Raw genomic sequence first — 63,696 nt, 5'->3', positions numbered from 1 at the left:
TTCACCTTGGCTGGTGATCTAATTTGGGGGGACCCCATGTTATTTTTTTTTTATTATTTTTATTTATAAATAAAAAAAAAAACCTGGGGAGCCCTCCAAATTGATCACCAGACAAGATGAAGCTGCCAGCTGTGGTTTGCAGGCTACAGCTGTCTGCTTTACCCTGACTGGCTATCAAAAATAGGGGGGACCCCACGCCATTTTTTTTTTTGTTTTTGTGATAAAAACTAGGTTAGGCACCCTTTAGTGCCACATGAAAGGTACTAAAGGTGCCAGCTTAGAATATGCAGGGGGGGGGTGGGACGTTGTATATATATTTGACCTCCATTGACGCTTTTTAGGCTGGATGCCCACAATCGGGGTTTGCAGCGTTTTGGGCGCAGATTGTTTTCCCTGCGTCCATGACGCTGCATTGTGCAGTAGAAGCACAGTGGAAGGATTTTTAGAAATCTCATGCCCACTGTGCTTCTTTTCTCCGCAGCATAAACCGACCGGTGGCGCAGCTTCCCGAGCCTCAGCATGTCAATTTATGCTGCGGAGACGAGAGTGTTCTCTGCAGGTAGCATAGAGCTCCACAGCAGCCTGAACCCAAATCGTGGGCATGGGCAGCTGCGTTCTCCCGTGGACAACACTCACATCTCTGCAGGAGGCTGACACTGTGTACTGGACGCCGTGTCGCTGGATCATGGCCACATAGCCTTAGGCCTGTTTCAGACGTCAGTGATTCTGGGACGTTTGTGCTTTTTTTTAAACGTACCAGGATCACTGACATACGCAGACACATTATAATGAATGGGTCTGCTCACACGTCAGTGATTTTTCACTGACCATGTCTCCGTGCAGCGTACCCGCGTGTGCGTGATTGCCGCACGGAGACATGTCCATTTTTTTCTGGCATCACTGGTGTTCCACGGACCACGCAGTGGTGTGGTCCGTGAAACACGTGCCAGAAAAAAAGTGCTTTTAAAATAAAAATCATTTTTACTCTCCCAGCGTCCAGCGATGTCCTCTGCAGCCCGTTCTGCTGGCTGCTTCTAAGCCGGCTCATTATTGTCGCGCATATTCATGATGTGCGACACAGCCGACCCGGAAGCAGCTGCTGCGGGGGTCAGCGCCAGCCGGATGCTGCACCGCGTGAGCGATCAGCACCATGGAGAGCGGGAGCGGGCACAGGTGAGTTAATCTCTAAGTGCAATCACGGGCCACGGAGAACGGAGCCCGGATTGCACTTAGACAACCCATGTGTGCCGTGATTCACGGCACACGGAGGGACATGTGCATGTTTTACACGCCAGTGAAAAACGTCAGTGTTTTTCACTGACGTGTGAAACGGGCCTAAAAGTGAGAATATTGTTGCTACAGCAACATTTTGGGTGAAGTAGCTGTAGATTCAAAATGCTTAATATACTCCTGAATAAAATCCTTGAGGGGTGCAGATTCCAAAATGGGGTCACTTGTGGGGGTTTTCTGACGTATAGGTACCCAAGGGGCTCTGCTAATGTGACATGGTGCGCTAAGTTTATTTCAACTTTTCCAAAATTCAAATGGTGCTCCTTCCATTCCAAGCCCTCCTATTTATCCAAACAGAATGTGGAGAAGGAAATGACATCACAGGTTTTTTTTTTCCAAAGGTCTGTGTTCAACCAACTTTATTAACACTGACAAGTCTTAAAAAACGCACCTAAAAAACGCATGAAAAACGCATGAAAAAAGCATGAAAAACGCATGAAAAACGCATGCGTTTTCGATGCCTTTTTCTCAAAAAAGCATTGTTTACAATTCTCCCCTCTGCCAGAGGGTGCGTTTTTTTCCGCGCTGAAAAAAAAGCAACGTGTGCACATACCCTAAAGCTGTTCTGTCCCTGTAAAATTCTTGATAAAGGTTCAATTGCCAGGTTGAATAGGAGGGGAGATAGCGGGCAACCTTGTCTTGTTCCCTTCATCAAAGGGAACACGTCTGATAGAAAGCCTGGAGTGTGTATCCTAGCTCCCGAGTTGGCATATAGTGTTCTGATATAAAGTCTCATTTTGCCTACTAATCCTATGGCCTCCATTACCTTGTCTAACCAGCTCCAGTTTACATTATCGAACGCTTTTTCAGCGTCGAGTAACTAGGGCTGGTTTTGCCCCTTTCCCAGTGCACTCTAATCTCACCGTGTCTAACACTAGAATTGTCCTCCGGATGTTAGTGACAGCATTTCTCCCTTTAACCCCTTAACGACCTTGGACGTACTGAGTACGTCATGGTGACATGGTGCTAAAGGACCCATGACGTACTCAGTACGTCCTGGCGAAATCGCGGTCCCGGAGCCCCGGGGAGTGAAATTTATTTACTTAAACGGTGGATTCGGGAAGGAGGGGACCTCTGCCTGACATCAGGAGGGGTGGTGCCTCCTCCCCGAACCTACAGAGGCTGTGATTGGCTGACGAACGCCGCTCAGCCAATTACAGCCACTGTAATGTTCCAGCCATTGAAAATGGCTGGAACATTGAAATCCAGCCCTGATCAGTGCTGCTGTAGCACTGGCCATTGGCTGGAGCTGGGTGATCGATGCTTCACCCGCCCCCAGCTCTGATTGGAGAGACCGGTCTTGTGACCGCTCTCTCCAATCAATGTGGATCTGCGGCCTGTGACCGTCCCTGGAAGCCGAGGAGAGCGGTAAGTTGTTGTCCCCGCCGCCCGCCCCTGTCCCCGATCGCCCCGCCGCCCGCCCCTGTCCCCGATCGCCCCGCCGCTGCTCCCGCTTCACCGCCGCTGTCTCCGATCGCCCCGCCGCTGCTCCCGCTTCACCGCCGCTGTCTCCGATCGCCCCGCCGCTGCTCCCGCTTCACCGCCGTCCCCGCCGCCATGCTCCCGCTGCACCGCCGTCTCCGCCGCCGCTCCCGATCCACCGCCATCCCCGCCGCCATGCTCCCGCTCCACCGCCGTCCCCGCCGCCATGCTCCCGCTGCACCGCTGTCTCCGCCGCCGCTCCCGATCCACTGCCATCCCCGCCGCCATGCTCCCGCTCCACCGCCATCCCCGCCGCCATGCTCCCGCTCCACCGCCGTCCCCGCCGCCATGCTCCCGCTGCACCGCTGTCTCCGCCGCCGCTCCCGATCCACCGCCGTCCCCGCCGCCATGCTCCCGCTGCACCGCTGTCTCCGCCGCCGCTCCCGATCCACCGCCATCCCCGCCGCCATGCTCCCGCTCCACTGCCGTCCCCGCCGCCATGCTCCCGCTGCACCGCTGTCTCCGCCGCCACTCCCGATGCACCGCCGTCCCCGCCGCCATGCTCCCGCTGCACCGCTGTCTCCGCCGCCGCTCCCGATCCACCGCCATCCCCGCCGCCATGCTCCCGCTCCACCGCCGTCCCCGCCGCCATGCTCCCGCTGCACCGCCGTCTCCGCCGCCGCTCCCGATCCACCGCCGTCCCCGCCGCCATGCTCCCGATCCACCGCCGTCCCCGCCGCCGCTCCCGATCCACCGCCGTCCCCGCCGCCGCTCCCGATCCACCGCCGTCCCCGCCGCCATGCTCGCCACTGTCCCCGCCGCCGTCGCACCCACCTTTTTCAGCCGCTGCTGCCCCCGATCGGCGGCGGCCGCCGCCTCCTTCATCGGCTGCCCCTTCTCCATCGCCACACCATCTATCCCTCCATGTGCTGCAAGCCACCCTCCCCCCACGTGGGGGGAGGGTGGCTGGCTTGCAGCACATGTGGGGGGAGGGTGGCTGGCTTGCAGCACATGTGGGGGGAGGGTGGCTGGCTTGCAGCACATGTGGGGGGAGGGTGGCTGGCTTGCAGCACATGTGCTGCAAGCCAGCCACCCTCCCCCTACATGTGCTGCAAGCCCCCCTCCCTCCCCCTACATGTGCTGCAAGCCCCCCTCCCTCCCCCTACATGTGCTGCAAGCCCCCCTCCCTCCCCCTACATGTGCTGCAAGCCCCCCTCCCTCCCTCTACATGTGCTGCAAGCCCCCCTCCCTCCCTCTACATGTGCTGCAAGCCCCCCTCCCTCCCCCTACATGTGCTGCAAGCCCCCCTCCCTCCCCCTACATGTGCTGCAAGCCCCCCTCCCTCCCCCTACATGTGCTGCAAGCCCCCCTCCCTCCCTCTACATGTGCTGCAAGCCCCCCTCCCTCCCCCTACATGTGCTGCAAGCCCCCCTCCCTCCCCCTACATGTGCTGCAAGCCCCCCTCCCTCCCCCTACATGTGCTGCAAGCCCCCCTCCCTCCCCCTACATGTGCTGCAAGCCCCCCTCCCTCCCTCTACATGTGCTGCAAGCCCCCCTCCCTCCCCCTACATGTGCTGCAAGCCTCCCTCCCTCCCCCTACATGTGCTGCAAGCCTCCCTCCCTCCCCCTACATGTGCTGCAAGCCCCCCTCCCTCCCCCTACATGTGCTGCAAGCCCCCCTCCCTCCCCCTACATGTGCTGCAAGCCCCCCTCCCTTCCCCTACATGTGCCATCTCTCTCCCATCAGACTCTGCCCCCCTCCCCGATCTGCTGCCTGCTCTCTCCCATTTTCCATCTACTGCCCCCTCTCACCCTCCTCGATCTGTTGCCTCCTTCATCTGCTGCCTCTTCTGTCTGCTGTGATCCTGCTGCCTAGATCCATCCTGTAAGGTAGGTATCCCCATCTCACCCCCCCCATCCTCTGCCGCTCCTCCATCCGCTGCGCCATTTCCCATCATCCATCCGCTGCGCCCTTTCCCATCCTCTGCCGCTCCTCCATCCGCTGCGCCCTTTCCCATCCTCTGCCGCTCCTCCATCCGCTGCGCCCTTTCCCATCTTCCATCCGCTGCGCCCTTTCTCATCTGCCGCCCCGCCCTCTCGCATCGCATTATCCAGCGCAGTTGCTCGCTTCCAGACTGCAGTGGATGATGCGATGCGAGACTCGTGCATTGCTCTCACGTTTGGCACTGGTCTTGGCAGGCGCTCATTTTTTTTTTTTTTTTCTACTGATGTCTGTATTTTTTATTTCGCCAAACTATTTTTTTTTGTATGGGGGGGGGGTCTAGTTTCCAAAATGGGATCACATGTGGGGGAGCTCCATTGTTTAGGCACCTCAGGGGGTCTCCAAATGAAACATGGCGTCTGCTAATAATTCCAATCAATTTTACTGTGAAATGGCGCTCCTTCTCTTCTGAGCCCCGCCGTACGCCCAAACAATTGATTTCCACCACATATGAGGTATCGTCGTACTCAGGAGAAATTGCACAATACATTTTATGGTGCATTTTTTCCTGATACCCTTGTGGAAAAAAAGCTACCTGTTTGAATAAACAATTTTGTGGTAAAAAAAATAAAATATTTTCACGGCTCAACATTACAAACGTTTGTGAAGCCTCCAGGGGTTCAAAGTGCTCCCTAAACAGCTAGATAAATTCCATGAGGGGTCTAGTTTCCAAAATGGGGTCAATTGTGGGGGAGCTCCATTGTTTAGGCACTTCAGGGGGTCTCCAAACGCAACATAGCGTCCGCTAATAATTCCAACCAATTTTGCTGTGAAATGGCGCTCCTTGCCTTCCGAGTCCTGCCGTGCGCCCAAACATTTGATTTCCACCACATATGGGGTATCTGCGTACTCAGGAGAAAATGCAGAATACATTTTATGATGCATTTTTCCTGATACCCTTGTGATAAAAAAAGCTACCTGGTTGAAGCAACAGTTTTGTGGTAAAAAAAAAAATTTTTCTTTTCACGGCTCAACGTTATAAATTTCTGTGAAGCCACCAGGGGTTCAAAGTGCACATCAAACATCTAGAAAAAATATTTGAGGGCTCTAGTTTCCAAAATGGGGTCACTTATGGGGGAGCTCCATTGTTTAGGCACCTCGGGGAGTCTTCAAACCCGACATGGCGTCTGCTAATGAGTGCAGCTAATTTTGCACTCAAAAATTCAAATGGCGCTCCTTGCCTTCCGAGTCCTGCTGTGTGCCCAAACATTTGATTTCCACCACATATGGGGTATCTGCGTACTCAGGAGAAAATGCACGATACATTTTATGATGCATTTTTCCTGATACCCTTGTGAAAATACTAATTTTTATGGCTAAAGTAACATTTTTGTGTTAAAAAAGTAAAATTTTCATTTTTTCGTCTACATTGCTTTGGTTGCTGTGAAGCTCCTAAAGGGTTAATAAACTTCTTGGATGTGGTTTTGAGCAGAGTGAGGGGTGCAGATTTTAGAATTGGGTCACTTTTGGGTATTTTCTGTCGCCTAGGTTTCTCAAATCACTCCAAATGTGATGTGGTACCTAAAAAATTTTTTTTTGTAAATTTTGTTGGAAAAATGAGAAATTGGTGATGAACTTTGAACCCTTCTAACTTCCTAACGGAATTTTTTTTTTTTTTCAAAAATTGCGCTGGTGTAAAGTAGACATGTGGGAAATGTTATTTAGTAACTTTTTTGTGTGACATATCTCTCAGATTTATGGGCAGAAAATTTCAAATTTTGAAAATTGCAAAATTTTCAAAACTTTCGCCAAATTTCCGAAATTTTCACAAATAAACGCAAAACATATCTGCCTAAATTTACCACTGACATGAAGTACAATATGTCACGAAAAAACAATCTCAGAATCGCCAGGATCCGTTGAAGTGTTCCAGAGTTATAACCTGTCAAAGTGACACTGGTCAAAATTGCAAAAAATGGCCGGGTCTTTAAGGTGAAAACAGGCTGGGGGCTGAAGGGGTTAATAAACCCCACCTGGTGTTCTGTAATGATCCTAGGTAGAATCATGGCCAATCTGTTAGCCATGATCTTGGACATTATTTTTAAATCCTGGTTTATAAGTGATATGGGCCTATAGCTAGAGGGATCATCTAGATCTTTGGTCCCCTTGGGGAGTAGTTTGATATATGCTACATTAGAATTTCTGGGAATTTCCCCTCCTTCCAGGAATGCGTTAAATACAGCCGTAAGATCCGGCGAGATCAGATCCTTCATAGCCTTGTAAAATTTGCTATTAAAACCGTCAGGTCCCGGTGCCTTGTTGGTGTTAAGCTCCCCAATTGTTCTCATTACCTCCTCCACTGTAATAGGTGCATTCAAGGCACTCAAGTCTTCCTCATTTTACCTGGGCATGTGTGCTTGTCTCAGCCATTCTGCCTCGTCAGTCATGTCATTATCTCCTGGCCCATATAATTTTCTATAATAATCTCCCAGCAGTTTATTAATTTCCTTAGGGTCCGTGGTCACCCCTCCCCCCTTTGTTTTCAGTTTGGGGATCACTGTCATCTTTCTGCTGCCCCTTGCCAGGTTTGCCAAAATTCCCCCCGCCTTGTTGCCGAATCTATGCAACTCAGCTTCTTTGTGCGACCAGAATAATTGTTCCTTCCTTTTGGCCCAATCGTCAAATCCCCTTTTCACCTCCAACCATCTGTCTTTAGCTGTGGGAGATCTGTTTGCCAAGTACTTAGTGTAAGCTACCCGAACTGCTTCACTCAGGGCATTATAATTTTCATTCGTTTTTCGTTTGATCATGGCCGCATACCCTATCAATCGACCCCTCAGTACCGCCTTTGCCGTTTCCCAATATAACACTGGTGTCCCTTTATGTTTCTTGTTGTCTTCTATGAATTCTCCCCACCACTCTTGCAGTATTTTTTGGAAGTTTTCTTGTCTAAGAAGAAAAGATGGAAATCTCCATATGATATCTGTACCTCTCTTGAATTTTTCTCTAATGCCCAATCTCACTGGACTATGATCTGATATCACCATGTTCTCTATCTCACAGTTTTGTACTCCATTCACTAGGTCTTGAGATATCCAGAACTGGTCAATACGTGACCAACTATCATGTGGGTGTGAAAAGTGCGTATATTCTCTATCATGCGGATGCGTTAGTCTCCAGATATCTTTCAATCCTACATCTTCTAATGTTACCTCTCTATTGTCTGACCTCCTGTCCACGTTTCCGACTCCCTCCTCCCTCCTCCTATCCTCCGCTGAGTCTGGAACTGTGTTAAAGTCTCCTCCCACTATTATGTTAGTCCCCCCCTCTGTTAGTAATCTGGCCTTTATGCCTTCATGAAAGGAGTTCTGTTGTGCGTTTGGACCGTAAACATTATAAATACTAAGTTTGCCCGCTGGACTAATGATTGTTCAGTGTTGCCACCTTCCCTTGTCATCAGCCTCGTGTGTCACTACTTCATGACTTAGTTGTTTATTTATAAGAATCATGGTACCCGCTTTCCTGCCTTGTGCCTCTGCCCCGAATACGGTGCCCACCCAGTGTTTCTTCATGCGGAAAAAATCCTCCTTCCCCAAGTGCGTTTCCTGTAACAGTGCAATGTCTGTTTTAAGTCTTTTCAGGTGTCTCAATATCATTGCTCGTTTGTTAGGAGATCTCAGACCTTTAACGTTCCACGTAATTATTTGTACCATGGTTACTAATGCATTCTGCTTTTGCTGGTTCCTCTCCTGTGGGCCCTAGCCTCCCGATAGGTGAGACAATCATCACTAAATACCTTGTTAGCCCCCCAAAGTTGACACTTACCTTCCCCACCTTGTAAGTATAACAAAAGTAACAAAAAACAAGTAACTGTGAAACATGTTTTCCCTATCAAGACATTTTTGGCACTTTTCGCCATGTTAGTGACTTCCACTTTTCCTGACCAAACCATTAAGCTCCCTAGTCCCCCCCCCCCCCCTTAAAGTATACATTTTATCCCCGGACTATCATGAACGAGCCCCGAATGATATGAGGAGATTGAGCCAATATGTTAAAACCTCTTAAGAAGAAGAGAAAATAAAAAAAAAAAAAAATAAAAAAAAAAAGGAAATTCGGGTCCAACTTAGCTCTGAGTCCTGGAAACCATCCTGACGTTCAGATTAGATCCCCTTCAATTGTGTCTGTATGCCGATCTTGGACAAAGGAAAGAGGAGGTAAGGGAAGAGGGGGAAAGAAAAAAAAAAAAAAAAAAAGAGGGGGGAAGGTGAAGCAGGGAGTCAAAGGAGGAGGCCCAAAAATTGGCACATAACCTCCCCTTCCACCTCTCACGACCTCTCGCCCCTCTCTCCTTGACAAAAAATACGAAGGGGATTTATTTGATTTCAGTTGTACTGAATCTTCCCCAAGAGTTAGTCTCTGTGATCCGTGCGAGGAGTAGGTTGTTGTAATCCTGGGCTTGTTCTCCTCTCCTTTCTGCTCTCAACTTGCGTTTGCCCTCCGAGATGTTCCGGATCTTTTCCTGGGCTCATGGAGAATCTTCTTCTGTTGCTCCCCTCTTCACTAGATCCCCTCCCCTGTCCATCTGTCCGGGACTTGTCTGGCTCTGCCATGATAGCATTTTCTGCTTCTTTATAATCTTTGTAGTAAGCAAACGAGCCATTGGGGTTTTTAACTTTTAGTGTAGCAGGGTACATCAGCTGACATTTTATTTTTTTGTTATATAGAAATGTGCAAATTTTGCTAAAATCTTTTCTTCTTCTGGACACTTCAGCCGAGTAATCTCCAAAAATCAGCAATCTATTGCCTTGGTAATGTAACGGGCGCTTACGTTCCCTAAAGGCCCTCAGTATTTCCTCCTTGTGCTTGTAATCTAGATATTTAACTATCACCTGTCTAGCCCTCACCGGGTTTTTCTTGTTGAGATTCTGTTCCTCTCCCTTGTTCGCCTCTTGTTGTCGCAGTGGTCCCACTCTATGAGCCCTTTCTACTCTGAATTTTGCCTTTATGCCTAAGGCCTGAGGTAGCTCCAGCTCACATATATTGTCCAGTTGCCCCAATGAAACCGATTCTGGCAGCCCGACTATACGTAAATTATTTCGTCTCGACCGATTCTCCAAGTCTTCAGCCTTGTCTTTCAGATATTCATTAGACTTCACTAGACTTGCTATTTGTCCTTGCATAGCCAAAATTGTTTCTTCAGAATCAGATATTCTCTGTTCCGTTTCTGCCAATCTAGATGCCTGGACGTTTATCTGCTTTTGCATAGCAGCCAATGATGTTTGTATGGCTGTCTCAATGACCACTTTGATCTCTTTTGACAGATGTGATGTCACTTCTTCAGCTAATTTTTTATAATCTATATTGAGCTCCTGGTTGTACTTGTTTTGGCCTCCAGGTGGTGCTATTGTCTTATATTTCTTATTTTGCACTGAGCTTTTACCTCTCTCTGCCAGCAGTAATTTGCATGCTTGAGACATTGGTGTTCCTGGCTGCTTCTTGTTTTCTTTACAGGGGGTACTAGTGTTTCTGGCATGTAGCGTCTGGTGAGGTCTTTCAGGGTTAGATCCCTCATGTTGCTTGATTATTTTCCCTTCTCTTCCTGCTGCTCCACTGTGCAACCTTTGCTTGCTAATTCCTCCTTCCCCTCTCTCTTCCATGTCCATGTCGCCTTCATCTTCCCACTGAGATCCTTCCTCTTCTGTCCCCTGCATCCATCTCTCCCCAGCCCCCTCCTCTTCTGTCTCATAGCTCACATCTCCTTTATCTCCCTCTCTCCTAATGTGTGTTACCGCGGCTTGCAGCTGGGACTCCGTCCCCTCCTCCACCAAACTCTCCGGCGCCATGTTAATTTCTTCCTCCACACATTGCACTTCAGGATCATTGCTTCTCCAGGACACCTCGCTGCAGCCAGCACTTCTCAGGAGGTACCGCTCCATGCCTGCTGACTTCTGATTCCCCACTAAGGTCTTTTTGTCTCATCCACGTGTCCGGGTGAGTTATTTTCTGTCGGTTTCTCCGGGGGGGGGGGGGTGGCAGGAGCTTCCCCTCTATGCTGTCACCTCAGCCAGGACCAGATCCGGAAGTCTGTCTTGCTGCGTTTTTGATCAGTGCACAATGCCATTAAAGATTGTTGATGAAAAAAAAAAAGGTCTGATGTCATTTCCTTCTTCAAAATGTTCATTGTATGCAGGAGAGCAGACAGCAGCTGCAGAACTAGTGTATGCAGGAGAGCAGACAGCAGCTGCAGAACTACAAGGCTCAACATCCTCCATCCAGGACTGTATGCAGGAGTTTTTTGCCCAAAAAGAAAAAAAAAATGACATGGGCTTCGCTATATTTTTGTATGCTAGCCAGGTACAGCAGGCAGGTTGCCCCCAATCCCCAGCTGCCTATTTGTACCCGGCTGGGAATCAAAAATATAGGGAAGCCCTTTTTTTTTTTATTTCATGAATTTCAAGAAATAATTAAAAAAAAAATGACATAGGCTTCGCCCAGTTTTTTAATATGCAAGAGGAACAAACAATGAAAAAGAAGCAGGAAAGCCACTGCATGGCACCTGTCTGAGCACACTCTGAACATCAAACAAAGACTGGAGGACAAGGAGTAAAGTGCAAATAGGTTTAATAAATAGCAACTGGCACAAAGGAATCAGCGGCAAAAACAGGCCGGCAGATAAAATGTAGATGTACTAGATGACAATTACATATAGGGCACAAGTAAAATGAATAAATAATAGACTGGGTCAAAAACATGAACAAGGCATCCTGCACATAAAGAGCATGGTGTAAAATTTTGACTATTGTTAAACATAGACAGATGGAAAAAAACAGCTCTGGATAAGCACAATGATAACAGTGTATACTCTGAAATAACAGAGATATATAAAATATATAAAATAGGATCCAAGTCTCACTAATCACTAATAAACAGTGCTTAATACAGATGCTGGTGAAACAGCAACTTCTGCAGTGACAGAGTCAAATAGTTAAACAGTCAAAAAGCTATAAACAGATAAACAGGTTTAGCCACCATGAGGTGCTAATTGGATGCCAATGAACAGTCAGATTAAGTACAAAGACATGAATGCATGAATAGAATCCCAGCCGGTTTAAGTAAACATACCCATAAGTGCACAAAGACGGCCTGATAAGCAGCCCAATTTTTGTGTCCAGCCAGGTACAACAAGGCAGCTGAGGATTGGAATCTGCAGTGCAGAGTGCCCATGCTTTCTGGGCACCCCCACTGCGAATTGCAGTCCGCAGCCACCCCAGAAAATGGCGCTTTCATAGAAGCGCCATCTTCTGGCGCTGTATCCAACTCTTCCAGCTACCCTGGTGACTGTGGCTCGCTGGGTAATAATGGAGTTAGGGCTAGCTGCATATTATCAGCTGGCCCTAAGCCCGAAATTCATGGTGTCACGCCACTATTAGACATGGCCACCATGAATTTCTAGTAATGATAAAAAAAAACCACAACACACAGAAAAATATTTTTATTAGAAATAAAACACAACACAATTAGTGACTCCATCTTTATTGAAATAAAGAACCCCCCTCGGCAGTAATCCTGGGTCAAGGGTCCGCACCGTCCAATCCGGATCCAATATCATCTGATCGGTTTGCTGGAAGGCAAAGCGATCAGATGATGTGTCAGGATCAAGTGCCTGAATCACATCACATATCAGCTGATTGTATAAAAGCCGATTATACAATCAGATGATGCATCGGTGCAAAAAAAATAAATAAATACTCACGTCTGTGCTGATTACCGGCAGCTCCTGCAGCGATCGGATGACAGTCTGATCCTGTCCCATCGCTGCAGGAGCTGCCGGTAATCAGCTGATGAAGTCTCCTGACGGCAGGATCAGCTGATAACCGGCCGGGCGCAAAAAAGCCGGCGACACCGCGAGAATTACGATCAGCTGATGCGTCAGGTGACTGCATCAGGTGATCCACCGCCAGGTCCTTCAAGCTTCGTACGTGCCCCGGGGAGACTGCACACAGCCAAAGCGGCGGTACCGGGACAGGAGCTGGAAGCGGGCATGGCACCGGAACCCTGCAGACAGGTGAGAAAATATGACATTTTTTTTTTCTACTGTTCACTTTTGTTTTCACCGCTGCCTCCACCTCCCGCCCAGACATGGCGCCGCACGGAGCTGACATGGCACCGGGCGGGTTGTGGACGCAGCGGTGACGGTACCGGGAGGATTCATGCTTCTGTGTTTCCCAACAGAAGGAATCCTCTTCCTGTACACGTCACTTTACTGCCCACCCCTTGTGTTTATAGCTGCGTTTTTAGTCATAGAAACGCAGCTATATGCGTTTTTCATTGCGTTGTTGAACATCTCATTAAACTCAATGGATGAAAAACGCAGTGAAAAACGCAGAAATAATTGACATGCTGCATTTTTGTGGTCCCCACAAAAACGCAGCTACAAAAAAACGCTGTGTGCGGACAGCACTTCTGAAAACCCATAGACATTGCTGGGGAAGCAATGTCACTGTGTTTTCAGCACAAAAACGCGGTAAAAAACGCCGCTAAAAACGCAGCAAAAACGCCTAGTGCGCACAAGGCCTAACTGTGTTCAGCTGAAACACCCTATATGGATTGGACAGTTGTCATATAACACACGGTGGGAGGGGGTGGCTGCTCACTCCTGCTCCGAGAGTCAATCCACACATGTCGAAGCTGATCCATCCCATCCATCCAGCCTCTAAGAAGCATGTCTGTCTGTTCCTTTGATCCTGCTTTCACCCAAGACGAAGCAAGATATGGTTGCTCTCTCAGGAACTCAAGAAAGACTAATTGAACTCTTTTACGTAAGCTAATGCAGTATATTTTTTTCCTTTTCTGTAACTGAACTGCAACTTTATACTTTAGCAATTATTTTTATCATATATAAACTACATTTATTTTTTACACATTTTGTAGTCTATTTTTCATGCATCTTATCACGTATTTGAAGAAAAATATATTTAAGAGAATATTTTTAACACCCTCCCCCCAGAAAACAGGATTCAGAAGACATCATTGACTATAATAATGCAGACGGAGTCACCCGCGGGTCTGTTTTGCATCATTTTCGGCTGTCTAGGCCTATTGGAGGTACACAGCTAGACGTAGTCTACTCCTTGGTGTCTTGTCTTTCAGAGGTAGCTGGTAGTGATGTGTCGGTCGCGAACGATCCGACACAAAGATCTGGCTCCCTGCTGTGAACGACAGGAGCCGGATCACCAGTGTGAGCCGCTGAAATATCTAAACGGCTCTTTTCGCCGTTAAAACCCCGCCCACCCGCGGCTAAACTCCACCTACTCAGCAATCTAATTTGCCGCTTGTAAGTGGGTGGGGCTTAGTCACAGGTGGGCGGGGCTTTGGCGGCGTTTCTATAATCTTAAATATGTGTTCACCTGGGGTAAACACATATTTAATAAGGAGCCGAGAACGAGCTGAAAGATCCGGCTCTTTTTGGTGAACGGTGCCATAGGAACCGGATCACCAAAAAGAGCCGGACTGCCCATCACTAGTGGCTGGTCTCCTAGGGAAGGAGTGCAGCACTTCCACATTCCCTGCCTTATACTTTGCACATGATGTTCCTCCAGCAGAGGAAAGCTAGGCCTGTGGGCAGCATCGGAGAGAGCACATTTCAGGAATAAGGATTTGTGGTGCAGCCATAATGCTGACGAACTGTCAATCATTCAGGAGCGCACCGCCTCTGAAAAAGGAAATTTTGCAGCATATCTTAGTGTAGAATTTTCAGATGAAATTATTCTGTTCATGAAACGTATAAAGACCGATGCTACCTAGGATAATGGGGTCTGTGGTGGAGCAGACTAGCGGCAGTTTAGGGGCGACCACCTGAGGGTGACATTCCAATCCATGAAGCAATATGGGGCAGACCCGGCCACTCATGATTGTGGTGAGCACTGCTGCGGGTGTAATGTTAAGGTTAATGGTAACCGGAGCCACTCACCGACACACCATGGAGACGGAGGATCCCACTGATCGGGGCGCACACATCTGATCCTGCTCGACACACTGCGATATCCAGCATTACACTGCACCCTCACAGAGTATACAGCATCATCGGAAGCTTTATCTTCATATATATTGTATCCAGCCGTGCTCTCTGGTCTCTTACATTGTGCTGAGGAGGAAGCAGAAAATACCGATCACCAGGAGGCTCCTCATCCACAGCGATCCCTAGATGCTCCCAGAATCCAGAGCCAGAAGTCCCATGTAAAAACCCCAGAAATAGCACAATTAAAGGAAATATCATTATAAATATATTCTCCCCTCCCTCATGTGCAATAGGAAGCTCCTCCCCCTCCCTCATGTGCAATAGGAAGCTCCTCCCCCTCCCTCATGTGAAATAGGAAGCTCCTCCCCTCCCTCATGTGCAATAGGAAGCTCCTCCCCCTCCCTCATGTGCAATAGGAAGCTCCTCCCCCTCCCTCATGTGCAGTAGAAAGCTCTTCCCCCTCCCTCATGTGCAATAGGAAGCTCCTCCCCCTCCCTCATGTGTAGTAGGAAGCTCCTACCCCTCCCCGATGTGCAATAGGAAGCTCCTCTCCCTCCCTCATGTGCAATATGAAGCTCCTCCCCCTCCCCGATTTGCAATGGGAAGCTCCTCCCCTTCCCTCATGTGCAATAGGAAGCTCCTCCCCTCCCTCATGTGTAATAGGAAGCTCCTCTCCCTCCCTCATGTGCAATAGGAAGCTCCTCCCTCTCCCCATGTGCAATGGGAAGCTCCTCCCCCTCCCTCATGTGCAATAGGAAGCTCCTCCACTCCATTCATGAGCAGTAAAAACCTCCTCCTCCGTCATATGCATTAGGAATCTCCTCTTCATCCTGGGATCACGCAGGGGTCATACTCTCCTATACACACAGGTAATGCGGGGGTCATACTCAACTATACACACAGGTCACGCAGGGGTCAAACTCACCTATACACAGAGGTCACGCGGGGTCATACTCCCCTATACACACAGGTCACGTGGGGGTCATACTCACCTATAGACACAGGTAACGCGGGGGTCATACTCACCCAGGGCTTTACTACTGTGCCTGGTGTAGGAGACCCGGTGAAAAGAGGAGGCCCGGGGTAAATACTTTTCTTTAGCCTCAGTCAGGACAAGCCCCTTCTCTTCACAAGGCCCCAGTCACAGCAGCAGCAGCAGAGGGGCCCGGCGGTGTCGCTTCACTACCAGACATGACTAAGTTGCATGTGAAGGGGCGGAGCATGCAAATTAGCCAAGTGCTGTAGTGGAGGCAGGGTCAGTGGAGCAGAGCAGGGCGCAGGCACGTCATCACTGGGCCGTGCAGCAGGAGGTGAGGTCATCACTCTGAGACCTCATTACACTCCTGCTACAGCGGCTGAGGTGGCGAGGACGCGGCAGCCAGCGGGGACAGGCAAGCGCTGTGAGCCGAAGACAATCGCTGGGGGGGCCCGCTGATCTCTGCTGGGGGAACCCGCTGATCTCTGCTGGGGGGGGGCGCTGATCTCTGCTAGGGGGGGGCGCTGATCTCTGCCGGGGCCTGCGCTGATCTCTGCCCTCCGGGGCCCGCGCTGATCTCTGCCCGCCGGGGCCTACGCTGATCTCTGCTGGTGGGGATGCTGATCTCTGCTGGGGGGGACGGGGACGCGCTGATCTCTGCCCGGGGCTCGCGTTGATCTCTGCCCGCCGGGGCCCGCGCTGATCTCTGCCCGCCGGGGCCGCGCTGATCTCTGCCCGCCGGGGCCCGCGATGATCTCTGCCCGCCGGGGCCCGCGCTGATCTCTGCCCGCCGGGGCCCATGCTGATCTCTGCCCGCCGGGGCCCGCGCTGATCTCTGCCCGCCGCGGCATGCGCTGATCTCATAGCAAACTCACTCCAGAAGTTGATTGAGGATCTCTGAATGATCCAATGTTGTCCTAAATGACTGATGATGATAAATATAATCCCCTGTGTGTAATCAAGTCTCCGTATAATGCCCTTGCTCTGTGATAGGCTCAGGGTTCTGTGTAAAGCGCAGAGAGCATCATGAAGACCAAGGAACACAACAGGCAGGTCCGTGATGCTGTTGGTGAGAAGTTTAAAGCCGGATTTGGTTACAAAAAGATTTCCCCAACTTTAAACATCCCAAGAAGCCCTGTGCAAGCGATCATAGTGAAATGGAAGGAGCATCATACCACTGCAAATCTACCAAGACCCGGCCGTCCATCCAAACTGTCATCTCACACAAGGAGAAGACTGATCAGAGATGCAGCCAAGAGGCCCATGATCACTCTGGATGATCTGCAGAGATCTACAGCTGAGGTGGGAGAGTCTGTCCATAGCACAACAATCAGTCTACGCTGCACAAATCTGGCCTTTATGGAAGAGTGGCGAGAAGAAAGCCATTTCTCAAAGATATCCATAAAAAGTGTTGTTTAAAGTTTACCACAAGCCCCTGGAGACCCCAAACATGTGGAAGAAGGTGCTCTGCTCAGATGAAACCAAAATCACACTATATGGGCACAAAGCCAAATGACATGTTTAGCGTAAAAGCAACACAGCTCATCACCCTGAACACACCATCCCCACTGTCAAACATGGTGGTGGCAGCATCATGGTTTGAGCCTGCTTTTCTTTAGCAGGGACAGGGAAGAGGGTTAAAATTGATGGGAAGATGGATGGAGCCACATACAGGACCATTCTTGAAGAAAACCTGTTGGAGTCTGCAAAAGACCTGAGACTGGGACGGAGATTTGTCTTCCAACAAGACAATGATCCCAAACATAAAGGAAAATCTACAATGGAATGGATCACAAATAACCGTATCCAGGTGTTAGAATGGCCAAGTCACAGTCCAGACCTGAACCCAATCGAGAATCTGTGGAAAGAGCTGAAAACTGCTGTTCACAAACGCCTCCATCCAACCTCACTCAGCTCCAGCTGTTTACAAAGGTAGAATGGGCGAGAATTTCACCTCTCCATGTGCAAAACTGATAGACACATACCCCAAGAGACTGCAGCTGTAATCGCAGCAAAAGGGGGTGCTACAAAGTATTAACTTACAGGGGATGAATAATATTGCATGCCACAATTTTCAGTTATTTATTTTTTATAAAAAGTTTAAAATAAGCAATAAATTTCCTTCCTCTTCACAATTGTGTCACTTGTTGTTTATTCTTCCCCAGAATATTAACATTTTATCTTTATGTTTGACGCCTGAAATGTGGGAAAAGGGTGAAAAAGTCAAGGGGCCGAATACTTTCGCAAGACACTGTATATTACAGAATGTTCCCAGGAGGGGGATGTATATAGCAGGAGGGGCCCAGGATGGGAAATATATACCTAAACGGGGACATATATACAAAGAAAGGGACATATATTTCAGGAGGGGGACAATATATATATATATATATATATATATATATATATATATATATATATATATACAGTTAGGTCCAGAAAAATTTGGACAGTGACACAAGTTTTGTTATTTTAGCTGTTTACAAAAACATGTTCAGAAATACAATTCTATATATAATATGGGCTGAAAGTGCACACTCCCAGCTGCAATATGAGAGTTTTCACATCCAAATCGGAGAAAGGGTTTAGGAATCATAGCTCTGTAATGCATAGCCTCCTCTTTTTCAAGGGACCAAAAGTAATTGGACAAGGGACTCTAAGGGCTGCAATTAACTCTGAAGGCATCTCCCTCGTTAACCTGTAATCAATGAAGTAGTTAAAAGGTCTGGGGTTGATTACAGGTGTGTGGTTTTGCATTTGGAAGCTGTTGCTGTGACCAGACAACATGTGGTCTAAGGAGCTCTCAATTGAGGTGAAGCAGAACATCCTGAGGCTGAAAAAAAAGAAAAAATCCATCAGAGAGATAGCAGACATACTTGGAGTAGCAAAATCAACAGTCGGGTACATGCTGAGAAAAAAGGAATTGACTGGTGAGCTTGGGAACTCAAAAAGGCCTGGGTGTCCACGGATGACAACAGTGGTGGATGATCGCCGCATACTTTCTTTGGTGAAGAAGAACCCGTTCACAACATCAACTGAAGTCCAGAACACTCTCAGTGAAGTAGGTGTATCTGTCTCTAAGTCAACAGTAAAGAGAAGACTCCATGAAAGTAATTACAAAGGGTTCACATCTAGATGCAAACCATTCATCAATTCCAAAAATAGACAGGCCAGAGTTAAATTTGCTGAAAAACACCTCATGAAGCCAGCTCAGTTCTGGAAAAGTATTCTATGGACAGATGAGACCAAGATCAACCTGTACCAGAATGATGGGAAGAAAAAAGTGTGGAGAAGAAAGGGAACGGCACATGATCCAAGGCACACCACATCCTCTGTAAAACATGGTGGAGGCAACGTGATGGCATGGGCATGCATGGCTTTCAATGGCACTGGGTCACTTGTGTTTATTGATGACATAACAGCAGACAAGAGTAGCCGGATGAATTCTGAAGTGTACCGGGATATACTTTCAGCCCAGATTCAGCCAAATGCCGCAAAGTTGATCGGACGGCGCTTCATAGTACAGATGGACAATGACCCCAAGCATACAGCCAAAGCTACCCAGGAGTTCATGAGTGCAAAAAAGTGGAACATTCTGCAATGGCCAAGTCAATCACCAGATCTTAACCCAATTGAGCATGCATTTCACTTGCTCAAATCTAGACTTAAGACGGAAAGACCCACAAACAAGCAAGACCTGAAGGCTGCGGCTGTAAAGGCCTGGCAAAGCATTAAGAAGGAGGAAACCCAGCGTTTGGTGATGTCCATGGGTTCCAGACTTAAGGCAGTGATTGCCTCCAAAGGATTCGCAACAAAATATTGAAAATAAAAATATTTTGTTTGGGTTTGGTTTATTTGTCCAATTACTTTTGACCTCCTAAAATGTGGAGTGTTTGTAAAGAAATGTGACAATTCCTACAATTTCTATCAGATATTTTTGTTCAAACCTTCAAATTAAACGTTACAATCTGCACTTGAATTCTGTTGTAGAGGTTTCATTTCAAATCCAATGTGGTGGCATGCAGAGCCCAACTCGCCAAAATTGTGTCACTGTCCAAAGATTTCTGGACCTAACTGTATATGTATATATATATATATATATATATATATATATATAAAAAATATTACACATATTTTTCCAAGAGGGGCAGTGAGACTGTAGGAGATGTGAGGGGTGGAGGCGGAGCCTGGGCGGAGTCCCAAGGTGGCCCGAAAATTTTGCCAGTATGGGGCCCTGAAATTCCTAGTGGCGGCCCTGTACTCTCCTATACACACAGGTCACATGGAGTCGTACTCACCTATACACACTGGTCACATTACTGTCATACTCTCCTATACACACAGGTCACACGGGGTCGTACTCACCTATACACACAGGTCACGCGGGGGTCGTACTCACCTATACACACAGGTCACACGGGGGTCGTACTCACCTATACACACAGGTCACACGGGGGTCGTACTCACCTATACACACAGGTCACATTACTGTCATACTCTCCTATACACACAGGTCACACGGGGTCGTACTCACCTATACACACAGGTCACGCGGGGGTCGTACTCACCTATACACACAGGTCACACGGGGGTCGTACTCACCTATACACACAGGTCACACGGGGGTCGTACTCACCTATACACACAGGTCACGCGGGGGTCGTACTCACCTATACACACAGGTCACACGGGGTCGTACTCACCTATACACAGGTCACGCGGGGGTCGTACTCACCTATACACACAGGTCACGCGGGGGTCGTACTCACCTATACACACAGGTCACACGGGGGTCGTACTCACCTATACACACAGGTCACGCGGGGGTCGTACTCTCCTATACACACAGGTCACGCGGGGGTCGTACTCACCTATACACACGGGTCACGTGGGGGTCGTACTCACCTATACACACGGGTCACGCGGGGGTCGTACTCACCTATACACACGGGTCACGCGGGGGTCATACTCTCCTATACACACAGGTCACGCGGGGGTCGTACTCTCCTATACACACAGGTCACGCGGGGGTCGTACTCACCTATACACACAGGTCACAAGGGGGTCGTACACACCTATACACACAGGTCACGCGAGGGTCGTACTCACCTATACACACAGGTCACGCGGGGGTCGTACTCTCCTATACATACAGGTCACACGGGGGTCGTACTCACCTATACACACAGGTCACAAGGGGGTCGTACTCTCCTATACATACAGGTCACACGGGGGTCGTACTCACCTATACACACAGGTCACGCGGGGGTTGTACTCTCCTATACATACAGGTCACACGGGGGTCGTACTCACCTATACACACGGGTCACACGGGGGTCGTACTCACCTATACACACGGGTCACACGGGGGTCGTACTCACCTATACACACGGGTCACGCGGGGGTCGTACTCTCCTATACACACAGGTCCCGCGGGGGTCGTACTCTCCTATACACACAGGTCACACGGGGGTCATACTCACCTATACACACGGGTCACGCGGGGGTCGTACTCACCTATACACACGGGTCACGCGGGGGTCGTACTCACCTATACACACGGGTCACGCGGGGGTCGTACTCTCCTATACACACAGGTCACGCAGGGGTCGTACTCTCCTATACACACAGGTCACGCGGGGGTCGTACTCACCTATACACACAGGTCACAAGGGGGTCGTACTCACCTATACACACAGGTCACGCGGGGGTCGTACTCACCTATACACACAGGTCACGCGGGGGTCGTACTCTCCTATACACACAGGTCACATGGAGTCGTACTCACCTATACACACAGGTCACATTACTGTCATACTCTCCTATACACACAGGTCACACGGAGTCGTACTCACCTATACACACAGGTCACACGGGGGTTGTACTCACCTATACACGCAGGTCACGCGGGGGTCGTACTCACCTATACAAACAGGTCACACGGGGGTCGTACTCACCTATACACACAGGTCACGCGGGGGTCGTACTCACATATACACACAGGTCACGCGGGGGTCGTACTCACCTATACATACAGGTCACACGGGGGTCGTACTCACCTATACACACAGGTCACACGGGGGTCGTATTCACCTATACACACGGGTCACGCGGGGGTCGTACTCACCTATACACACGGGTCACGCGGGGGTCGTACTCTCCTATACACACAGGTCACGCGGGGGTCGTACTCTCCTATACACACAGGTCACGCGGGGGTCGTACTCACCTATACACACAGGTCACAAGGGGGTCGTACTCACCTATACACACAGGTCACGCGGGGGTCGTACTCTCCTATACACACAGGTCACATGGAGTCGTATTCACCTATACACACAGGTCACACGGGGGTCGTACTCACCTATACACACAGGTCACGCGGGGGTTGTACTCACCTATACACACAGGTCACATTACTGTCATACTCTCCTATACACACAGGTCATGTGGGGGTCATACTCACCTATACACACAGGTCACACGGGGTCGTACTCACCTATACACACAGGTCACGCGGGGGTTGTACTCACCTATACACACAGGTCACGCGGGGGTCGTACTCACCTATACACACAGGTCACATGGGGGTCGTACTCACCTATACACAAAGGTCCAGCGGGGGTCGTACTCACCTATACACACAGGTCACATGGGGGTCGTACTCACCTATACACAAAGGTCCAGCGGGGGTTGTACTCACCTATACACACAGGTCCAGCGGGGGCCGTACTCATCTATACACACAGGTCACGTGGGGGTCTTACTCCCCTATACACACAGGTCACGTGGGGGTCATACTCACCTATACACACAGGTCACACGGGGGTCGTACTCTCCTATACACACAGGTCACACGGGGGTCGTACTCACCTATACACACAGGTCACACGGGGGTCGTACTCTCCTATACACACAGGTCACGTGGGGGTCGTGCTCACCTATACACACAGGTCACACGGGGTCGTACTCACCTATACACACAGGTCACGCGGGGTTGTACTCACCTATACACACAGGTCACGTGGGGGTCGCACTCTCCTATACACACAGGTCACGCGGGGGTCATACTCACCTATACACACAGGTCACGTGGGGGTCATACTCTCCTATACACACAGGTTATGTGGGGGTCGTACTCATTTATACACACGGGTCACACGGGGGTTGTACTCACCTATACACACAGGTCACGTGGGGGTCATACTCTCCTATACACACAGGTCACGCGGGGGTCGTACTCACCTATACACACAGGTCACGCGGGGGTCGTACTCTCCTATATACACAGGTCACGCGGGGGTCGTACTCTCCTATACACACAGGTAACATGGGGGTCGTACTCACCTATACACACAGCTTTTGGCATCCAGTCGTCCCTTTTTTTATTATTTTTGCACTGGATTCTGGGAGTTGAGGGATAATATCCAGATTTACACTTCATTGTTATCTCTTCATCCAGATTATAATATTCTTTGTTTAATATATTGTTCTCCAAGTTATATATAGCAGGTTTTTTACATTGCTCTGGAAAATAAGATGAAAAGTTGCATATTAGTAATGGTATGTGAATCACTTCATTATTATATGTGTACATTATAGAGGTAGCGGAGGGGATCTGTGCTAGAAGTAATAGCAGACAAGTGTTACTCCTCCAGATGCACCACCGGCCTCCACCATATGGTGACTGTCTATGTACCTTCTCCACATAATGCTCGGTAAGCTGCTCTACAAAATACACATCCAGAGCTGCAATCTCAGTCTGCAGAGCTGAAGTCCTTGAACATTGATAGAGTAGAGAAACATTTCCCTGAGCGCCCCACTCCATGTAACAAGGCCTTTTCACATTGCGCTGTGGCCCAATTTGTCTGAACACTCCCTCCCCCCAGAAAACATGATTCAGAAGAGGTCATTGACTATAATAATGCAGACGGAGTCACCCGCGGTTCTGTTTTGCATCATTTTCGGCTGTCTAGGCCTATTGGAGGTGCACATGTGCAATATGAAGCTCCTCCCCTCCCTCATGTGCAATAGGAAGCTCCTCTCTATCCCATATGCACTACGAAGCTCCTCCCCTTCCCTCATGTGCAGTAGGAAGCTCCTCCCCTTCCCTCATGTGCAGTAGAAAGCTCCTCCCCTTTCCACATGTGCAGTAGGAAGCTCCTCCCCTTGCCTCATATGCAGTAGGAAGCTCCTCCCCTTCCCTCATGAGCAGTAGGAAGCTTTTCCCCTTCCCTCATATGCAGTAGGAAGCTCCTTCCCTTCCCTCATGTGTAGTAGGAAGCTCCTTCCCTTCCCTCATGTGCAGTAGGAAGCTCCTCCCCTTCCCTCATGTGCAGTAGGAAGCTCCTCCCCTTCCCTCATATTCAGTAGGAAGCTCCTCCCCTTCCCTCATGTGCAGTAGGAAGCTCCTCCCCTTCCCTCATGTGCAGTAGGACGCTCCTCCCCTTCCCTCATATGCAGTAGGAAGCTCCTCCCCTTCCCTCATGTGCAGTAGTAAGCTCCTCTTCCCTTATGTGCAGTAGGAAGCATTTTCCCCTTCCCTCATATGCAGTAAGAAGCTCCTCCCCTTCCCTCATGTGCAGTAGGAAACTCCTTCCTTTCCCTCATATACAGTAGGAAGCTCCTCCCCTTCCTTCATATACAGTAGGAAGCTCCTCCCCTTCCCTCATATGCAGTAGGAAGCTCCTCCCCTTCCATCATGCGCAATAAGAAGCACCTCCCCATCCCCGGGTTACGTGGGAGTCATCCTCTCTTATACAAATACATCATATGGGGGTCAGCCTCTCCTACACACGGGTCATGCGAGGGTCCTACTCTCCTGTGCACATGGGTCACACGTGGTTCGTAGTACCCTATACACACGTCACGTGAGGGTCGTACTCTCCTATACACACAGGTCACACAGAGGTCTTCCTCACCTATACACACAGGTCATGCAGGGGTCTTACCTATACACACAGGTTACGCGGGGGTCAGTCTCGTATACACACGGGTCACGCGGGGGTCGTACTCTCCTATACACACGGGTCACACGAGGGTCGTACTCTCCTATATACACGGGTCACCAAGGGTCGTACTCTCCTATACACACGGGTCACGCGAGGGTCATACTTTCCTATACACACAAGTCACACAGGGGTCTTCCTCACCAATACACACAGGTCATGCAGGGGTCTTACCTATACACACAGGTTACGCGGGGGTCAGTCTCCTATACACACGGGTCACGCGGGATTCGTACTCTCCTATACACACGGGTCACGCGAGGGTCGTACTCTCCTATATACACGGGTCACCAAGGGTCGTACTCTCCTATACACATGGGTCACGCGGGGATCATACTCTCCTATACACACGGGTCACACGGGATTCGTACTCTCCTATACACACGGGTCACGCGGGGGTCGTACTCTCCTATACACACGGGTCACGGGGAGGGTCGTACTCTCCTATACACACGGGTCATTGGAGGGTCGCACTCTCCTATACACACGGGTCACGGGGGGTTCGTACTCTCCTATACACACGGATCACGGGGGGGTCATACTTTTCTATACACACAGGTCACGTGGGGGTCATTCTCTCCTATACACACGGGTCACGCGGGGGTCATACTCTCCTATACACACGGGTCATGCGGGGGTCATACTCTCCTATACACACGGGTCACACGGGGTCATACTCACCTATTCACATGGTTCACGCAGGGGTCGTAGTCTCCTATACACACGGGCGGGGGTCATACTCTCCTATACAGACGGGTCACGCAGGGGGTCGTACTCTCCTATACACACAGGTCACGCAGGGGTCGTACTCTCCTATACACACAGGTCACGCGGGGGTCGTACTCTCCTATACACACAGGTCACGCGGGGGTCGTACTCTCCTATACACACAGGTCACGCGAGGGTCGTACTCTCCTATACACACAGGTCACGCGAGGGTCGTACTCCCCTATACTCACGGGTCACGTGGGGGTCATACTCTCCTATACACACAGGTCACGCGGGGGTCGTACTCTCCTATACACACAGGTTATGCGGGGGTCGTACTCTCCTATACTCACGGGTCACACAGGGGTCGTACTCTCCTATACACACAGGTCATGCAGGGGTCTTACTCACCTATACACACAGGTTACCTAGGAGATTATATATATATATATATATATATATACACCAAACTATGTCAGCATTTATCTATATTCAATACAAATACCTTTATCTTAATTTAAATACTGTTATCGATAAATTCTGCCACTATAGATCTATTATCTGGATGTATTATATTATACATTATTTAATATATGTGAACTTTTTACAATCCCCCTGTGGAGGGAAAATCTACATGAAACTCTCCAAATTAGTACATCATAAAGATAACAGATCTTCTTTCCTTCCTTTGGCGATAGTGGATTAATATCAATGATAATAATAAAAATAATAATAATCAATTTTCATTATTCATGTTGTATGTTCAACAATATAATAATGTGGATTCATGTTATGGTAGGCCGTGACTGATAATCATATATAATACATAATTATACTTTCCTAAAACTAAAAAGATGCAAAACAGATCCGGTCACTATCTGATGTCGTCTGGGATGATGTCTTCTTATCTCCGATGTAATCTGGCATAAACACAGTCTTTTGAAATAGATCCTTTGATAAAAAATGATTGGTTATCGATTTGATACAGTCCAATATTGCATTTATCATTGTTAGGTCCATAAACTTTATTCTTTATTGCAAAGTCCATATATTTAATCAAAGTCCATAATTTAATGTTGATAAACCACAGTTCATGAGTGTAGAAGAATAGTATAGGTCTTTGATGTCTGTGCAGTGTAGTTTACATTAGTCAACTTTATCCTCTGCACTGCCTGTTGTCATTCCTGGAATAGGTGATGAGACGTTCTTGATCAGCACGACAGGAGTTAACTTTAACACTTTCGTACTCTCTTTGGTAACTGTGGTGAGGTCTCAATGCACAGACCATGTGTCAGGGTTACAACATTGTCCATCCTGGCACCATAAGATCACCATCTTGCTGCAGTCCTGAAGTGGTAAGTGTATTGTATTTAACACAGTCTTATTTGAGATGTTACCTTTTGAGTTTCAGCTTTTGCAACTTTTTGTGAAATCCCTTTTAACTTTAAAAATTTAAGAAAAGTCTTTTATCTTTCTGTAATCTTGATTGAAGACTTAATTCCCTATTCTAGATACCAAATATGGCAATGAAACTACCACTAATAATGTCACAGCGTATCATAACTCTAATATTATAATACCATGTCTTATTATTATCGTAGAAGTATTAATATAATCGATACTTAGAATGATGAAATAATACTGCATAATGGTATAGACGATAGTATTTCATGTAATAATCTTTTTGTCATTGGTGTAATTACCTTTCCAACCCATAGGTGGCAATGTGTTTGAATGTAACCAAAATGTAATACTAAATATAAAATAATATAATATGTACCTATAACATGTACCATATTATAAATATGAAAGGCAACAATGTGGCTTATTTAGTTAGATCATTTGTAAAATGCTAAACCAAAGCAAATAACCTTTTAGAAAAGACTGGATGATTCCATCAAAATACAATATTACTAAAAAATATAATATATTTAATATAGGAAGGTAAACCTAGATGTACCTTGATCTTCCATCTTTATTACTCTAATTTAATTTATTTGATTTGTCTATTTTTTTATTAAATAACCTACTATATAAGAAAATGTGTAACTATAACTAATATTTCATCCTTATTACGTTAACATACTAATGTAAGAATAATGTATTACTAGGAAGTAAATGAATGAATATATTGATGAATAAAGTATTCTTTTATTCCAAAACATTGGAACTTTTCCTTTTAATATGATTCATATTTAATAAAGTAATATTCTTATATTAGATATTACTTAACTAAATATTAAAGTGTTTTCTCAATTGAGATTAAAAATTAGAAGGAAAAATAAAAATTGTAGAATTAAAATTTTGATTACAATTTTAAATATTGAATAAAAATAATCAAAATAAAAAATAAGAATTAAAAGGAAAAATGAAAATCGGAAAAAAATAAAAGATAAAAGTTGGAATAAAAATAAGGCCTTCTATGTATATGACACTTATGTCCTTAATAACACATAACCTTAATATTACCAATATCTTATATGATTTCCATACCTGTCATATCATTAACCTATAGAAATAATTAAGTCATGTAACCTTGCTGACAATACTCTTCTTTAGTATATAAATGCATTGTGATTACCATACTTCAATTTTTTCTATTTTATTCCCAATAATTTTTCTTTCTACATGATTAATATAGATTATTAAAGTATTGTGTAGACACGTATATTAATCAAATATAAATATGTAATCTAGACCAAACCTTTTTCTTTTAATATTATGAAATATGATGTTATGAAAAAATTAATATATCAAAATTAAATTAAATTAACTTAAAATGTATGCTGACCATATTTGAAAAGAAAATGATTAGCAATCTGTGTATCAGTAAAATAAGTAACAAAACTGTATAAAAGTCAAGACATTAAAAAAACTTATTCTAGAATGTGATTCTTCAGAGTAAACCTTTGATTTGGGTCCTGACACATCTATTCTAAAGAAATATGTCTATGAATAAGATATATTCTGTATAAATTCCTTTATTAATAATACTTATGTACTATAACTTATTTTATTCTAAATAATATATTATAACCTCGAAGTTAAATAAAAAAAAATGTTTTCCTCTTTTTTTTTTCTTTGGACGCTTCAAAGACTTCTCTGGATAGAATTTCAGTCAGCAGCTGCTAAGACAATCAATCATTCATACACACATATGTACACAAGACTGTCACGGTTCTTTAACATATACATCCACATAGAAAACTATTGACAAACACATATCCCTTTTTGGTTTTCCAATTTTTCTATGCGCATTTCAAAGATATGACAACTAATTTGAAGTACTTCTTGAAATATACAAATTAAATATTACATTTACTCATGAGTACCAGGTACCTTTGATAGTTACATACTGTACGTTTGGCCACTAACAGGACAATCATTTATTATTAGCTCAGTATTCAAAGTCACATGCTTTTGGTTAAAGACAAAAAACATTCCAACAAGGCGAGCAAGTGTAAGCATTCCACTCCAAAAACTCAGATTACACATATTAGTTACATTTCAAAATAGCACTAAGGAAGATATATGTATTCATATTCCTAAAAGAAAGATGCTAAAAACAACTGATCTTCCTCCTGACGATTGCTACCTGAGAATAATAATAATTATTATTATGCATGCTTTCACGATTTGCCTTACACAATATAAGATATATGTTACCTGATTGAGGATAAGAACAAATTTATAAATAAAAATGTAATACTTCATCAATCTGCTTTTACTGAGAAATTCTTAGGGAAATAAAAGAATAAAATTATTATCCTATTTATGATAAAAAAGTGAAACACTTAAAATAAGTTATACTTTTCTTATTATTAAATTTTAAATATTATTATTCATATACAGAGATTATATATATATATATATATATATATATATATATATACACATACACACATATTCAAAAAGAAAGAGCCAGCACAATTTCTATACTGTATTAATAAATGGAAATTTTTAGCAAAACATTGCAATATTTTGAGCCACCCCGCCAACGTCACGGCAAATTCCATGGGGCAGTCCTACACTAAATATTATATTTTATTTGGGGTGCCATATGGCCTCACACCTTTAATGCAGAACTGCTTGAGGCAGCACTTACCTGGTGCTTATGGCACCCCAAATAAAATATAATATTTAGTGTAGGACTGCCCCATGGAATTTGCCGTGACGTTGGCGGGGTGGCTCAAAATATTGCAATGTTTTGCTAAAAATTTCCATACAGTATAGAAATTGTGCTGGCTCCTTCTTTTTGAATATATATACACATAAATATATATATATATATATATATATATATATATATATATATATACACACATAATTGCCTTATTCTGTCTGTCTGTCTTGCTGCAAAATTGTGTCACCGTGACAGTGTTGTTACAGTGACAACTGTCGGATTAGCCGCTGGGCTCGGCCTGGCCCCGCCCCCCGCATGGATTAGCCGCTCGCCCCGGCCCTCCGCACGCATCGTCCGCTCCAGCGTACACCGGCTCCCGCTCGCCCCCACCACACATTGGCACACTCGGCCCCGCCCCCGGTGGACATAACCTCGCGTAACTATAGGAAGTGCTTCCCTTAGTTACTCGATGTGTATCACGGTTACCAGCGTACACTGGCTCCCAGTACACATGTGCAGGGAGCAGGCATACGCTGACGCCTCGCCCGCTCAGCCCCAGCCCCCGACACACGTTGCCACGCTCGGACCCGCCCCCAGCGGCCCCAGCATGGGGGATGGAGCACGATGGGAGGTGTGCAGCATGGAGGATGGAGCACGATGGGGGGTGTGCAGCATGGAGGATGGAGCATGATGGGGGGTGTGCAGCATGGAGGATGGAGCACGATGGGTGGTGCGCAGCATGGGAGATGTAGCACGATGGGGGGGTGCGCAGCATGGGGGATGGAGCACAATGGGGGGTGTGCAGCATGGGAGATGGAGCACGATGGGGGGTGCGCAGCATGGGGGATGGAGCACGATGGGGGGTGCGCAGCATGGAGGATGGAGCACAATGGGGGGTGTGTAGCATGGAGGATGGAGCACAATGGGGGGTGTGCAGCATGGGGGAAGGAGCACGATAGGGGGTGCACAGCATGGGGGATGGAGCACGATGGGGGGTGAGCAGCATGGGGGATGGAGCACGATGGGGGGTGCGATGCATGGGGGATGGAGTACAATAGGGGGTGCTCAGCATGGGGGATGGAACACGATGGGAGGTTCGCAGCATGGGGGATGAGCACGATGAGGGGTGCGCAGCATGGGGGATGGAGCACGATGGGGGGTGCGCAGCATGGGGGATGGAGCACGATGGGGGGTGCACAGCATGGGGGATGGAGCACGATGGGGGGTGCGCAGCATGGGGGATGGAGTACAATAGTGGGTGCTCAGCATGGGGGATGGAACACGATGGGAGGTGCGCAGCATGGGGGATGAGCACGATGAGGGGTGCGCAGCATGGGGGATGGAGCACGATGGGGGGTGCGCAGCATGGGGGATGGAGCACGATGGGGGTGCGCAGCATGTGGGATGGAGCACGATGGGGGGTGCACAGCATGGGGGATGGAGCACGATGGGGGTGCGCAGCATGGGGGATGAGTACGATGAGGGGTGCGCACCATGGGGGATGGAGCATGATGGGGATGCGCAGCATGGGGGAAGGAGCACGATGGGGGGTGCGCAGCATGGGGGATGGAGCACGATGGTGGTGCACACCTCCCCCCAAAACACACACACTGCCACACGCATACCGCACAACACACCACACACACTGGGAACCACAAACACCGCCCTACACAGACACCCACACACACACAGACAACGCCGCACACACACAACACCCGACACACAAACACCGCGGCATACATAAATATACGCACATACCGCGCAACACACACTGCACAAAACATACCTCCCCCCAAAACACACACACACACTCCACACCCACACAAACCACGCAACACACACAGCACCACACACACAGAACGTTGCAAACACACAGCGCTCCACAAACAACGCAACACACACAACGCAACACACATACAACACCGCTCTCACACACCCCCACACCCAGACAACACCCAGAACATTTACAGCACCCTACACAAACACTTGGTAACTACACACAACAACATATATATATGTATATATATATAACAAAAATCATACATTAACTACACAATACGTAAATTCTAGAACACCCGATGCGTTAGAATCGGGCCACCTTCTAGTATATATATAAATCTATAGAGGGTATGTATTACATGGATGCACTGTATATGAATAATAATAAATATCACATAATAAAATTAATTTATCCAGAAATCCCCTTTATCCAGCTGAAAACCAAACCTAAATTTTTCTTCAAAGATTCGATCTATTATAGTCATTTTCAAAATATTGGAATCTCTGAAAATCTTTTGTAGTTCCGCTAATTTCTTTTCATGAGACATCTCAGGAGAGTGTATCACCTGTTTCTGTCTGTCAGGGCTTTTAAACATAACTTGTCTGAGATCATCAGTATCAGATCTTCTGACCATATTCTCCTTAATTGGAGACAAGGAAAGAGGGTTTTTTTTCCTGTGAAAAAGGATTTTTAGATAATAATTGTGATGGATTGTATGATTTGTAATTTACATGCAATTTCCTACGAATTTCATACATTTTGTCACAGGAATATTTGGATCTGCGAGACACTGTTGGTTTTTCACAGAATTTCTCCTTTTTTGGTTTCGGATTTACGGCATTAATTAATTTCTGTTTTGATTGATTTTGGTGATTTCTAACAAAATCGATAAATGTCGTACATTCGAATAGGGACCGTTTCTTTAATGCAATCGTGCAGGTTTTATAATCCAGAAATTTAAATTTAATGACGAACAAATGCATAATTGCTTTTGTTCTGACTAGAGTTGAGCGCGGTTCACGGTTTGAGGTTCTCCAGTTCGGGGCTCGAGTGATTTTGGGGGCTGTTCTAGATCGAACTAGAACTTGAGCTTTTTGCTAAAGCTCGATAGTTCTAGATACGTTCGAGAACGGTTCTAGCAGCAAAAAGCAGGGCTTTTTACAGCTACAGTGTGCAGGAGCCATCGCTGGCAGCCTGCCACAAGCTGGTAACCAAGATAAACATCGGGTATCCAACCAAAGCGCTTTGGTTAGTAACCCGATGTTTATCCTAGTTACGTGCAGGAAGCCGACACTTCCCCGCTCAGCGCGCTCTGCCCCCTCTTGCCCGCGGCATGTACACAAACACACACACACACACACACACACACACACTCTGCACACATGGTCCCGCTCGGCTTACCTGCGGTGATGAAGTCCCGCCATCCCGACCTCAGCTCTGTCACTGTCCTCCATGGCCGCCGCTTGTCACATCACCTTCTCTCACTTCCGACCCGAGACTGACTAGCGGTGATGTCACGGGCATCTCGCGATACTTGGCTGTGAAGTCGCAGGTCATTGAACTCAGTGACAGGTGCTGTCAGTGTGCTGGAGATCAGCGCAGGTAATGTACCTCGCTGACAGCAGCACTTGTCATCCCCTGCAGTGACCTGGGCTGACCCATTGATGTTAGCTCAGGTCACTGCATTGCTCTCCCAGCCAATGGGGAACATTCTGCTCTTCATTGACTGGGACAGTGTGGATCGTCATGGCAACCCCTTGGATTACACCAGACCTGGATTTGTTTTTCTTTCTAATAAATTGGTTAAAGAGGGAATGTTTTGGGGAGTGTTTTTTCAAACAAAAATGTGTTTGTCGTCTATTTTTTTTATTACTGACTGGGTTGGTGATGTCGGGTATCTGATAGACGCCTCACCTCACCAACCCCAGGGCTTGATGCCAGGTGACATTACACATCTGGTATTAACCCCATATATTACCCCGTTTGCCACCGCACCAGGGCGCGGGATGAGCTGGGGCGAAGCACCAGGATTAGCGCATCTAATGGATGCGCCACTTCTGGGGCGGCTGCGGCCTGCTATTTTTAGGCTGGGGAGAGTCCAATAACCATGGACCTCCCTAGTCTGAGAATATCAGACCCCAGCTGTCTGCCTTACCTTGGCTGGTGATCCAATTTTGGGGGGACCCCTACGTGTTTTTTTTTTAAATTATTTCTTTCATTTAAAATAACAGCGTGGGGTGCCCTCAGTTTTGGATTACCAGCCAAGGTGAGGTTGCCAGCTGTGGTCTGCAGGCTGCAGCCGTCTGCTTTACCCTAGCTGGCTACAAAACTAGGGGGAACCCTACGTCATTTTTTTTCCCATTTTTTTGGCTAAATACAAAGCTAAGCACCCCTTAGTGCCACATGAAAGGCACCAAAGGGTGCAAAATTACAAAATGCAGGAGAGTGGGACATTATGTGTCTTTCTGCCATTATAATGACAGAAAAGACTGATATGAAGTGCACAAGCACAGGAAAATCACCAGAACGCTCTACGCTGTGAAAAGCAGTAGAAAATGGCACTGGAGTGAACATGTGACCGCCTCATGTAGGTTGAAGCTATGGATCCTGGGTAAATTTATGCATTTACCCTCCTTCAGTTTTTTTGCAGTACACAAAAAAAAACGGAAGGCACACGGATGACAAACAGATGACATACGGACCGTCTACGGAACGGAAACGGATGCCACACGGATGCACCCGTGAAAAAAAAAACGGACTGTTTTATGCAGACCGCAAAAATGGATCGGTCGTGTTAATGTAGCCTTATTCTGATCTGCCGTTTATAAACAGCAGGCAGAAATAAGTGAATAGCGCCCCCCAGCGTCAGAAAATCTCCGGGGTTTCAGGGCTAGCTGAGACCCTGGAGATCATGATTCAGGACGTTTTTTCCGGTCCCCGCTCACGTGATCACAGGTATACACCGTACACCGATGATCACGTTACAGTAAATGACAGCGCCGGTAAAAAATTATTTATCTCCCATCTGGCATGAACAAACACTTCTTCTCCACTTCTTCTCCACCTTTTCTCCACCTTTTCTCCACCTTTTCTCCACCTTATCTCCACCTTATCTCCACCTTATCTCCACCTTATCTCCACTTTTTCTCCACTTTTTCTCCGGTCGGTCTACCCATTAGCTCTGCCATGCATAGTGTAGCTCTACACCTACTGCACATGTTACTTTATGATTGACATCTCTTTCGTACCAGAGCTGTCTAAGCCTACTCTGACCCCATATTTGTCATTACTATATTGTCCTTGTACTGTATTATGACATTTGTATCATGTGTTTCATTTCTTGCTGTGTTGCAATTTTTTTGCTGCATCCCAATTGTACCTCTACATTGTTCGAGTTTATGTTATTGTTCTCTCACTCTTATGTGATACTGATTATTGTCATTTTTCATGATTACATGCAGATAAGTCCAATCTGACGAAGGCTCAGGCCGAAACGTCATTTGTAACTTGTTTTGGACAAAAACATATATGCTTATGAAAAATTTTTTTTTCTTAATACGGACTATGTCTGTAATATGTCTGTCTGTATGGAGAAGAGCAGACAGCAGCTGCAGAACTACAAGGCTCAGCATACTCCATCCAGGACTGTATGCAGAAGTTTTTTGCCCACCAAAAAAATGACGTGGGCTTCGCCATATTTTTGTATGCTAGCCAGGTACAGCAGGCAGCCACGGGCTGCCTACAACCCACAGTTGCCTATTTGTACCCGGCTGGGAACCAAAAATATAGGGAAGCCCTTTTTTTTTAATTATTTCACTTATTTCATGAAATAATTAAAAAACAAATGATGTGAGCTTCGCCCCATTTTTGTGTCCAGCCGGGTACAACTAGGCAGCTGGGGTTGGAATCCGCAGCACAGGTTAGCCCGAGGTTTCTGGGCGCCTCTGCTGCGAATTTCAGTCCGCAGCCGTCCCAGAAAATGGCCATCATCTGGCGCTGTATCCAACTCTTCCAACAGCCCTGGAGCCGGGTGGCTTGTTGGGTAATCATGAGTTAATACTGGCTTTGTTTTACTAGCCAGTATTAAGCCAGAGATTCTTAATGTCAGGCACGTTTGACCCGGCCATTAAGAATCTCCAATAAAGGGTTAAAAAAAAGACACCACACAGAGAAAAAATACTTTAATAGAAATAAATACACAGACACATTAGAGACTCCATCTTTATTACCCCCTGTCATCCCTCCACGATCCTGCTCTTCTGTCTTTCTCGTTCAACAAATGCAGCTCTGCTACATCACTGCTGCATGGGGGAAGACGCTGCTTCCCGTGGAGCATTCACTCCATGAAAGCTGCACGAGAAGCAGCGTGCAGCCTTCACTCCGTGAGTGATCAGTGCTGCTAGCGGTAACAGCGGTAACGCTGACAGACGCGTTACCATAGCAACGGTGCTCCCGGAGCCACGGTTAGCGGTGACGTCACCGCTAACTGCGTTGCTATGGCAACGGTGATCTCTGTTAATGACCGGCTGTGTCAGCCGGTCCCTAACGGAACGGGGAGTTGACCGTGTGCTAGAGCATGTCGCCGGTACACGGTGATACACAAATGTGCACCGTGTACCGGAGAGATGCACTCGCAGGTCCTACATGACGCGTCATAGTCATGTGACCAGTCTGTAGCCAATGAGATAATAGCCGCGTGACTGGTCACATGGCTATTTTGACGTCACGATAGGTCCTGCATCACTGCTTGCAGTGCCGGTCACCGGGAGGATTCAGCGATCATCGGATGGAATAGCGGCAGGAGACAGAGTGCAGGAGGGATCGCGGGGACCGGTAAGTGTTATGGCAATGTTTATTAACTGTTTGTGTACATTTATCATGCATTTTTATGTGTTTGTGATTGCCTCCCATTATAGCCTATTGGTTCGAGTTTGGTTCGTCGAACGTTCGACGAACCGAACTCAAGCGGGACCCCCGTTCGGCGAACCGACCTCGAGCCGAACCGCGACCGGTTCGCTCATCTCTAGTTCTGACATTTGGAATGACCGCCCTATATAAACGTTCAAAAACGGAAATAAATGAGAACGTACTCTCATTCTGTTCAATTTGTAATTCCTGCAACATATCATAATTTTGACTAGCTTCATTTCTTTCACAAAAAAATAAGATTTTCAGCCTTGTGATGTCATCATCATTTGGACAATCAAATGTCTCATTGTCAGAAGACTTTTTTAATGCTAGCTGTCTGAAAAAATGCTGGGGTATCCATATACGGAATAACTGAGTCTTCTCACTATCGGTTAAAATTTAACTTTTCAACAAAACTTTCAAATATTTCTGAATTTCTGCACACTTGTATCTTGGAATCATATGCAGAATTAATTTGCATATATCCAAAAGATTCTTTCTAAGTTTAATCCGTAACTTAGCTTGTTCTATTTTTAGAAACTGATCTCCGCCATGCTCTCTGACTCCTCCCCCTTCTGGCTCCTCATAGTCATTTCCTTGTCTGACTCCTCCCCCCAAAATGTTAAAAATATATCCCTTAAATATATTTTTCTTCAAATACGTGATAAACGCATGAAAGACAAACTTCAAAATGTAAAAATAAATAGATATATTTATATTCAGTAAAAAGGGTTGCCAAAATATAAAATTACAGTTCAGTTACAGAGAAGGAAAAAATAGTATTCTTTGTTAGCTTACGTAAAGAGTTCGATAATTAGTCCATACTAATCAATAGAAATCTTCATCCATCTTTCCTTAGTTCCTGAATAGATGGCAAGCGTCATATGCTGTAGGCCTGACAGCATAAGTTACCATAGTCTTGGATGGTTGGCTGGATGGATCCGGCTTCCAGCAGGCTCGACATGTGCTAGTGTGAGAGAGCGTGGCCCCCTCCCACTGTGTTATATTTATACAACTGTCCAAATCCATATAGGGAGATTCTACTGGACGCAGGTTACACATGACGTAATCCTCTTCCAGATAGAATGGTATATTATATAATTATATATATATATATATATATATAGATATATATATATATATATATATATATATATATATACCATTCTATCATACTATGTCTAGATTCGATATAGATACCTTAATCTTAATTTAATTTATTGTTATTAATAAATTCTGCCACTATGGATCTATTATCTGGATGTATTATATTATAAATTATTTAATAAATGTGAACTTTTTACAATGATACATCAACAACTCGACTGACATCCACACCCAGTAAAAAACTATACTGTATTAGAAAGGGTCAAGACACACATAAAGCCCTACTTACCAGGCTGTGCTGGCACGAAGCACTGACCAGGCGCCATTACAGAATCCAAGCAACCCGTCTCCAACCGACACGGCATCTCATCCTCTGCGTCGCCTGCCGGGGAGCCCTGACCCGCTGAGGCGCTCAGACCCAGCTCGACCAGGGAGCTGACAGCTCGGTGGGCAGCGTCCCGGAATCTGAATCCCAGGAAACCACGGCCAGCGTGTATCCGCCTTGTCTCCCCAGCATCGCAAGGTCCCACAGGTGATGGGTCTCTCGTAGCCAAGCAGCCCCACTGACTGGAGCATCGCCGGGTGGAACCGCCGCCATCTTGTTGTTGCATTTATCTCTGGTGCTAGAAGAGGCCCGGTCACATGACTGACTGCTGGCCCCGCCCACTTCGCAGGTCACAGCCGCCTTTATGGATTCCTCCCATACTGAGGCCTGTGAACAGGTGCAGAGGGAACAGGCCCTGATCAGGAGGGTCCCCGTAGGGGCTCCTGCGGCGCTACTGGGGACCAAAGTGACGTCAGGGGAGAGGCACTCTGGCAGCCTGGCCCTGCGTGATGGCCGGGCAGGGGTAGAAGCAGCATCCGCTCCTCCCGGCAGTCCTCCCACAATCTCTTGCAGCCGTGCCTGGATCTCTGCTCCATCAGACCTGCTGGCAGCTCCCCTCGCCGTCCCTGAAAATCCTCCAGCGCAGACATCCTCAGATCCAGGTGATGAGAGAAGATGAGAACGGGCACAGGTACCTTCAGCAGTGGTGCCTACGTGACTATTGCTGGCCACCCCTTTTACCTCACCCTATATACATTCCTACTGTACAAATCTCCTGACCACACCTCCCTAAACTACCTCCCCTTAAAGTATCACACCCCAGCACAGCCCAGCTTGCTCTGCTTTTAACCTTTTACTTGCCCTCCAAAGCTGAGTCATGGGTCACTGCGCCCATGGCTCTGCTTAGGGCTCCGTTCTTCCTTTTATTACACTGTCGCATGCACCTGCAGAACAGTGTACAGGGTGGGCCATAAGTATGGATACACCTGATAAAATGGAAGTGGTTGCTGAGTTCACCTTACCATTTGTGGCATATTAGTACATGGGAGGGGCCAAACATTTGAGGCCGGGTAACACCCATGGCGGCCATCTGCAAAGCCACCATTTTGAATTCAACTTTACTTTTTTCAATGGGAAGGGGGTCACGTTACATCAAACACAGAGAGAATTGCACAAGATAAACACTAATACTAATATGCCACAAATGGTGGCGAGCTGTGGACCATGCTAGTCTATCACAGGGACTGATATAACTAAGAACCAACCGCATCTTGTGTGAGCCTAGGGTGAGGATATCTACATCCCAATAAAAGATAGATTTTATATACTGTATCTTCACCATGATGATTACTCCATATATCTGAGGTGAACTCTACTGTGGTGTAAAAGCTCAATACCTTCCCTTTCTCGCTACACAAAAATGAGAAGAAGGAGGCTCTTATAGATGTGGAGGCGCCACAGCAGAGCCAAAGAACCTAAACACAGTCCCTCCCTGTGGCATATGAAGGGAGGGAAGGAGCTTCATTCTGCACATGAAATGAAGGGGAGGAGTTTTCTAGAGCACATAGGGTGAGGGGGAGGAACTTTCTGCTGCACATGCAGGGAGGAGAAGGAGCTTCTTACTGCACATATATGGAGGGGGAGGAGCCTCCTAGTGCACATGGTGGGAGAGGGCGGAGCTTCCTACTGCACATCTGTAGAAGGGGAGGAGCTTTGTACTGTATATGTGTGACGCCTTTTACTAGCCAGGTAGTCACAGGTAAGCCCTTGCACAACACCCGTCCCCTAAAGAGGGTAACATCAGCCAATCCTTAAAACCCTAGTCACCTCCCTCAGGATTTGATGTCCACACCAGGGGGCGGAGCCAGGCAGTTGGCCACACCCACCGAGGAGTTCACAGGTCCTGAGGCAGGAAAACCCAGTAAGATCAGTTTGACAGTGGAGTGTGTAGGAGTCAAGTGCAAGTGCAGAGGCAGGCCTGTGCCCAGGTCTGCCCCAGTCTAACTCAGGTGTCTGGGTCGGAGCCCAGTCACCTCTGACTAGGAGGCAAGCGGTGGCCTCAGCCTGCAGGAGCCGGTGAGATGGCTCAGTGGAACCGTAAGGGACCGGGACAGGGTAGTGGCCCGCTGGAACCGAACCGGGGAACTGACTGGAAGCCGGAGCATAGAGGGGGTACTTAAACCCTGAAACACGATCCCAAAACTACCAGACCCTGTTAATTAACTGATTGAGGTCTGGACTATAGGTCCTTTCCCACCCAAGTCCCGACTGAAGACAACAGCCCACCTAAAAGGGGATAAGTCACCGCCAAGGCTAGAGATCCAAGGGGCCAGCGTCTGCGGGCAAACGGGCTCTCCTGACACATACATGCCGGGGAGTGGGGCTCCCGTTTCTGAAGCATGGGTGTCCAACTACAAAAAGGTGCTGGAGAAAGGCGGAGACCGCCAACCCGACCAGGGGACCAGACGCAGGCGGCTGCGGGCACCGACCACCATCTTTCTTGGTTTACTAGAGACTCAGTGCTTCTTTAATAGTGTGTACCACTGTACCCTCGGGCTGCGAACCACCAAGCACCACTACACTATACCCATCGGGTCCCGGGGCCATCACCCCTGCCCACAGAGGGGTTAACATCAAAGCTGCACAACATCTCCCTCGGGGTGCCTCGTAAACAGCATAAGTGGTGCCTACATTCACCACAACCCGTGGGTGGCGTCTCAAACTTTAACTTAAAACCCCCCTTCAATGCGCCAGCCCCCCTTGCAGAGCGTAGTGACCCCCGGTCCGGAGGCGCTCGAGCAACCGACACACGAGCCCGGATCCGAGCGGCTCGGCTGCAGCCGAGTGCGGGGCGGTACACATCAACTCTTCTGGCGTCACGAACAGGATTGAACCAGTTCACTTACCAGTGGAAGTGCGCCTTGAAGTCAGCGGTGATCCGTTGCAAAATTTGCGAAATCCGCCATCTTGCTGCCATCTTGTGGTGCGAAGATTCCCTCCAAAGCCGTCTTCTTCCCCGCGAAAAGCGCGCGAGAGTTGAAGCCCCGCCCCCTGGGAACTCAGCCGTGCAGTAAAGCGCGCGGTCGAAAAGTGAAACTGCCCAGCAGAAAGAGGGAGTGCCGCAAAAAGACCAAGGGGGAGCGGGAAGATGTCCGCGCCTAATCCCGACGGCGGAGTGGCACCAGCTGATGGAGCGGCAGTGCCCGCAGGTGCGCCCGATGATGGAAACTTAGCGGCGCTCGCTTCGGTCGCAAGAGCAGGGGAGGCCGCGGCTCCAACGGTCGTCCAGGTAATGCCAATCTCCTTGCCCTACGTGCCCGGTGCTGCCTGGCTACCCCAGTACGATGGGAAGCCCGACGCTTTGCAGGTGTTCCGGAAAAAGATATGCACGATTCTCGATTTGTATGCCATGACGGGCAAGCAGCGTGCAGTGGTAGTACTAGGGCAGCTGATCGGCGCGGCCGAGCAGGAGGTGGAGACCTGGGCAGACACGGACCAGGACTCTGTAACTGCCATCTTTGATAAACTCCAGGTTGCCCTTGAAACCCGCACAAAACAGAGTTGCGGATGCAGTTTTACCATTGCTGGCAGCGCCCAAAGGACAGTATAAGAGATTATGCCCTGCGGCTACAAACAGCCTTGCGTGCACTAAAGTGGGTGGGCCCTATCAATGAGGCTGATAGCAACAAAATGCTAGTGGAGCAGTTCCTGCAGGGACTGGGGTCCGCCAAAGACCGCAAACAACTGCGACTGTGGTCCTTGTAGCACGCCGATCTGGACTTTGCAGTTCTGAAGGAGCGCGCCATCAAGGCCCTACAAACACCAGAATCCTGCAGCCCCGATCCGCCATCTTGGCCAGTTGATACTGCTCCCCTCTCTGTAGTACCCCCCTTGCTGGCCCTTCCGGCCCCTACTGCAGCCACCGGAGCCATGGAGGAGCTGACATCACAAGTCCGGCACCTGAGCGAGGACGTCACCCAGATCCTCGCCGCTCTCCAGCTACCGAAGAGAGTCAAGCCCGTGGAGAATATACAGCTTGCCGACAGCCCGGAGGACGTACCCTGGATGCAGTGGAGAAGGAACCATGATCCTCCGTATGGACCGCCTGCCTGCTACAAGTGTAACAAGACAGGCCAAGGGCCAATCCTCAGGAGTAGATCCTCAAGGCCCAGCTGATTGGCGGCATTGGTATGTTGGAGGCCGCTCCATCATCTCCCTGGCGGTGGATGGTGTCTCAACCATGGCCCTGCTTGACACTGTATCACAGGTAACCACTATGCCTTACTCGTTGTACCAGCGGTATTGGGCTGATAGGCTATCGTCCGGAGGAGCAAGTTCACTAACTATCATTGCTGCCAATAGGCTCCCTATGGTCCAGGTGGGGTTTAAGGAGGTGACCCTGACTGTCGGACGAACGGAGCTGAGGCGTCAAGGGATGATTGTGGTGCTGAATGATTCCAGTGACCGTAACCCGAAGATGGTCCTCGGCACCAATGTGATTGAGAATTGCATGGGAGAAGTGCTGAGTTTGCTGCAGAAATTGTCTGCCACTGCAGGAGGGGGCCGGCAGAGAGCACTGCAGCGTGAGATCCGGGCCCTCCTGCAGCGACAGCAGGTGAACGTGACAGGCGGAGAGATTGGTGGTGTGCGGGTGATGGACGCAGCACCTTTGATGGTGCCGCCGCGGAGTGAGATGATGATCTGGTGTAGGGCAGCAGTAGGACCCCAAGGACAGGATTACCCGGCAGTGGTGGAGCCCTTGCCGTCGGAGCATTGGCCCACAGTAATGGCAGCCAGAGGGGTGATTGATGTCAAGAAGGGGAGAGTGCCCGTGAGAGTGCTGAATTGTGAAGAGGAAGAGGTCAGACTCCCCCGCTACGCCACCATAGCCAGGTTGTTCACCGTAAATGCACATGCACGACACCACCCCCGCAACCACTACACTCAACTCTGGCAGTGATCTTCCACCCAAGCAAGCAGAGGAGTGGTGGCGGGAGCTGCATGTTGGCACTGAGGCCACGCCTACACATGACAAGAAAGGGGTCTACAGAGTAGTGCAGGAGTATGGGCAGGTTTTCAGCAAGCACCCACTAGATTTTGGGAGAATAAAGAGGGTTCAACACCATATCCCCACGGGTACACATCTGCCCATTAAGGAAAGGTACAGACCCATTCCCCCTGCACACTACCAGTGCGCCAAGGAGATGTTGAGGAACATGAAGGAGGCATGGGTCATCCGGGATAGTTGTAGTCCCTGGGCAGCTCCGTTGGTGCTGGTAAAGAAGAAGGACGGCACCATGAGAATGTGTGTGGATTACCGAAAAATCAACCAGATAACACATAAGGACGCCTACCCTCTCCCCCGTATTGAAGAGTCACTTGCTGCATTGAGAACTGCTAACTATTTCTCTACCCTTGACCTTACTAGTGGCCACTGGCAAGTGGCGGTTGCACACGAGGACAGCGAGAAGACTGCGTTTGCTACCCCCATGGGACTCTGTGAGTTCAACAGTATGCCGTTCGGGCTGTGCAATGCCCCGGGAACCTTCCAGAGGCTCATGGAGTGCTGCTTGGGGCATCTCAACTTCGAGACCGTTCTGCTGTACTTGGTACTTACGATGTGATTGTGTATTCCAAGACATATGAGGCCCACTTGGAGCACCTGGCAGAAGTGTTTGTGGCCCTCGCAAGGTACGGGATGAAGTTAAAACCCTCTAAGTGCCATCTATTGAAACCTAAAGTGCAGTACCTCAGGCACGCAGTGGGCGCGGACGGCATAGCCCCGGATCCTGAGAAGATTACCGCTATCCAGAGCTGGCCACAACCAACCACGGTGAAGGAAGTGAGGCAGTTCCTGGGCCTGGTGGGCTACTACCGCCATTTTATTAAGGAGTATACGAAGATGGCCGTGCCGATGCAAGACCTCCTCATGGGACAGACCAGGAACGGGAGATCTCCTGGACCCCCGTTTGTCTGGGGCGCAGAGCATGATGAGTCCTTTCAACAGTAGAAGTCGACCCTGATAGGGGAAGAAATCTTGGCTTATCCTGATTTACGGCCTCCCGTTCATCCTTTACACCCACACCAGCAACGTGGGCCTGGGTGCGGTCCTGTCCCAGGTCCAAGATGGAAAAGAGAAGGTGATAGCCTATGCCAGCAGGAAGCTCCGGCCCACCGAGAGGAACCCTGAGAATTACAGCTCCTTCAAGCTCGAATTCCTAGCTCTCGTGTGGGCGATAACGAAAAGGTTTAAACACTACCTCGCAGCGGCGAAGTTCACTGCCTATATGGACAACAACCCGTTAACCCATCTGTATACGGCTAAGCTGGGCGCCCTGGAGCAGCGGTGGATGGCCCGACTGTCCAATTATGACTTCACCATCAAGTACAGGGCTGGCCGCAAGAACACCAACGTGGACGCGCTATCCCGAATGCCACATTTGTCCGATGAAGGGACGGAGAAGGACAGCCTGGAAGAGATCGAGCTGCCCGCATTCCATCGGCTGCAAGGTGAGAAGCCCCGCGTTAGCCAGCAGCAAGCGAACCTCGATCCGCTGCCCACCAATCCATAGGGGATTGATCAACCCGAAGACCCATGAGAAAGTTCGCCAACTGGTGGTGCCCCAGGCATGCGTACCCAAGGTCCTGCAGGCCTACCATGATAGCGCAGGACACTTCGGCTGGAAGAAGCTGGAAATGCTACTGTGGGAGCGGTTTTACTGGAATGGGATGAGGGAGTCCGTGGAAGCCTGGTGCCGAGAGTGTGTTCCCTGTGCCTTGAGAAGATGAGACGAAACCAGCCAGAAGACCCCGCTACAGTTAGATTGTCACCCACCAGCCGCTGGAATTGGTCGCCCTGGACCATGTTAAGCTTACGCCCAACCGGAATGGGTATACCTACGCCCTGACCATTGTGGACCACTACTCAAGGTTCATGGTGGTTGTCCCCGTTAAGGATCTAACAGGCCGCACTGCAGTCAGAGCCTTTCAGGCCTACTTCTGCCGGCCGTATGGCTATCCAGAGAGGGTGCTCATGAACCAAGGCCCAGCCTTCGAAGCAGAGGTATTCCAGGAGTTCTGCCAATTGTACGGGTGCAAGAAGATCCGGACCACGCCCTACCATGCCCAAACTAATGGGATGTGCGAGAAAATGAACCGCCTGGTCCTTAACCTCCTTAAAACATTGCCCCTGGAAGAGCGGAACTTATGGCCTGAGAAGTTGCCCGACTTGGTAGATATGTACAACAATATCCCCTGCAGCTCCACCAAGTGTACACCTGCATATCTGATGAGAGCTCAGCCGAGGCGGCTGCCTGTGGACGTAGAGATGGACATAGAAGTGCCCAAAGCTCTTCCTCCCACTGCCAACTGGAATGCCAAGTGACAGACGCAGTACTGGCAGATCCAAGAGTATGTAGAAAGAAATCTGCGCCAGAACCGAGAGAGGCAGGAACAGCGCTTTAACAGGCGGGCTCAGGCTGCCCCTTTTGGACCTGGGAACGGGGTACTGAAACGTAAGAGAAGGACGCACAAGCTCGACGATCAGTGGGAAAGGACTCCCTATGTCATACAACCAACTGGATGGGAGAACGAGAAGACCTACCTGATCAGTCGCGACCAGGGGAAGACCACAGCCACTGTTTCCAGGGACCACCTTAAGAGATGCCCGGATCCCCTGAGGCTGGTAAACGAGGTCCCTGTTCCCATGCCGAACGTGATCAAGGAGAGGGAGGTGATCCATACAGTGATGGGAGACTTCCCAGCTGACTGGCCGATGCAGAATGGTGCGGTGATCGTTCCCGTGATAATGTTCCCACAACCCGTGGCAGAAATGGAGTTGGAGACGCCCGCCAGTGAGCCAGCGCCCAGGGATGCACCTACACCACGCCCCCGCAGGTCTCTACCTGCCATACCTGATGCCCGGGAAGAGGGACCGGTTGTCCCCTCTCCCCCGTCACCTCACCTGAGAATATGGGACCCCGGAGGTCCACACGCTCTAACCTAGGTCGGCCCCCACTTAGGTACAGGGAAACTGCTATTTAGGGGTGCAACATGTTGATTGTGTATATATGCGTATGAATGAGTGCCAATCACCCGAGACCCTCACCTAATTCAGAAGAAAGTTAAACAGGTAGCGATTCCGGCTACCATGTTCCCGTCCCCATTGGGACTCTGCAGTTTTACCCCGTTTAAATAGAAAAGGCCGAGAACTTGCAGGCCACCCAATAACTTTTGGTCCTTGTAAATAGTCCCATGGAACACCCTTTCACACCTGCAGTCTCCGGAGAGGCTGATTGGAGGAAGGGTGCTGCGGTGGAGTAGGCCGAGGTCCCGTCACCAGTGCAACCGGTGACAACTATCCGGGGCAGGGGTCCCCTGCACGTGGGGCCCCTGAGAGACTGCCGGGTATGTAACTTTGTACCCGGCCCGTTGTGGGGAATACCTGGGCTTGGGCCCGTTTCCTGGACTGGGGAAAAGGGGTGCTGACCTGGTTTTAGAGGCAGCATCAAGGCTAGGTTTGCTTGGGTGGGCAACTGAAAGGACCCGTTCCCGTTTAATAAAAATGTGTTTTCATGTTTGCAACGTTTAAGTAACATGCCTCCCGTAAGGGATGATTCCTACAAATTCTTTAAATGTAAATAATATTATTATAATTGTATTTGTGTTTTTTATCTTTTGCAGTTACAAAATAAACCGTTGGTGGTCGGACAGCCCGCGGACGGTCTGTATTAAACCAAGGGGGAATGTGACGCCCTGGACTAGCCAGGTAGTCACAGGTAGGCCCTTGCACAACACCCGTCCCCTAAAAAGGGTAACATCAGCCAATCCTTAAAACCCTAGTCTCCTCCCTCAGGATTTGATGTCCACACCAGGGGGCGGAGCCAGGTGTTTAGCCACGCCCACCGAGGAGTTCACAGGTCCTGAGGCAGGAAAACCAAGTCAGATCAGTTTGACAGTGGAGTGTGGAGGAGTCAAGTGCAAGTGCAGAGGCAGGCCTGTGCCCAGGTCTGCCCCAGTCTAACTCAGGTGTCTGGGTCGGAGCCCAGTCACCTCTGGCTAGGAGGCAAGCGGTGGCCTCAGCCTGCAGGAGCCGGGGAGACGGCTCAGTGGAACCGTAAGGGACCGGGACAGGGTAGTGGCCCGCCGGAACCGAACCGGGGAACCGACTGGAAGTCGGAGCACAGAGGGGGTACTCAGACCCTGAAACGCGGTCCAGAAACTACCAGACCCCGTTAATTAACTGATTGAGGTCTGGACTATAGGTCCTTTCCCACCCAAGTCCCGAATGAAGACAACAGCCCACCTAAAAGGGGATAAAAGTCACCGCCAAGGCTAGAGATCCAAGGGGCCAGCGTCTGCGGACAAGCGGGCTCTCCTGACACGTACACGCCGGGGAGTGGAGCTTCCGTTGCTGAAGCACGGGTGTCCAACTACAAAAAGGTGCAGGAGTAAGTCGAAGACCACCAACCCGACTGGGGGACCAGACGCAGCCGGCTGCGGGCATCGACCACCATCTTTCTTGGTTTACCAGAGGCTCAGTGCCTCTTTAATAGTGAGTACCACTGCGCACCGCCAAGCACCACTACACCATACCCATCGGGTCCCGGGGCCATCACCCCTGCCCACGGAGGGGTTAACACCAAAGCTGCACAACATCTCCCCCGGGGTGCCTCGTAAACAGCAGCAGTGGTGCCTACATTCACCACAACCCGTGGGTGGCATCACGAACTTTAACCTAAAACCCCCCTTCAACGTGCCAGCCCCCCTTGCAGAGCGAAGTGACCCCCGGTCCGGAGGCGCTCGAGCCACCGACACACGAGCCCGGATCCGAGCGTCTCGGCTGCAGCAGAGCGCGGGGCGGTACATATGGAGGGGGAGGAGCTTACTGCACATGTAGAGAGGGAGAGGAACTGCCTATTGCACATGTGGGAGGGGGGGGGGGCTTCCTTCAGAGCATGCCCAGAGAGTGAGGAGCTTCCTGCTGCACATGGGGGGGGGGGAGCTTCCTGCTGCACATGGAGGGAGGGGGAGGAGCTTCATTCAGAGCATGCCCAGAGAGTGAGGAGCTTCCTGCTGCACATGGGGGGGGGGAGCTTCCTGCTGCACATGGAGGGAGGGGGAGGAGCTTCATTCAGAGCATGCCCAGAGAGTGAGGAGCTTCCTGCTGCACATGCTCACAATTTTTCGTTTTAATTAGCATTCTAGGACCTTTCTATAACAAAATAGCAGCCACCTTAGTTCTATATTCTATAGCAAATTCTTCCCTAGACAAAACTATTGTGATTTGCTAATAAAAAGTAGTTAGGATTATATATGCAATTAAAATTTTTAAGTATTTTCTATTGTTCTATTCTCAAAAAACCCATGTAAGTAATGTGTAGGATCTACTGACCGACACATGATGGATAATGATTCCACTTATCCTCGGTCTCTCCACTCGTACATCTGATCTTTCTCTTTGTCGGGCGATATCCGGCCTCACATTGTACTGTCAGGGTCTCATTCACATTATATGTTCTTTTCTCTGCAGGGATCATCTTGTCACCAGCTGGAGGAGGTTTACACTGACCTGCAAAATAAGAAATCACCATGACTGGACTGAAGACATATGTCTGTGAATGTGACCACGAGTCTGCTACGTCCAGGTGGAGGCGTCTTCACCAGAATGTCATGTCCAGGAACAACTTCATGGTCACATTTATAGCAGCATACGGCCCATAAACGTAACAATAAACTCTACGTTCTATAAATGAAGACATTACATCAATATACAGTATGGATAAATTATGCTGCGTGGTTTATTATTGGTTACCTGAATTATAATGTATTGACAACAAAATTTAAACCAAATATAATGAAATTATTGACCAAATATTAACCCCCTCACCCCCGGGCGATTTTCAGTTTTTCATTTTTGTTTTTCGCTCCCCTTCTTCCGTAACGTTTCTACTCTTCTGTCAGTCTTGCCATACAAGGGCTTGTATTTGTGGGACGAGTTGTACTTTTAATTGAAGCCATGAGTTTTACCATATAGAGTACTGGAAAATGGCAAAAAAATTCCAAATGCGGAAAAATTGCACTTAGATTTACAGTTAGGTCCAGAAATCTTTGGACAGTGACACAATTTCCGCGAGTTGGGCTCTGCATGCCACCACATTGGATTTGAAATGAAACCTCTACAACAGAATTCAAGTGCAGATTGTAACGTTTAATTTGAAGGTTTGAACAAAAATATCTGATAGAAATTGTAGGAATTGTCACATTTCTTTACAAACACTCCACATTTTAGGAGGTCAAAAGTAATTGGACAAATAAACCAAACCCAAACAAAATATTTTTATTTTCAATATTTTGTTGCGAATCCTTTGGAGGCAATCACTGCCTTAAGTCTGGAACCCATGGACATCACCAAACGCTGGGTTTCCTCCTTCTTAATGCTTTGCCAGGCCTTTACAGCCGCAGCCTTCAGGTCTTGCTTGTTTGTGGGTCTTTCCGTCTTAAGTCTGGATTTGAGCAAGTGAAATGCATGCTCAATTGGGTTAAGATCTGGTGATTGACTTGGCCATTGCAGAATGTTCCACTTTTTTGCACTCATGAACTCCTGGGTAGCTTTGGCTGTATGCTTGGGGTCATTGTCCATCTGTACTATGAAGCGCCGTCCGATCAACTTTGCGGCATTTGGCTGAATCTGGGCTGAAAGTATATCCCGGTACACTTCAGAATTCATCCGGCTACTCTTGTCTGCTGTTATGTCATCAATAAACACAAGTGACCCAGTGCCATTGAAAGCCATGCATGCCCATGCCATCACGTTGCCTCCACCATGTTTTACAGAGGATGTGGTGTGCCTTGGATCATGTGCCGTTCCCTTTCTTCTCCAAACTTTTTTCTTCCCATCATTCTGGTACAGGTTGATCTTTGTCTCATCTGTCCATAGAATACTTTTCCAGAACTGAGCTGGCTTCATGAGGTGTTTTTCAGCAAATTTAACTCTGGCCTGTCTATTTTTGGAATTGATGAATGGTTTGCATCTAGATGTGAACCCTTTGTATTTACTTTCATGGAGTCTTCTCTTTACTGTTGACTTAGAGACAGATACACCTACTTCACTGAGAGTGTTCTGGACTTCAGTTAATGTTGTGAACGGGTTCATCTTCACCAAAGAAAGTATGCGGCGATCATCCACCACTGTTGTCATCCGTGGACGCCCAGGCCTTTTTGAGTTCCCAAGCTCACCAGTCAATTACTTTTTTCTCAGAATGTACCCGACTGTTGATTTTGCTATTCCAAGCATGTCTGCTATCTCTCTGATGGATTTTTTCTTTTTTTTCAGCCTCAGGATGTTCTGCTTCACCTCAATTGAGAGTTCCTTAGACCGCATGTTGTCTGGTCACAGCAACAGCTTCCAAATGCAAAACCACACACCTGTAATCAACCCCAGACCTTTTAACTACTTCATTGATTACAGGTTAACGAGGGAGACGCCTTCAGAGTTAATTGCAGCCCTTAGAGTCCCTTGTCCAATTACTTTTGGTCCCTTGAAAAAGAGGAGGCTATGCATTACAGAGCTATGATTCCTAAACCCTTTCTCCGATTTGGATGTGAAAACTCTCATATTGCAGCTGGGAGTGTGCACTTTCAGCCCATATTATATATAGAATTGTATTTCTGAACATGTTTTTGTAAACAGCTAAAATAACAAAACTTGTGTCACTGTCCAAATATTTCTGGCCCTGACTGTATTTGATCGTTTTGGGGATATTTTATTCACCATGTGCAATATATAGTAAAACTGATGTCAGTATGATGCCTGGGGTTGGTGCAAGTTCGTAGACACCAAACATGTATAAGTTTAGTTTTATCTAAGGGGTTAAAAGACGTTTGTCCCCAAAAAAGGCGCACTTTTTGCACCCATTTCCGTGATCTGTAGCATTCTCATTTTTTGAGATATGGGGCTTAGTGATGACTTATTTTTTGCATCTTGAGCTGATGTTTTTAACAGTACCATTTTTACCCAGATGCTATGTTTTGATCGCCCGTTATTTCATTTTATTATTATTGCACAAAATTTGTGACAACCAAAAAATGTAATTTTGGCGTTTGGTAAATGGCATAGCGGCAAAAAATTCCAATCAGGTTAATTAATTTTATATTTTGATAGATTGGGCATTTTTGAACGTGGCGATACCAAAGGTGTGTATATTTTTTATTTTTTACCAGTTTAAGTTTCAATAGGGCGAATGGGAGGTTATTTGAATTTTAAGGGTTTTTTTTATTTTTTTTTTACTTTTTATTTTTTTTAATAGTCCCCCTAGGAGACTATAAAGATCAGCAGTCTGATCACTGATTCATTTCTCCTAACCAGAGCTGCACAGTTTTGATCAGCAGAAATGCTGCTCTGCTGGCTGTAACAAGAACTACGTGATGATAGTGACAAGAGTCATCACATGGCCCTGTGCTACCATGGCAACCATCGGTTCCCCATGATCGCATCACGGGAACTCCGATGGCAGCAGGGAAAGGTGATTTCCCCGCCACAACAATTTAAATCGCGCTGCACATTTTGACAGCACGATCTAAGGGGTTAACAGGCACGATCCATCCACACCTGATAGCTGCACATGTCTGATGTTCAAATCAGCAGACATGTGTAGGGATCACCACCGGCTCATTGCAGCAGCTGATGATTATCACCCATTCATGATTTAGGACATACCGGTATGTCCTCGGTCATGAAAGGGTTAAAATGATTTAATCATCACAAAGAACCAAGTCCACCTAGCGCCTTATCGGGGCAACTATAGTCACACATCATAACCAGAACGGTCAATAGCCCCCCAAAAAACACCGCAACCGTGTTCTGAAGACCTAAATTGAAAATGTCAATCTCTACATCACAGAAATGTAGAGCGTCAGCACAGAGGCATGGCTAGGGGGTTCAGCTCGGGGGGGGGGGGGGGGGGGGGCAAACATCAGAGTGAGACCCTAAACAAGTAACCGTGGTAACAACTACCTTGGCACACCCTAATCATGTATACAGGGGAACCTCCGCACATTAGCTCCCACACTGTATAAGGGCCCCCACACCAGTGGCATAATTAGAGTCTGATGGGACCAGATGCAAGATTTGGAGCTGTCACCCACCCCCCACTGCATTTTGGTCACATGTATGGGCCATTGTAGCATTCTAACTCCTATAAACATATACGAGCTGCTCCCTCCCCCTTCATTATGGAGTAATGTCCACCATCGTGTACTAATGTCCCTTATTCTGGTCCCCTTTCTGGTATATATGTCCCCATTCTGGTATATATGTCTTCCTCCTGGAATACTGTATATGTCTTCCATCTTGATATATCTGTTCCAAATCCTAGTGTACATGTTTCCCATACAGGTGTATATGTCCCTCATACTGATATATATGTCCCCATCCTAGTATATATGTCTCCATCCTGGCCCCACCCTGGTATATATAGCTTTATCCTGGCACTATTCTGGTAAATATGTTCTCCATCCTGGCCGCATCCTTGTGTATATATAGTCCTCATCCTGGTATATACATCTCTCATCCTGGGCCCCTTGCTAGTGTATATGTCTCTTATTATAGGCACATTCTAGTATATTTATCACCATCCTGGTGTATATATGGCACCCCTGAGGCTTCAGGCGCCACAGGGTACTGCACCTCACTTGGGGTGTAGTACTTATCCTGAGTCTAACAAAGGTCAATGCCAGTTACACCACAAAAACACATACATCCACAGCAGGTTGCCCTCCCTAATGGGGACCGGGCCAGGATTGGGTCAAAGTAGGGGGTCACTATAGAGGTTGGGTTTATAGGACGTCACCGCACCAGGGGCTCCTCGGATCCACTGAATCGGAACCCAGGGTCAGGGATAGGCAACCATGAAGGGAAAGTTAGGAAGCACACGGGAGGGAAATAGGTTGACCTAGTGAGAGTAGTGAACCAGCCGGCGGCAGCGGCTGGGGGCAACGGCTTCCTGAATGCAGTACACAACACAACTACAACAAGAGAGGAGAACAGCTTCTGGCACAGAGCTGAGCAGACATGTCGTGGACAGCTCCGTGAGCCAAGGCGGGTTTCTACACGGTCGCTGGGAGAAGTAGGGATCTGCTTCTACAGGACCGGCCCTTCAGGGTACAGAACCCTAGGGCAGATATACTTTATGTGATCTACCAACTCTGCAAGGGTCGTGGGAATCAGGTAGATAGCCACTGGGCCCGTCCCAACAAGCCTGTAGCCAAATAGCAGATAGGATCCGGGACCGAGGTCTTCAGCCGGTCCCACATCGGAACCGCGCTATCAGCACACAGGACGGGACACGAAACTGACACCAAGCTCCCCAAGTGCTTCACGCCATGGGGATCCGATTCTTAGCGCAACACAGGACGAAGGGCTTACAAGCTGACACAGCAGTATTGACTCTCTGTGGATTGGGGATCGTCTGGAGCCCACCGTGGAAGATACTGGTACTCTGGGGCAGCACTAATACGAACTGTGCGTAAAAGAACTGGAACCGCAGCCCCTGCCTCTCATTTGCCAGTGCTAAGCGTTGCGGCACCTGCGAGGACTACGACCACCTCCGTCCCTGCCATCCATCATCCTCCCGGGGTAACCCTGCTCCGCCTATGGGGAGTGACACTATCCCGGCTGCGACCCTCACCATCAGCCCCGGAGAGCAGCATTCGCAGCGGTGGCCCTTCCCAGGCCGCGTACCACAGGTGGCATCACGATCATCTGGAGACTTTCCTCACCCGTCACCCCCATCCTCCTCCACCAACTACCACCTCCATCCTGCCTACCACCCTCCACCTTCCCTTTCTGTACGCCTCGGGGCAACGGAAATGGGCCTGGCCACCCTGTGACGATGCAGAGGATCTGCACTCCCCACCCCGGCAACGAGTAGGTTAAAACACCTGCCCCGTGGGGCGCTACATATATGCTTCCTGTTCAGCAATAAAAAAAAATAAAAATGACAAACATCCTATACTCACCTAATCCTGGGTCCAGGGTCCTGACGACTCCAGCACTGGCGGATCATCACACGCACAGGACATCAGAGTCCCGGCACACTGCGATGACATCACTGTGCTGGGACTCTGACGTCCTGTGTGTGCTCCAGTGTCTTAGCCACAGCATCTTCAACTGTTCTGTAGACCTCAGACTTAAAGTGCACTGCGGTCCACAGAACGGAGAGTGGCAGTGCAAGGAGATCATTCTGTGCTCGCCGATACACTTAACAGTAACAGTGTCTCCAGGTGGGCCTCTGTGATAGCAGGACCGGGGAGACCGCACCCTCTGCCCCCTCGGTAGCTACACTACTACATCTGACCTATACATAACTTCTTCAAAACCTTCCAAATCCTTGTGCATATGACTAAAACTGACTCGCCCACCCCAGGGCTATGGGACACCCGGTGCTGGGCCGGACTAGTCCGGGGGTCGTTAGTAGTGGCGGGGCCCGACTCCGTGGCCCTGGTGGGTGTCAGTTTTATATGTGGCTTGGTTAATAAAGTTTGTGTTCGTGACGCCACCTGTGGTATGCAGCTATTAAGCCGCCGCTGCTGTTTAAGGCCTCCGGGGTGATGATATGGCAGCAATGGTGGTACTGCTCCCCACAGGTGAAGCGGTGCGCCGGGGACACTGTTGGTGCTCGTGAGAGTCTATGGTGTGGTGTGGAAAACACGGTGCAGGGCCGACAGGCAATGAAAGAAACAGGCACAAACAACAGTCTCTTTACCTTCTCCTCTTTTACTTCCCAAACGGTTAGTCCTGGGAGACCGTTACAGGTGGTAGAGGGCTCCGGCCGGCCTGGAAGTAACTGAGCTGTCGTTTTGGCCAGATGAGTATGAGGCCTACTCCTGTTCTTTTCCTTGCTGTGATAGGACCCTGCTCTCTGGATTTAGCAATGGCCCTCTTGCTGCTGGGACTGGTGGTACGTCCCTTTCCCTCTGTATTAGGCTGCACAGGCCCTCTCTGGTGCTTCTCTGCTGGAGTCCACACCGGGCCCTGATGATGCAGCTGTACCTTCGGGCTGTTTATGGGCCAGGTGCTTGCAGCTCTCCTGCCCTTCGGATTCAGCTACCAGGGAGTATTTTAGGCCCTGGTGGCCACAGACTCCGATGTCCGAGTCTCTTCTTTGCCTCTCTGCTCCTCCTGCCTCACTGGGCCAAGCTGCTCCAGCTCTAGGCCCCAGTTCCACAGGACAGCACTACTCTGCGTCTGCTTGCTATCACTTCTCTCTACAGACTGAACACTAACTCCTCCCTCAGGCCAGACTTAAGGAATGCTCCCTGGAACTCCAGGTTCAGAGCTCCCCCTACTGGTCTGAGGGAGAACTGCGTTGGATGTTACACTTACTGGCCAATAGACCTCCCAATTACCTCCAGGCTCAGCATTAACCCTTTGGAGGGGCAATGCTGTTGTGGCGACCAGGTCCTGGGGCACCACACTCCCCCTTAGTTAAACTCAGTACTCCCGGATTGAAGGAAACAAAACAAGACATAACATGTTACAACCTTAAACAACTATAAGAGTCCAGTGTGGCTCCCTGCTGGGTGTCCATTACACTGCTCCATGGGGGACCCGCCCCGATAAAACCCCCAACGTAGGCTCTGGGCGTGCGTCAAAGCATTGATGACCCCACTCTATGCACGCCGGACGGGTTTTTCTTCAGGGGTGTTGAGCACACTGATGCTAACTATGTACAATTAGAGTGTTGGCCACCCATAGTCCAGTGGCCCAATTGTCCATTTACTTAATCACCTAAAACAAAACATTACATACAAGACATTTTCACATAACTATTTACACACTGTTAGGTATTTTACTTTCTATGTTCTATACCTTGGAGGGGGCTGTCCCCGAGTGCTACGTTGGGACCGGCGTAGCTCTGGGATTTGTCCCTGACTACTTGGAGTGTCTGCCCCCTCCGTGTTACTGGTAGGCCTAACCCTGACAGGTGTGCGTGATGGTTGCCTACGGGGTCTCAGATTCGCCAAGGGTACGACAGGTTCACCACTGGCAGGGGGTTGATTCTCCTGTTCTACTGCTGGCGCGTCATCTGGTGTTGGGACGGACAGTTCCTTAGGTGGATCTGGAACCTCTTCTGTCTCCGGCTCGACCAACTGCGGGAACGTCAAGACTGGTACCACTATGGCGTTATTGATTCGGGTCCAAGTTTTGGGGAATTTTCCGAGGATTGTTTGGATCATCCCTTCCTCCTTTTCTTGAATTTGGGGACTTTCTTGTGTTTCTTCTACTTCTTTTTGGGTTCTGCACCGTTCGGGGCACGCTTTCAGGCGGTCTCTAGAAACTGCTTGATAGGTCTTGCCTTCATCCTTGCTTATGAGGCATACCTTACTATTGTCAAAGTTGGAGGGAATAATGGTGTAGGGTTCATTCTCCCACTGATCATCTAATTTATGCGCCCTCCGCTTTTTCTTGAGGACCTGCTCTCCAGGTGCTAGGGGAGTTGCTGGGGCCGTTTGATTGTAGTTCTGTTCTTGTCTTGTTCTTGCTTGGGACAGGCTCTTTTCTACGCATTCCTGAACTCTGCGGTACTGCCGTTGTCGCTCTGTATCCTAATCTTCTATCTCTTGAACTGCTTCAGGGGACACAGTTTCCATCTCCAAGTAACTTGCCAGGTCTTGCTCGCATCAGGTAAGCAGGGCTGCAGTTGGTCGAATTTACTGGGATATGGTTATACAGGTCTACCAGATCTGGTAACTTCTCTGGCCATTGGTTTCTTTCTTCCAGCGGTAGAGTCTTGAGCATATCAATAACCACATGGTTCATCTTCTCGCACAATCCATTGGTTTGCGGGTGGTACGGTGTTGTTCTGATTTTCTTACAACCGTACATGTTACAGAACTCTTGGAACACTTCTGCCTCGAATGCAGGACCTTGATCAGTCAGTACCCTTTCAGGGTAACCGTGAGGTCGACAAAAGTATGCCTGAAACGCTCTAGCTGCTGTTCTGGCTGTCTGGTCTTTCACAGGCACTACTACCAGGAAATGAGAGTAATGGTCCACAATGGTGAGGGCGTACACATAGCCTGACTGGCTTGGTGTTAACTTCACGTGGTCCAGGGCCACCAACTCCAGGGGCTGCTTCGTGACAATTGGCTGTAGGGGAGACCTCTGGCTGGCACCATCTTTCTGCCTCAGGTTACACGGACCACAGTCTCGGCACCCCTTCTCGACTGTCTTTCTCATGTGCACCCAGTAGAACCGATCACGGAGTAGGGTCTCTAACTTCTTCCACCCGAAGTGTCCTGCTTTATCATGGTAAGCTGCTAGGACCATTGGAGCATCCCTCTGTGGGACCACTATCTGCCAGACGAGTTCATTCGTTCGCCAGTTGACATATCTCTTGCATAGCTTGCCTTGGTAGGTGAACAGTCGTCCCCTCTCCTTCCACAGCTGCTGGGCTTCTTCTGGAGCATCTGGGCCAAGATGGGTCTCAGCTTCTGCTAGCTTTTCTTTGACCAATCGCACGGCCGGGTCACCGTTCTGTGTCTCTTCCCAATTATGGTGGAGTAATGGGTTGACCGAGACCTCGTGCTGGCTCGAGCGCTTCACTCCTACAGCATGCTCACACTGGGAAACACCTGGGTGATGGAAAGCCGGTAACTCTATCTCTTCGAGTTCATCCAGGTCTTCTCCAGACTCGGGTAAGTGAGGCATTCTGGACAGCGCATCAGCATTGTTATTCTTCTTGCCAGCCCGGTACTTGATGGTAAAGTCAAAGTTAGACAACCGGGCCATCCATCGCTGCTCCAATGCACCTAGCTTGGCTGTTGCCAGATGTGTCAACGGATTGTTGTCCATGAAGATGGTGAACTTGGCCGACGCCAGATAGTGCTTGAAGCGTTCAGTCACGGCCCAAACAATAGCGAGGAACTCCAGCTTGAAGGAACTGTAGTTTTCTGGATTCCTTTCTGTGGGCCGAAGCTTCCTACTGGCGTAAGCTATCACCTTCTCCTCTCTGCCTCCCTGCACCTGGGACAGAACTGCTCCCAGGCCCACGTTGCTGGCGTCTGTGTACAGTACAAACGGCTGGCTGTAGTCAGGGTAGGCCAGAATTTCTTCTCCCGTGAGAGCCCCTTTCAGCCGGACAAAAGACGTTTCTATTTGGCTGTTCCATTCAACTGGAGGGCTTTGCTTCTTAGCCTTCTTTGGCTGGCCCACCAGGAGATCTTGAAGAGGCGCTGCTATCTTGGTGAAACCATCAATGAACCTTCGGTAGTAGCCCACCAGCCCAAGGAACTGCCGCACCTCCTTTACCGTGGTGGGTCTCGGCCAGTCCTTGATTACTTTGACTTTCTCTGGATCAGGTGCCACACCTTCTGCGCTGACCACATGACCCAAGTACTGTACCTTTGGCTTCAAGAGGTGACATTCGGACGGCTTTATCTTCAGGCCATACTCCGACAGGGACTCAAACACTTCTGCTAAGTGCCTCAGGTGGTCTTCATAAGTCTTGGAGTAGACTATGACGTCATCCAGGTACAACAGCACGGTTTCAAAGTTGTGGTGGCCCAAGCAGCACTCCATCAACCTTTGGAATGTCCCTGGGGCGTTGCAGAGCCCGAATGGCATACAGTTGAACTCGCAGAGACCCATTGGTGTCGTGAATGCAGTCTTCTCCTTGTCCGCCTCTGCCACAGGAACCTGCCAATACCCACTGGTGAGATCCAAGGTGGAGAAATAGTTAGCTGACTTTAAGGCTGTTAGTGACTCCTCTATTCTGGGCAGTGGATAAGCATCTTTATGTGTAATGCGGTTAATTTGCCTGTAATCTATGCACATTCTCATTGTACCATCTTTTTTCTTTACGAGCACTAGTGGAGCTGCCCAAGGGCTACAACTATCTCTGATAACCCCAGCCTCCTTCATTTCCCGTAACATTTCTTTGGCACGCTGATACTGTGCTGGGGGTACAGGGCGGTATCTCTCTTTAATGGGATGATGATCACCCGTGGGGATTTGATGTTTAACCCCTTTTAACTGCCCAAAATCTAGGGGGTGTTTGCTGAAGACCCGCTCGTACTCCTGTACCACCCGGTAAACCCCATGCTTTTGGTGTGAGGGGGTGGAGTCGGTGCCCACATGTAATTTTTGGCACCAGTTTTCCAGCTGCCCCTTGGAGCCATTGTCTTCCGCCTGGTCGGACGGGATCAAGGGTTCCACTGCTTTGATGGTATTGTTACTGACAGTGTACAGTTTTGCTACAGTGGCGTACCGGGGCAATTTGGCTTCCTCCTCCCCACAATTCAGGACGCGGACGGGCACTCTTCCCTTGCGGACGTCTGCTACCCCTCTGGCTATCAGGACTCCAGGCCTACTGTCTGAATACACCGGTTCTACCAAGGCATGGTAATCCTGACCCCTGAGGCCTATTGCTGCCCGACACCATATCAACATTTCACTTCTTGGGGGTATTGCAATGGGGAGGGGGTCACTTACCCTCACACTGCCAATTTCTCCTCCGGCCAGCTCTACCTGCTGCCTCCTCATCAGGGCTCTGATCTCCCTCTGTAGGGCACGCTGCTGCCCGGAGCTGGCACCTTCAGACGCCTGCTGCAACAAAACTATCACTTCGGCAAGACAATTTTCCATCACATTTGTACCAATGGTTAGCAGTGGGTTAGATTCTTTGCGATCAATATCTACAATTATCATCCCCTGACATGGCAATTCTACCCGCCCCACTTTAATGGTTACTTCTTTATACCCAATTTGAGGTAAGGGCTGGCCATTACTGGCCACAATTGTTAAATCATCTGGGCCATCCAGCACAATAGGAAGGACCGGGCGTCCTCCCACATACTTGCTGCGGCTGGGGGTTGAGCCGGGCTTCCTTACACCTGGGGGTTGGCTCCTGGCCCCAGGCTCGGCCCATTTAAAGGACAGTGTCTTGCAATGTGGCCCGCCTGGCTGCAGCGGCGGCAGATCGGTTGTCCCGTTGAATCATACCGGTCTGTGTCTTTTCCTCGGGTCGGCGGTATCCTCCTCTGTCGCATCCATGGGACGTCATCTGGGCTGGAGGCCAACTCGATTCTTGCAGGCGATGGGGTCACTTGTAGAGACTGCACGGTCTTGGCAAGGGCAGCTACAGTTTTGGTCAGCTCCTGGACCTGCTGTCTGAGCTCTGCAGCGGGATCCTTATCCATGGACTGCGCCTCAGCCCCTGCAGCGGCTCGTGTTGCAGGCACCACCCCTGGGTACGTGATAGCAAGAGGCCGGAGGGGTACTGGGTCATTCGGTGTAGATTCTCTCAGTACCCGGATGGCCTGGTCCTTAAACTTTGCAAAGTCCAGAGCAGGGTTCTGCAGGACCATGATACGCAGCTGGGTCCTGTGGGCATCTGACAGGAGCCCCTCTATGAACTGCTCAGTTAGGAGTTTGTCTTCTTCACGTACACTCTCTGGGTCCACCTGTTTAATTGCTTTCAGGGCCTCCTGCAGGTTTAAGGCATAGTCCCTTATGCTGTCTGTGGCCCGTTGTTTGCACCCAAAGAATCTCATCTTTATTTCTGCTGCGGTGCGGGTGTCAAAAGTACTCTTTAACTTGGCCAGTATCTGGGTTACTGTCCCTTTATCTGTATCAGGCCAGGACTTCACTTCACGCTGGGCCGTGCCGGCTAGCTGCCCCATTAATATGCCCACCTTCTGGCTCTCAGTCAGCGGATACACTGTGAACAAGCCGTGCAGCCTTTCTCTGAAGTCGCTCAGGGTATGGGACTCCCCGGAGTACTGCGGCAGCCACGCTCCCTTCGCGCTCTTTTTCGGGCATGCCCCCCTTCTTCCTGCGCTCAGCGAGGCTAATGGCGGCGGCAGTTTTCAAACAGTAACACAGTCTTTTAAGCACAGTTTCTGCAGGCGCACAGTAACCGGTGGGGCCGGGCACGAAATCCTGTTCGTGACGCCAAAAGTTGACTCGCCCACCCCAGGGCTATGGGACACCAGGTGCCGGGCCGGACTAGTCCGGGGGTCGTCAGTAGTGGCGGGGCCCGACTCCGTGGCCCTGGTGGGTGTCAGTTTTATATGTGGCTTGGTTAATAAAGTTTGTGTTCGTGACGCCACCTGTGGTCTGCGCCTTTTAAGCCGCCGCTGCTGTTTAAGGCCTCCGGGGTGATGATATGGCAGCAATGGTGGCACTGCTCCCCACAGGTGAAGCGGTGCCCCGGGGACACTGTTGGTGCTCGTGAGAGTCTATGGTGTGGTGTGGAAAACACGGTGCAGGGCCGACAGGCAATGAAAGAACCAGGCACAAACAACAGTCTCTTTACCTTCTCCTCTTTTACTTCCCAAACGGTTAGTCCTGGGAGACCGTTACAGGTGGTAGAGGGCTCCGGCCGGCCTGGAAGTAACTGAGCTGTCGTTTTGGCCAGATGAGTATGAGGCCTACTCCTATTCTTTTCCTTGCTGTGATAGGACCCTGCTCTCTGGATTTAGCAATGGCCCTCTTGCTGCTGGGACCGGTGGTACGTCCCTTTCCCTCTGTATTAGGCTGCACAGGCCCTCTCTGGTGCTTCTCTGCTGGAGTCCACACCGGGCCCTGATGATGCAGCTGTACCTTCGGGCTGTTTATGGGCCAGGTGCTTGCAGCTCTCCTGCCCTTCGGATTCGGCTACCAGGGAGTATTTTAGGCCCTGGTGGCCACAGACTCCGATGTCCGAGTCTCTTCTTTGCCTCTCTGCTCCTCCTGCCTCACTGGGCCCCAGTTCCACAGGACAGCACACTCTGCATCTGCTTGCTCTGACTTCCCTCTACAGACTGACCACTAACTCCTCCCTCAGGCCAGACTTAGGGAATGCTCCCTGGAACTCCAGGTTTAGAGCTCCCCCTACTGGTCTGAGGGAGAACTGCGTTGGATGTTACACTTACTGGCCAATAGACCTCCCAATTACCTCCAGGCTCAGCATTAACCCTTTGGAGGGGCAATGGTGTTGTGGCAACCAGGTCCTGGGGCGCCACAAAACCACCCAACATTAAACATTTGTTCATACAACTATTAATCATTTGTCTTATTTTTTCGAAACATCTGAATTCCTTGCTAGCCCAAATTAGCCAAGGGGCAATCTCAGAAAAAAAAAATGATAAAAACTTTGGAAAAAAGAAATCCATCTTAAAAGAGAAAAATCCTTCTTTATTTCATAAATTAATTCTAATGTCTTGACCCTGCCGTTATCGCGGCCTCCAGTGTGTAATAACATTGCATCTGGAGGAGGCCAGATCTTCACAAAGAATTGAATTCAACATTGATACATTTCCATTGTAAGCCCCTTAGGCTATGTTCACACAGGGCATCTTTTATGGCATTTTTGAGGTCACACAGATGCCCCCAGACGCAGCATTTCCTCCTCCCAGCAAAGTCTATGAGATTTCTATGTTGCTGTCCACACTGGGCATCTTTTGTTGACTGCATCTTGGCTGCATTTTTGAAGAAGCAGCGTGTCACTTCTTTCTGCGCTTTTCTAGTGTTTTTGAGCCCTTCCAGTCAATAGATTTGACTTAAAAAATGCATTGGGCAAAACGCGGTAAAACACATGCCATTTTTGTTGAGTTTTTGCCGTAGGTGCATTTTTTGTGCGTTTTTGGGGCCAAAAACGCTGCATCTTTGTGGTTAGAAAAGATGCAGTGTGTGAACATAGCCTCACTCCTGACCAAAATGCATTACAATTATGAAAGTCAAAACATAAATTCTCAGAGTTTACTTCTTGTTTCTCTCTTCTGAGTCCAGAAGATAAATGAATATCCTAGTCTGGATTACTATGTATTTTTTACCTAAAAAGAAAATTAACAGTTTTTGGCTGAATTTTAACCTTTTTGATTCTCATCTGCCCAAACTTCTAATAACTGACTCTCTTAGGCCTGGCCCGGCTGCCTCAGCTGCTGCCCCAATTCTAAAGAATGTGACCATATCCTCAAAGCATTCAAATCCAAACTAAATAAATATTTTTTTAAAAAAAAGTGCCTTAAACTGATATCCAGAAAGCCATGGAACCCATAGGGTGGAGGGGCGACATGACTAGAGGGAAGGGAAGGAGTGATGGGGTTAATGGAAACAGGAATGGTTTGTTTATAAGGCAGAATAGAGGGATTGGTGGGTAGGAGGAGTTCCCTGGAGGAAGAGGTGGGACAGTTGAGGGGTGTAAGTAAAGGACTTTGACTTACCCCCTCTCTCTTGACTTCCGGATATGGAACGATCTGACTGGAGAGGTTCCTATAAGGTGTCAGGACGTCACCTTCTATTTCTCCATGGAGGAGTGGGAGTATTTAGAAGGACACAAAGATCTGTACAAGGACGTCATAATGGAGGTTCCCCAGCCCCTCACATCACCAGACTTCCGGATATGGAACGATCCGGACGTGCGACAGGATGGCTGCTACCCGGGACCAGCGAATTCATCATGGCAGTGCACGGGCCCCTGGCAGCGCGGTCCCACGCCTTGGCTGCTGGGGGTTAACCTGTTGGCACTTTCCCCTCGCTCCCCTGTCAGCTGCGGGCGGCGTCCCCCCTCCCTCATATCTCAGGTACTTGCCGTGTGCGGGGGGAGCGAGGAGGAGATGTGAGAGCCCCTTCGGGGACCCTCCGCGGTAGGACGTGGGCAGGGCAGTACTCAGCTGCTGCTCCGGCCGCGGGAGGAATCTCCGTCCGGGCCGCGGCAGCCGGGAGGGGGGCGTGGCTTGTCTGCGGCCTATTTCCGGTCCGAGCCGCGGCCTGGATTGCTGGATGCGGCGGCTCCCGGACGGGGAGAGTGCCCGGCGGTGACAGAGGCCAGCTTTACCCCTCGCGGACGGTGGGGGGGGCCGCGGAGCTGCAGCCAGTGGTGGGTCCGGCACCAGGGCAGGCGGGCCTGGGGCGACGGGTGCCCAGGAGGCGTCGGTGAGTGGGGGTGACGGCAGGGGCCCTGCGGTTTCTGCTTGGTCACCCAGATCAGGTTGCAGCTCCCGGCCGCGGCGGTCTCCCCCAGGAGGGGGAGGGCCCAGCGGACAGAGGCTTTCATGGGGCCCAGGAGGGCTGGATGCGGCGGCTCCTGGCCAGGAGAGCGCCCGG

General features: G+C 49.0%; 1 long non-coding RNA gene across 1 annotated transcript; it reads right to left on the bottom strand.

Moving 5' to 3' along the window:
- Nucleotides 1-14,685: 14,685 nt before the first annotated feature.
- LOC142302927 (uncharacterized) lies at nucleotides 14,686-48,143 on the bottom strand. The gene is made up of 3 exons (XR_012752978.1): nucleotides 48,001-48,143; nucleotides 22,996-23,175; nucleotides 14,686-14,798 (listed from the first exon to the last, which is right to left on the bottom strand). It is a non-coding gene; the product is annotated as an uncharacterized LOC142302927 (long non-coding RNA).
- Nucleotides 48,144-63,696: the final 15,553 nt, after the last annotated feature.

This window comes from Anomaloglossus baeobatrachus, chromosome 1 (genome assembly GCF_048569485.1).
Source record: "Anomaloglossus baeobatrachus isolate aAnoBae1 chromosome 1, aAnoBae1.hap1, whole genome shotgun sequence".
Classification (NCBI taxonomy): Eukaryota; Metazoa; Chordata; class Amphibia; order Anura; family Aromobatidae; genus Anomaloglossus; species Anomaloglossus baeobatrachus.
Note: the sequence above shows the minus strand (reverse complement) of the source record. Positions and strands in the feature narration are given on the sequence as shown.